The 72,089-nt window shown below is 40.9% G+C and overlaps 3 protein-coding genes across 4 annotated transcripts in view; 2 read left to right on the top strand and 1 right to left on the bottom strand.

Moving 5' to 3' along the window:
• LOC105916413 (zinc finger protein 710) overlaps positions 1-15,284 on the top strand; it is an 18,504-nt gene extending 3,220 nt beyond the window's left edge. The window contains exons 2-5 of the mRNA XM_036136250.1: positions 1,279-2,853; positions 9,074-9,265; positions 9,456-9,627; positions 12,404-15,284. Coding sequence (XP_035992143.1) covers positions 1,279-2,853; positions 9,074-9,265; positions 9,456-9,627; positions 12,404-12,585 — 2,121 coding nt within the window. The 3' untranslated portion in view covers positions 12,586-15,284. The remainder of the gene's footprint in view (positions 1-1,278; positions 2,854-9,073; positions 9,266-9,455; positions 9,628-12,403) is intronic.
• Positions 15,285-18,031: 2,747 nt separating this feature from the next.
• On the bottom strand, positions 18,032-24,917 carry LOC105916414 (isocitrate dehydrogenase [NADP], mitochondrial). The gene is made up of 12 exons (XM_021309687.2): positions 24,839-24,917; positions 24,626-24,748; positions 22,733-22,824; positions 22,434-22,599; positions 22,123-22,283; positions 21,891-22,034; positions 21,612-21,748; positions 20,321-20,472; positions 20,116-20,228; positions 18,711-18,808; positions 18,538-18,630; positions 18,032-18,449 (listed from the first exon to the last, which is right to left on the bottom strand). Exons 2-12 carry the CDS (start codon positions 24,744-24,746, stop codon positions 18,365-18,367), a joined length of 1,362 nt encoding a protein of 453 aa, XP_021165362.2. The 5' UTR covers positions 24,747-24,748; positions 24,839-24,917; the 3' UTR covers positions 18,032-18,364.
• A 1,008-nt stretch (positions 24,918-25,925) lies between these two features.
• Positions 25,926-30,736, top strand: mrpl46 (mitochondrial ribosomal protein L46). Of its 2 annotated transcripts, none has more exons than XM_012850938.3 (4): positions 25,926-26,212; positions 27,569-27,770; positions 28,047-28,217; positions 30,399-30,736. In XM_012850938.3, exons 1-4 carry the CDS (start codon positions 25,952-25,954, stop codon positions 30,644-30,646), a joined length of 882 nt encoding a protein of 293 aa, XP_012706392.2. In that variant the 5' UTR covers positions 25,926-25,951; the 3' UTR covers positions 30,647-30,736. The 2 variants fall into 2 exon arrangements, with proteins under 2 accessions (XP_012706392.2, XP_012706393.2); XM_012850939.2 differs by having other exon boundaries at positions 25,927-26,212; positions 30,402-30,736.
• Positions 30,737-72,089: the final 41,353 nt, after the last annotated feature.

Genomic DNA, 72,089 nt, shown 5'->3' with positions numbered 1-72,089 from the left:
ATAATCCAGTTTAAAGTGACGTGATGTCACTAACCTGTGAGTCCGTGGCGCAGAGAGGCTGACCCTGCAGGAGGTTGCAGGTCGCAGCTGCCTTGGAGGCTTCTTCCCGCTGAGCAGTTGTGTGACGTCACGTACGCGCTTGGAAAATTGATATCTGCACATACCTGTCCCGACTCATGTCCGCCTTATTATTATTGTCTTATTATGTGGGAGCCCAGAGACAGAAATAGCTCAGGATGCGATCTGCCGCTGTTCGGAAAGGGTGATTTTAATCAAATTAACCCTGAACACAGACAGACTTATAATAATTTTCTACATGCCCTGACTTTCTTGGGGGGTGGGGAATTTTGTTGGCGGGGGATGCGCCCCCTTGTAAAACGGTAAGGGAAACACTGCTAATGTAAAAGAGCCTAAAGTGTCATAGTTATAACAGTAAATATTCAGAGTTCCTACGCACTCTTCCTTTACCAAATTCTAGTTTGGTACGGAAAAATAAGAATTGAACATGGAGAAAAGTAGCTATTTGCAGATATTATTCCTTACTGTATTATCATTTCTATTGAAAAGTAAAAAATCTGAAAAACCCATTTTTACATTTTTTTTTTTTGGGTCATCTAATCCGCTTAATTTATATTATTTATCACTTTGGTTTTTGAGTTACTAACGGGTAAAAGTAGTCTCATATGAAGCTAAAAAGGCCCATTTCAAAGTGAGATCTTGTTACTTCTTGGTTCTAAATCCAAGGTTTTTAAACTGGGTTTGACTTGGATGCCAAATAAATCACTGACATTTCAATGTTTCAGGACTTTGGTAAAACGAAGGTGTTACTGATCGCCTGAGTCTGCATTAACTGAGCCGTGTGAAAGAAGCCATTCATTAGGACACCGTACTGACGCAGCAACTTTACATGACAGCTTAGGGTAAAACGACAACAAACATCATCATTGTGCTGCTGTCCACCAACTTACAACTAAATAGCAAAGTGGATTATTCAGAGGTCCAGATGCTTTTTTTAGCTAAAAGTTTTACTTGCTGGAATCGAGGGCTGCACAATATATTGAGTCGCAGTCGTCATCACAATCTCAATATATGCAACATCACAATAGCCAAAGACCGCTTGGTGCAGTATTTTGTATCATGCATTCCATATCTGCATGCCAATAATAACATATTTGGCCAGTTTCCTGGTCTTTTAGTGGCAGAACTTATAAGGAACAACTTCTTCATGTTATCATACCGTGCAAACATGTCAAAATGAAATGTCCCTCTCTGTTCCAGGAGGAGGCGAGCCGGCGCCTGGGTAGATGTGAGCCCAAGGTAATGGCCAGGCTGGTGGACATAAGCACACAGACAGATCCCGTAGTTGTGCTGTCCTTGGCCCAGGCCGCCGTGCTAGGTCTCATCTCCCAGAATGAAGTGTTTGGAGCTACCATTGCACCCAACGGCTTCTACACCGGCGAACCCAAAGAGTCCCCCGCACCCCCAGTAGACGGCGTCGACTACGAGTACGCAGACCAGCTTATCGGAGCCAACGGAGATTACCTCGGAGACAACCTAGGAGAAGACGGCCAGATGCAGCCCAGCTGCAGCCAGAGGAGGTGGCAGCAGGCGCCGCCCCCGCAACACGTGGACACCAAAATGGTCCTCCCAGACCGCCACACCCTCCAGGGCGCTGACGTGGCGTCGTCCCACGTGAAAGGCGAAGGGGTGACCTCCGCCATGTCTTCCTGCGTCCACATGCTGAACAATATGGCTCCCAGAGGAGGATTAATTCAGGTAGACCCAGCGACTCTCAGAGGCCCCAACAAGAACTGTGCCGAGTGCGAGCGCGAAGTGACCAACCAGCAGCAAGCTAGCACTCACGTCCACCCTCCTCCCGCCCAGGTGGTGCACAGAGGAGCAGAGCAGGGCCACAGGGGACTCCAGGCCCAGCGCCCCATGGGGGGCCACGGCCGAGGCGGTAGAGAGGACGAGGAGGAGGTGGAACACCCGGGAAACGCCATGATGAAGCCCACCCAGCAGGAAGAAGCTATCAGCAGCTACTTTCAGACCAGCGAGGTGGGCAGCTATGATTCCACAGACATGGGCATGGGTGGCGAGTACGAAGACAGCAGCCAGAGCATGATGTGGACAGACGGGAGCAGTGGAGCGCCGCACCAGCAGCCCCCGCACCCGCAGCCTCCCCGGCGACACGGCGGCCGCAGAGTGGACCGGCTGGACATCAACATCCAGATCGACGAGTCGTACTGCGTGGACGTGGGAGACGGCCTGAAGCGCTGGAAGTGTCGCATGTGCGACAAGTCCTACACCTCCAAGTACAACCTGGTCACGCACATCCTGGGCCACAACGGCATCAAGCCCCACGCCTGTCCGCACTGCGGGAAGCTCTTCAAGCAGCCCAGTCACCTCCAAACCCACCTCCTGACCCACCAAGGAACCCGGCCGCACAAGTGCACCGTCTGCAAGAAGGGCTTCACCCAAACCAGCCACCTGAAGCGCCACATGCTCCAGCACACCGACGTCAAGCCATACAGCTGCCGCTTCTGCCGCCGGGGCTTCGCCTATCCCAGCGAGCTGCGCGCGCACGAGGTGAAGCACGAGCGCGGCCGCTGCCACGTGTGCTCGCAGTGCGGCATGGAGTTCCCCACCTACGCCCACCTCAAACGGCACCAGACCAGCCACCAAGGCCCCCACACCTTCCAGTGCACCGAGTGCAACAAGTCGTTTGCCTATCGAAGCCAGCTCCAGAACCACCTCCTGAAGCACCAGAGCCCGAGGCCTTACACCTGCTCCCAGTGCGGCCTGGAGTTCGTGCAGCTCCACCACCTGCGGCAGCACTCGCTAACCCACAAGGTACTCCGCCCGCTTACTTCCTGACAGCTCAGGTTATTACACGCTTTAAATGTTACCTAATGCAGCACCTCTTTAGCTTCTCCTGCAATGAAACGGTCCTCATCAACCGTTCAGTTCGGTTGCTGAAGAGCCAACAACCCGTTCTCAATGTAAATTGTTTTGTTAGCCACCAAAGACAGTGGAACAAAGGAGGCTCAGACGTGGCCTATAGGAACGAAAGGCTTTAAGATTTACTGTGAACACCGATTATTTGCCTTACCCTTAAAGCTTAGTTTCTTTAAAGCTTAGATTCTTTAAAGCTTAGATTCCTTAAAGCTTGGATTCCTTAAAGATTAGGTTCCTTAAAGCTTGGATTCCTTAAAGCTTAGGTTCCTTAAAGCTTAGATTCCTTAAAGCTTAGATTCGTTAAAGCTTAGGTTCCTTAAAGCTTAGATTCCTTAAAGCTTAGGTTCCTTAAAGCTTAGGTTCCTTAAAAGCTTGTGTAGCGGTATCGAGGTGTGATGGGGTTGAAAAAATAATGGTTTCAAAATCACAAATGTTTCGCTGCACTATTAATAAGACAGAGACAATACTGGGGCAACGCAAGTTTTATCTGGCTACACGAAGCATGATGTTAAAACACCGCCCCACCCGTTGCTGCACACTTACTAGTTAACCAGCTCATTTCAGCTTTGTATAATTGTTGTACTCCACGAAAAGCAGAACAATATAAAGGTAAAATATTCTAGGAAAGAAGTGCTTAAAAATTATAATTATATTAGGCAGGTGTCATATATTTTATTGTTCATGCGTTATTGGTTTTACTTTATTTATGTAAAATCTATTGAATTTTATGTTTTAATTCAGTGTATTTAAATCAAAATTATAAAAAATTAAAACAACTATTAATAAACATTACAACTGTAATAAGCAATCTATTTTTTTTTTGTTCCAGCGGTATGAATAGTTGTTGCTTTTCTGTTTTTAAATAAAAGCAATTAGATCAAATCCTAGATTTTCATCTAGAAACCGTGGTATTTTTTTCTTCCTAGACGTTTATCACGGCTTGAGAACCCCACAGCGGTCCAAACACAAACTATTGCTGCATGGATTAAAACCAAAACAGTGGAAACTTTGAAGATGTCTCAAAGAGCCTGGAAAACCTTTCCTCAAAGCTACTTTACGATATGAGAAAGGAATCTTATAACCGTAAGCCCATCACATGGCTGTTTTTTCATGGAAGGAAAAAAAAAAAAAAAGCAAGATGGAAAATCAAAGCAAGCCTGCAAACACAAACAGAAAGGTGCTGTGGTGCGGGGGACGGAGGACGCACCACTGTTGTTCAAAGGCCTCGTCTCTCCTGTAACTCCCTGGGATCTGGTTTTAGGGGACAGATATATGAGCTCTTAGCCCGAGACACTTTCTATCAGGGTTTGTCTTGTAATAAAACTGTAATATAGTTAGGTGAGTATTTCAGCATAAGGCCCTACTTTAATACAGACCGGTTAGCGCTGTGGCTGAATAATGTTAATAATAATGAGAAGAAAGTTGAACAACGGTTATCAATCCCCTTTCATTTCCAACTTAGCAAATACTCACTGTTGCAGCGTTCTATTCATAAATATCTTGTCTGTGCTGTGCCAGCTGCAGTGTGTGTCTTAATGAAATCATCAGGAAAAACATGATGTAGCAAAGGAATTCCTGAGCCTTGAACCCTTTTCACATTTTGCCGCGCTACAGCCACAAACTCAAATGAATTCAAGGGAATAACTGACAGGGGCATGAAAGGGAAAAATCCCACGGTCTTCGAATAAACATCTAAAATATGTGCTTAGGCAGTCAGAGCGCTTTATTTTATTAGCCCTCAATAAAAGTCAGTTTTCCCTCTGAAGTTCCCACTTAGTGAGTTGAATGTGGTGTCCTCTCAGCACGGACCCATCTGTTTTCTAAAGGCCTCAGAGGTTTGTTAGAGAACAACCAGCATCAATGGGACGTGTAATCCAGCTCTGTCCTATCCGTCGTCTGATGGAAAGTGCAAAGGCTTTGGACAAAATGCAAACCTACCTGGGTATAGGCATCCACCTAATCTCACAGGCTGGCAAACCAGAGCATTAACCAGAGGACAATCCAAGAGGCTGTAGGTAACTCAGGAGGAGCTGCAATGAGCAACCGCTCAGGTGGGAGAACAGCCATTAGTCGTACTCTGTAGGGATGCACCCATCCAGTTTTTTTTCAATCCGACCCGATACCTGGGCTAAATGATGGGCCGATACCGATCCGATACTACTTTAGAATGAATAAACCGTATGCAGTGTTTCCCGCAGGAATTTGCTTAGGCCAGGCGGTGGGTTGGGGGGGGACGTATTGCGCGGACCGACTCGCGGAGCGGGGGGGGGGGGGGGGGGGGGGGTGGAGAGACAAGTTCTGCGCGGACCGACTGGGGGAAGGAGACGACAAGTTTTGCGCGGGGGGGTATCCATGTGTTTTTTCCCTGCCATTCACGCACACGCGGGAGCAACAAATGTGTTAATGTGACGTTAATGTGTTAACGTCACATTAACATGCAAGCATGAGTTTTTTGTTTTTTTGTTTTTTTTGTAACGTTAGTGAGGCGGTAGCCTGAGTTTTGCGAGGCGGCCGCCTCGCCAAGATAGCGCTGCGGGAAACCCTGGTATAAGCTAAGTTTTCAGGCTTGAAATAAACATTGTAAAATCTAAGTTCTGCATGTTCTATAGCATGGTGCTTTTGGAGGTGCTTAAGTTTGTTGTGTTGAATTTACCAACCTTATCACCCCCCTCGCAACTTATGCATTGCAGATGCTGCCTAAGTTGATGGCGTATCAAGTGTGAAATGTTTCCAAATAACAGACTTGGCTCAGTGCGGCGCTTGCTCCATCTTGCCCTGTGTTTGCTCATCCCTAGCTGCTGTGTGTGCTCTATGTTACCACCATCGCAAACCTAGGTTAGAAGTAACTAGATCATTGTAACTATATTGCTCTGTATGACGTTAATAATGATTAAAAAAAATGGCTGGATCGGCATTAGTCATCTGATATCCGATCCAGCTAATCAGTTGATGTCGGAGCCGATATCCGATCCGGGTATCGGACCGGTGCATCTCTAATACTCTTCTCAAATCTTTATGGAAGAGAGAAAGGCAAAAAGCACAAAGTACAGTTTAGAGTTTGCCACACGCCATTCATGCTGAAGACGGGGTTGTTTAGATGAGACCAAAACAGAACCTTCATCCAACATGCAAAAAACACGTTCTGTGCTGGGACAGTGGAGTTGGTCTGAATAGCTGTAGATTAGGCATTACTGGAGGGAATGATTTAGTTTAAAGCATATTCATGAGTTACAATGGCCTAGTCAAAGTCCAGCCCTACATCTGTTGTAGAATCTGGGCCAAGACTTGAAACGGGATGTGTACAGACGCTCTCCATCCAATCTAAAGCTTGAGCTGTTTTACTAAGAGCCACAGCAGCTTCTGCTGTGGTGGCAGTAAGGAGGGTCCTACAAAATATTTAGTAGGGGTGGTAAAAATAAACACAGAGCACACTTTGAGGATTTTAATTAGCCTCACATTTAAAAACGATCATTCCCCACTGCTTCACAGTTAACCACTACTTTGTTTTAAATCTAGTTTATAAAAATCGCAATAAAATGCGTTACATAACCACATGTTTGTGGTTATACTATGCCAAAATGTGGAAAGGTTAAAAGGTTAAGCCACACTGGGAATTTCGACCTGGCCCGTTCAAATTGTCACAAACACTCTGATTCCTTCAGAAAAATAGGTTTTCATTTCTAGTTTGGTTTTATGCGTCTCTCAGAATGTTTTTTGTTTTGTTTTTACTTTTAATTTTAAAAAATCGTCATTAAATTGCTCTGTGAGGAAAATCAAAGGGCAGAGAAGACGACGATCTATGACTTGATGGTTTCATTTGTGCAAAGATTGCAATTTGCTCGACAAGCATCATCATGAACCTCTCGTCGACGTCCTCACACGGCAGAAATCCCCAGACTTTTCCATTTCCCTTCCCATTCTCACCTTCGCTGAGACAGGAAACGCAACATGGGATGATGCTGTTTGTCTTTTCAGAAACCAATCACCTGGTGAATTAGGCCACATGACAAAAAAGGCCACAGCATGGCGTTGTTGCAGCCCAACTCTTGGAGGAGTCCGTTCTCCTGAGGCTTGTTTTCAGGCCTGCCTGATGCTCCCCGCTGCAGATAAGCTGTTGGTTGGGTAAAGGGTGGCCAGATGGACCTTCTGCTGGTACCAACACCTTCTCTTGATCCACCAGCAACTACATCTTCCCTAATTTGTTCATATATAGTCCCAAATTTTAATCCCTTTACACTGGCAACAGAGTGGAGTTAATAACGCAGCAGGACATTCATTCAGCTGAGCCTTGAGGCTGCCCCTCTTGTCTGAACCCTGCCTGGTATTTACACACTTTAGGATCTTTTAGGAACATTTTAGGAATCCAAAAGATGACTGGATGGCTTATGTCTCTATAATACCACTACTACTACTAATAATAATGATCTCTGTTTGGTGGACTTAAAATATCTACATATAAATTCTTGAAACAGGCATTATATAACAAGTAGCATTTGATGTGTTCTAAATCTGCTGTTAAGTATTTGTGTTTTGCAGGATTTGTGACCTGAACATCAACAATTCATTTTAGGATTGGATAAGCCTTCTAAATTTACTCTAAATGGTTGCTTCCTTGGGATTTTTCAAAAGGCTGACTGTGGGCATCTGTTTCTTTGAGGTCTGGTGATTTTAACTGCGTTGTTTACTGTCCTCAGGGATGTTCACACAGATTTTGCTGACGTATTTTGGTCTTAAAAAAGACTTGAAACATATCTCAGTTGCACGGATCTCATATGCTTAATATTTTTTTTTTTTTTGTTCACTGTCGAGCAGAGAAATAGTGCATCATGCACTGGATGCAGGCGGTCTATACCAGGGTTGTCAAACTCCCATACACAGTTTGGCCAAAATTAAAAATCAGCCTGGATATTCAATGAGAGAATGTCAAGTAATGAGGACGCTTTTTCATCTGTTCAAAAATAATCAAACATTTTCATTTCAAAATAAGCTGTTTAATACACTCATTTTATTTTGGAGAGTGTCCTTAAGGGATGTTTATGGCTCGTTTTTCTGTAAGTGTTTTTAATTTAATTTATTTTCGAGTGTCTCACCAAAATTTCAATCTGGTTACATAACAACAATAAAGACTCTTATATTCTTGAAAAGTTAGATTAGAGTCCTGCTCCTCTCTCCCATACAAATTAAAACTTAAAGCCTAATCAACAAGTTATCACCATCAGAATGAAATAGTTTTCTGATTGAGAGGGCTGGTTTATGATCCATAATCTGATCAGCATCCACCTAAACACTTTTAACCGTTTAACTCATGAATGCATGTGGAAGATGGAGCCGCAGCGCTATAGCACAGAGCATTTTGGGATGAACATAATTTCCTCCCGCTCTCAACAGCAACAGCAGGAGTTCTCCACCACTCTCAGAACCCAGTGCCGGTCCATTCTGTGAGCTTAGAACAGTCAGAACCAAAACACCTCCTTGTTTATTGCTTTTTCCCAATGAAGAACTACAAAACTTCTGCGATGTTTTATGGAAATTTAACAACTCTGCTAGAGTCAACGATTCTACTTTGAATGAAGCTTTGTGCAAGTAAACACACGTCATGATCAAATTATTTGATTTGAGCTCATATGAACGGTGCATTCGGAATACTTTCTTTCCTTTTTTAATCTGAACACATTTCAATCCCGATCAGGGAACTTTGCGCATGTAAACAAGCTCCTGTCATTAACCAGCTAACGAGCTAACAGCCGCATTAGACGAGCTACCAGCCTGACGTTCAGGCGGCACCCTGAAGCATGACTTCGGCCGCGCAAGACTCCATTTACAGCCCCTAGCCAAACGCTGTCGGGGTTTCTACACATTGAAACGGAACAAACTTCATATATGTATGGAAAAAAAACCCTAGTTTAGATCAAAGCATATTCAAAGAAAGCCCTAATTCTGAGCCAGGTCTATCACAAGCCTGACCAGAACAAAATGATAATGTCCATTGTTGTGAATTTGGGTGTTTTGCAAACTTTTTACATGCCCAGAAAGCACCAGAACACTGAAAATCAAATATATTTTTTCACCTTTTCTGCTGCCATTGCTGCGGGTTGACACTGTTGGTGTTCTGCAGGGAATGAAGGGCCACAAGTGCGAAGTGTGTTCTCGGGAGTTCACCCTGTCTGCCAACCTCAAGAGGCACATGCTCATCCACAACAGTGTCAGACCCTTCCAGTGTCACGTCTGCTTCAAGAGCTTCATCCAGAAGCAGACCCTAAAGACCCACATGATCGTCCATCTGCCTGTGAAGCCGTTCAAATGCAAGGTGAGCATGTCAGCCTCCTTGGTGGCAGCAAGGAGGTTGCCAAAGCTTGTGACATGAATTTAAGCGAAGCAGACACTCCTAGGTGATCGTGTGTGTGGCCAAAAAACTTCTATTCTCTTCTTTAAAGTATGCATATGAGGTTGATTTTTATAAATGTCAGCTTTTCTAAATGCATATATTTTTGGGCCAGGTCTGTGGGAAGTCGTTCAACAGAATGTACAACCTGCTGGGCCACATGCATCTCCATGCCGGCAATAAGCCCTTCAAGTGTCCTTACTGCACCAGTAAGTTCAACCTGAAGGGAAACCTCAGCAGGCACATGAAGGTCAAACATGGAATGGACGTCTCACCAGAAGGACAAGGTGGGAACTGCTGTAAACGTTTACATTCAGGGTTGATTCCGTCTCTACGCATCACATGACCTTAGGTGATGGATATTACTATTGTTTTAAAACTTTAACTTAGGGTATATAATTTTTCGAAACTGGTGATACTTTCAAAGAAACATTTTTTGATTTCACCATTGGCAACAATCATCACTTCACTTCAAGTCCCCATGTTCTCAGTAAATACAAAGTGCGCTTTTTTTTTCCTAGGTTTTTTTTTTTTTTTTTTTTTTTTAGCAAAACTTCATTGAACACTTCTAGAAACAATTACATTCACCATCACTTCCATAAACAGTGCGCAGCTCTGTGACATCTCCTGCTATCTGCACATGCGGGTCGCTTTGCAGTCTTGAACCGTTCAGACAGAAGTATGATGGCAGTCGTATTTAATAGTAGTATGAATGGCCACTTAAAAAAATCTATTTGAAAAATATTAGAATTGAGCATCAAGACCTGCAGTGTGAACGTAGTCTAATAAAGTTTCTTTTGGAAAGGCTCTGGAAGATCTAGATGATTTTAAACCATTGGATTATAAAGCTCTGACAGAAAGCGACCTGAAATGATCTGAAATCCAAGACCTTGACATGGTGCCCAGAGGTTTTTGCAGGTAGTAAATTCTTCTCTTCATTCAGGACCACTGTTCACGGGTCCTGAAACCTGCTGTGGTAAAACCTGTTACAGAACCACATTCTGGATACCTCAGTTATTACTGGCCTATCTAACATAACATGTTGGGCAATGAGATTTAAAATATGTCTATCAACATATGTTCTATTTTTTTATCCTATAAAAAATAGTCAGATTTTCCAGAAGTATTAGGAATAATTCACGGGTAAAAGTCATAAATCCAACATACTAGACTGTTTATCAGACATTTAGAAATACTTAAGGGACAATTACCTTCAGGTTAACTCTAAAAAGCTTGTTTATTGTTCCTGACAGCATGACTTCAATAATCACCCAGTAACATTTAGATACAGCTGCCAAGTCTAGTCTAAGGATCACATGAAACAACAGGCTTCAGGCCTCTTGTCTCTTTAGCTGCAACACTTTCATAATCAAGGCTTGAATCAAAATTCTGATTATAGATGATTATCTGTGCTTTTGTGACTCTAGTTTAGATTACTGCAGTGAACTTTTTACTAGTCCAAACTAAAATGGCCTTGATCATGTCCAAATTGTATAAAATTGCAGCTAGATGTTTTTACTAGGAACAACAGGAGGAAACATGAGTCCTGCCTCAATGTCTGCTCTGACTTCCTGTTAGGTTGAAAGCTCCCTTTAAAATCCTGTTTTAAACCTTAAGGGCTTAGGAAGGCCAAGTTCCTGATTACATCTTAAACCCATTTAAGCACTTAGACATCAACTCCGAACCTCAGATCATCTAACTAGAGAGCACAGTTAGTTCCGGTTTTAGAACCCATGCTCCTTTCAAGCACCTAGGCTGTGGAATATGTTTCCTCTGTCTGTATACTGTGTTAACAACGATTCCCTTACAAGGCAGGTGAAGACTTTTCTTATTCAGACAAGCTTTCTTTTTTTCTCCATTCAGTTTCATTCTAAATGTTATTTGTTTATGTTTTAGGTTAATATTTTTAATTACTGTTCTCTTATTGTGTTTTCTATTTTATTACAAAGCTATTTGTAATTTCTCACTCAGGAGCTATGAAGATGTAAGTAAAGTTGACTTAATTTTACTTGCGTCTCAAGAGTGATATTTCAGGTACTTATGTCTTGGTATTACTGTATTAGGGTTAGGGTCAGCTACGTTGGTCCAGATCATACTTCCCAGTAGCTATAAATCTCAGGGAACAAAGGTTCCATGTGGGGTTCCTCACGGTTCTATTCTCAAGCCACTTTGGTTCATCATCTATATGCTCCCCCTAGCTCAGATTATGGAGTATTACAAGATTTTATGCTGACACACTGTTTCATATTTTTGTTTCCCCACAACGCCACAGAGGCTTGCAGTCGCTGAGTCCAAAATATCACTGAGCGGGTTAGAATTTTCCCCTGTGTCATACAGAGAAGAGTGAAATCATTGTTTTGGTCCCAAAGTTAGAAATCAGGACTAAACTAGAACCAGTGATGCCAAAAACCATAGAGCTTGCAAGAAACCTCAGTGGTTAAGGACTCTTGACCTCAGTTTAACAACCCCATAAAGCCTCTTACCAAGTCAGCTAACTACCATCTGAAAAACATTACAGAAAGGGTTCCCTGCTAAAACAGGAAAAGTGGTGCATCCTATTATTTTTGTTTGGTTAGATAATTTCACTGGTCTCTGTAAAACAAAACAAAAAAGAAATCTTGTTGATGGCCTTAATGCACTAAATGGGCCTTAAACTTAAATACATTTCAGAGTTCTGGATCAGCGTAAAAACAAGTTGAGTGTTCAGTTTCCTTTCTCCTCAGTTCTGGGACCAGCTCCCTGGGGAGAAAAACCCTGAAATGTACAGAAAGTGTTGGTTCCTTGATTTAAATAGTGCTTTCAGATCTGAAAACACTATTTTCAGCAGCGTTCCTATTCAGGCCAAAGACTGCTCGTTTAATTGTTTTTTATTTCAATGACTTCTTAACCATTGACTTGTTTTAAATCAGCATTTTAATGTTTTTATGCTATAAATTGTTTTAGAAATACTTTCTTGTATTTCTAATATAATTTGTCCCCCCCCCCCCCCTCTACATATTGACATTGTGTATAAATAGTGACCTCTGTTATATATTCCCTTTTCTTTTTGACTGGAATTTGCAGAAGCCCTTCCTGAAATGGAAAGCCAGGGTGAATATGAAGGCCAGAACTTCAACTTTACATCACCGGACAATATGGACAACAGCGGTTCACAGAACCTCACGAAACTCACCACCGCGAACATGGAGGACATGGAGGAGTATTACAATTTCGGGAAGGATACGAGCAGCTACTCCACACCATGAGTTTTTCAACCAGAGAAGATACTTTTTTCCCCCCCTTCTTCTTTAAGATGATGGAAATTAAACAGTTGTTTTCTCAGACGTTGGGAAAGTGGTGTTTTTTTTTCTCTTCCTTATAGCTCAGGCCTCCCTCCAGAACTTGAAGGACGATGATGGGAGGCCTGGAAGGAGGCGGGCTTCAAAGGAGACGTTTCAGCCCTGACGTCTGCAGCAGAGACTGAAGCTGCTGATGTGGTCTGGAGCTCCTTTCACAGAACAACTAGACTTACTGACTCACAAACTGTCACTGATGGACAGTCAGATCTGTATGTTGTGTGTACGTATCAGTTACTATGGAGAAAACACTACAGATGTTATTAAAAAAAATAAATTGTTGGCCATCTTTGTTCAGACATCCAACATACGCCATCCTGTTTTGGGAACTGGAAACGTTTCCCAGCTCAGTTTGCACCATGTCCACCAGTTACTCGCTAAATACTGACGTTTTGATATTCACAGCATATTGATGCATTTCAACAGTTCTGGTCAGCCGTTTCTAATTGTGGTTGGCCGTTTCTCCCAGGCTGTCCACAGCTTCTGAAGCGTTTGGGCTTTTTCCTTTTCCATCCACAGGACACCTTCAACAATATTTCCTACTTTCCCATGCTGGCCTTACAAACAAAACTGCTGGCATTTACAGTGCATTGCAAAATTATTCACCCTCCCTTTGGCATTTTTCATGTTTTGTTCCCTCAAGACCTCAAATTAAAATAGATTCTTAGAGCGTTTGTACTATTTCACTTACAGAACATGCCTAAAACTTTAAAGATCTATTTTTTTTTATTGTGAAACAAACTGTCACGATTTGTTATATGAACCCGAACACATGCCACACACGAAGCTTAGCTTTGAGGATTTATTGAAAGAGGGATGGGTAGTAATGAACCAGAGTCTGTAACCAAGCTGGAGCAGGAGGATGAAGATGGCAGAAAACCCAGCTGCTAATAGAGGCTTGACTTGAGGCACAGAGGAGACAGGAACCCAGCAGCTGACAGAGGCTTGACTTGAAGCTCTGAGGAGGCAGGAAAACCCAGCAGTCAGCAGAGGCCTACTTAAGGCACAGAGGAGGCAGGAGGACCCAGCAACAAACAGATGCCTCACTAGAAGCAGAGAGGTGGCAGGTAAATCCAGCAGCTGAAGCACAGATGAGGCAGGTAACTCCAGCAGCTAGCAGAGGCTTGAAGCAGAGAGGTGGCAGGTTAATTCAGCAGCGAGCAGAGGCCTTACTTGAAACTCAAGGGAGAGACGCACACATGTGGCAGGGTTCCAGTAGCAAGCAGGGGCAAACCAGGCTGACAGACGTGAAGTGAGTGGAGTCTGATGACGAACCGGCAAGGAAGAGAAGACTGAGGGAGGCTTTTGTAGGGAGGCTGGCAGGTGGAGTGAGTTCTGACTAATGAGTGACCAACAGGTGTGACTGATAGCTGGGGAAGTGGATGGTGAGCTGAGTGAGAGGAGGAGGAGAAACTGAAAACCAACAGGAAAAAAGCCAGACTAAGAACTAACCCTAACAACAAATACACCAAAGTAATACAAAGCTTCAGCATGCTGAACTGTTCAAACGTACATTTTGAAGAGCCATTTCAGCTGCACCAGGCTGTGGCTCAGTCTCTCTGAACTCACCACATCCTGCCACTGGGAGTTCTGCCCAACTCCTTCTTGTTGGATGGTTTTCACTTGGGAACAGCAGTCTTCAAGTCTAACCACAGATTCTCAACTGGATTGAGATATAGACTTTGACTAGGCCATTCCAACACATTCATATATTTCCCCTAAACCAGTCTGCTTCAGGTCATTTTCCTGCTGGAAGGTGAACCTCCGTCCCAGTCTCAAACCACAGGCAGACTGAAAGGTTCTGCTCCAGACTGTTCCTCTATTTAGTACCATCCATCTGTCCCTCCACTCAGACCAGTTCCAAGTCCCTGCTGCTGAAAAACATCCCCACAGCATGATGCTGCTACCACCATGTTTCACTGTGGGGATGATGGGATGTGTTGGGTTTGCATCAGACATAGCGTTTTCCGTGGTGGTTAGAAAAGTTCAACTTTACTCATCTGACCACAGCACCTCCCTTCGAACATCTTGCTTAGTGGTGCTGAAGCTTCTGGGGGATTTCAGAAAAGGTTAATTTATACTGACAGATCACGTGACACTTGGACTGCATACAGGTGGACTTTTGAAGGTAATTGGTTTCACCAGAACCTTTTAGGGGGTTCATAGCACAGGGGTGGATACATATGCCAAATTTCAGAATTTATTAATCCTTTTTTATATATTGTTTCTCATTTCACTTCGTCAACATAGACTAGTGCTGACCCATTAGATACAATACGATTAAAAACATTTAAATTACTGGTTGGAATGTATAGGTACAAAGTTGGGGGGGGGGGGGGGGGAATACTTTTGCAAGGCACTGTAAAAGCCCCTCCACTGTACAGAGGTTTCTGCAACATGCAGTGTTTACCCACAGTTTTATTTCACATGGTCTAGCTTTACATGAATGATCTATCCTGTGTAGTGAATATACCACTCTAGATTTTCAATTACTGAGTAAATAATACAAAGCACTTTTTTTGTTGGAACTTTTTCGTTGGGGAAATAAGATTGCAAAATCTTTCAACCCCAGTTATGGCAATATTATTAAACTATATTATTAAACAACAGATTTTGCTTCCTTAGTAGGGTTATTTCAACTTGCAGATGTTTCATGGCTGTCCTGTGGGACACGAGCTGAAGAACGATCAGCTTTGTTTGGAGATCCAGGAGTTTGCTGTGGTTTCAATGCTCTTTATTCTGGGGCTGGGTTCATTTCACCTTCCGTTGAGCTCTTTTAGAAAAAGAAAAATCAGCATTGAAAACAATCGGTGGTCTACAAGATGAATTTTTTTTTTCCCCCTTGATCTTGAAACAGTGTATTTAAGTGGTCTGACTCTGGTCTTGAGCTTCAGGTTCTGTTTTGGGGAGGACGTTCGGCTGCCCGTCCTGCTGAGCAGGTCAGCCTTGGTATGCACGCTAAACCCAAGGGATGGTCCAAGAGATCCACGGCCCTGTGGGAGTTCACCTCTAATAATTTAGGAGAGAGAATCATGCTGGGCTTCAGTGAGCTGAGAGCGACTCATTATTTCATAAATGATTTCATAAACCTGTGGCCATGGTAGTGATTGAAAGACCTGATTTCACTTGGATGGGTGAGCGAAAACCATTAGCAATACAGTGCAGGTGAGAAAACTGTTACATTTTGGGAGTTTCTGACTAGGGTTTAGGGCTCCTGCACATTTTTGTCCTAATTTTGTAGTTTTCAGACTACGTTTTCAAAGTTCACATTGGATTTGTAACCCTTTTACCACCGGCTCGTAATGAAGTCAGAACTATTTATCATAGGAGCCCTTCAAACCCCAAATATCACTATGTTAAAAGAGACATTCCGACGTATGTAAACTATGTCTAGGGTAAAATATGATCATTGGTAAAATTGTAAAAATTAGGCTTTCCAGAAATATTGAAAACTAAATCTATCCGTTTTGTTCAGCTCCATTTTAATCCAGACCTTGAAAAGAGATAAATGTATTTCCATACATTTCCAGACCTTGTGGGAATCCTGTAAGGTATTTGACAGTAGTCTGTACTACTCCTCATGCTTCTACAGGCTGGATGGTGGGATTTTAGTGTTCACCTTTCTAAGCAACTCTATGGCTGTTTCCTGATGAACCTTTGAGCTATGCCTGCCATCTCTGGTAAACCATACCCAGCGCAGACCCTTTCACTGTTTACGTGCACCTCCATGTTGGCTGGATCTTTGATGCCAGCGTTGCATTCGGCAGAGATTATGTCCTTATTCAGGAAGGAGAGGATTGATCATTTTTCTCTAAGAAAAAAAAAAAATCACCATTCATTCAAGGCTGTAAACGATGGTATGGATTCAGGATCCTCAGGGGGAGATTCTAGGAAGAGGAAATTAAACAATGGGAAATGAAGGTCATCTAAATGCTAATTTATGTTCATTTTTGATGGAGGCGTTTCTTTCATTTTCTTTGAAGTTTAATTTAAGACGTTGACACTGTCCTGTCTCCTAGTCCACAGTCGTTTAGAACTTTTGGAGATATTCCAACTCCAAATGAATGAAAAGAAACCACAGGAACAAAAAAAAGGTAGAGGCTTCACATCCCAGAACTGCTCTAGCCATTGATCTGGAAGTCTGTTGGGAAGGCCTCAAAGGGAGCTCATCTAATACCAACCAGATAACAAGCACAAGTCAACACATTGCCAAAGTCAGTGATTCCAGGCAACTTGTGAATAGAAGTTGAGGTGACTAGCTGCACCTAGCCCCAGGTATTCTGCATTATAAGCACTGATATTAAACTTGCTGCTGAAATGTCACCAAGGTGTCAAAAGTGGAAAAATAAGGGTTTGCAGAGAATAGATCCTGGCTGTCAGAGCTTTGTAATGTTGACATCTGCTGGTGGAACACTGAAGCTGCAGTTTGTCATAGTTTCTGTTTAACATGGCTTCCTGGTAGTACAAACACTGCTGGCTGCTGTGTACCTCACACAATGCCAGCAGCTGCACACCAAAGCTACCAAAATGAGCTTTCAGCACTGCAGGGACAGGCATGGAACAGCACCTCGTGATTTAGAGCGTGGAGCTCAAATGTGAAGTGAAACTAAGAAGAGGTTGTGTTCAGAGACCAAAATCTACAGATTTGTCATTTGATTTATACTTTTAATTTAATCCCCCTCCGATCAAACTAAAATCGAGATGGAAACGCACCTGGCCATCCACACGATGAAATATAAAATCATCAGAACAGGCCACCATCCTGCAGTGCTCCATTGTCCAGTTCTGAAGCTTGCATGCCCATTGTTGTTGATCTTGGCAGTGGACAGGGCCCAGCTTGGGCAGCCTGACTCATTGTTTGGCTTTACTGCCCAGTACACAACAAACAGAAGAACTCACTGAATTCTGACAACTTTCTCTCAGAACCAACCTTATCTTGTGTGGGAATCTGAGGTACATAGCTCCTCTGTTGGATAGAACGAAACAGACCACCCTCGGTTCCATGCTTGCATCACTAATCCTTTGCCAGCCATGGCCCTGTTGCCAGTTCGTTGACGTTCCTTCCTTAGACCACATTAGGTACCGACCACTGGAGACCAGAACACCAAATAAGAGCAGCCGTTTTAAAGATGCTCTGACCTAGTCCTAACACTTGTCAAACTATTGCACTAGACATTTTTCCCTGCTTCTTACACATAAACCTTGAAGCCAAAGTGGCCACTTGCTGCCTACAGTATCAATTTTAACAATTGCTGTGATAAGAAGATCAGCAGCGTTATCCACATGGTCATAATGTTATGCCTGGTTGAAATATGTTTATCCCAATAATGCGTATAAGAGAAAAAGAACATAACACTTTTGTTGTTAATTAACATTTTTATATGAATGACAATACTTCCAACATGGTTCAGATTTGCATATAATGTTCTCTGCCAATGCCTCAGATTAAAACTAAAAGCCTAAAACTTTCTTGTTAGTCATAAGTTATCTTTAAACTTCATGTGTGTTGTACCCTTACTAATTTACTTTATGCAGTATAAAAACATTTCAAAAAGAAAGAGTATGGGCACTGAACAGGAAGTAAATAAAAGTCACAATCGCTTCTTTATCAAAAATATACAATCCATCCACACGCAAGACAGAAGGTAAAAATTAGGTCAATGCTACTAAATCTGATTGTGTTGTCTCTTTACTTTCCTAAAGCTTTGTCCAGGTTGATCTTAATGGCATCCAGGAAGTCAGATGTGTTGACATAATGCTGATTCAGCTTGACACTAAATAAAAAAGGGGATAATTGTTAGGGGAGGAAAATAATTTGCCGATAAAAAACACACTTGCAAGGAAAGGAAAATTCAAACTCACTTGGCCAAGCCGTGGATGCAGCCTGCAAGGTCTTTGGTCATCACCCCGCTCTCCACCGTTTGCACACACACCTTTTCTAATGTCTGACAGAAGCTTAAGAGCAAAGATGTAGATTCTAGAAAACTATTACGGATCAGAATCATATGAAAATATGTGTCGGAAAAACAACCTACTTTATCAAATCTGAGTTTCCATCCAGTTTTCCTCTGTGTTCCAGTCCTCTGGTCCAGGCAAAGATACTCGCAATGGGGTTGGTGCTGGTCGGTTTGCCCTACAAAGAAATAAGAAACACACACGTAAACATTCAACGTTAGAAGGGAAAGCGTTAGCAACATTTCCACATACTATTTAAAAACACAGAACCTTGTCTCATTCCCAGTCTGGAAATGACATAAATCAGGCTGAACATTTGCCGTTTTAGGTCAAAATTACTAGAAGTAGGCCAGCATGCTCACTTGAATACAACTCTTCAGCTATGCTCACAGGTTTTCCATCAGATTGATATCAGGGATTTGTGATATCCACTCTAAATACGCCTGATCGTCCTTAAACCACTTTGGGACTAATTAGGCCGTGTGCTCAAGGCCTATATATACACACTGCAAAAACAGGGACATTTGTTTTCACTCCATGAGCTGTGATGACAACATGACTTCTTCTGTGTGGTGGTCTACAACAATTGTGAGATAAAAAAAAAAGTTTAAGTGGGTGTCATTACAACAACAAATCCTGCTTTGGGACTGGCCTATGAGGATATTCCAGGAGTTCTTGGGAATTATAAAATATCCTTCCCAAGAAAAAAAACAACTTTGTTCTTGCTTTGTTCAAGGAAAAGAACAAATTTCTTTGTTTTTGCTGAGTATGTGTTGGTGTTTGGAGTCATTGTTCTTTTGGAACGCCTATCCGTACCCAAGCTTAAACACCCTGGCTGATATGTTGAGATATTGCTTCAATATTTCCACAGAATCTACTTTAATCAGGAGGTCATATATGTGGTGAGGTGCAGAAAAACCCTTCCACAACATGATATTTTCTGCTTTGTGACTTTCCCTTTTTTTCTCCAACTGTAGCAATGTCCATCATAGCTAATAACTTTATAGATATTTCTTTTTATTATTATTGAACTACAGTATCTCTCATCATGAGCGAGTGGTGGCCTAGTGGTTAAAGGTGTTGGAGAGGCCCTGAAGGTTGGCGGTTTGAAACTCAGTCTGTCACTCTGGGTTCCTGAGCAAGACCCTTGGATACAGATTGCTCTCTGTGCGCCACTCAGTGTTGGCAGCACACTGCTCCCTAAGCTGCCAATGTGTGAGGATCTTCATTCTGGCATTTAGCAAACAGAAACAATTGTGGTACACCTAAATTAGTTAGTTTGACCACAGAGAGGAAATAAGGTCACGTGTCTTTTTATATTTCATAAATCTCTGGTTTCATCGGTTCTAGGAGAATGCTATCTATAGCACAAGACTTTAGCTTTTATCCTCAGTTCAAACTAAGTCTCTGACTGAATAAAGGCGGTATCTGAGTAAAAGTATAAAATGTTGGATTTATCTTTTCTCCTCGTTAAAGAGGCCTTACTATTTGGTGTTCCCGGTAATGCCTGGTGACAGTGCCGTGAGCAGCTTCTGCCTCAATAGTCTTGCCATCAGGGCACACCAGTACCGAAGTCATTAGACCCAGAGAGCCAAAGCCTGTAAAAGTCACAGCCAGTAAAATAAAAGTCATCACGAGTAGAAAATTAGAACTACTGAATCACTTCATGCTCCTGTTGTAGCACACTGACCCTGAGCCAGAATATCTGATTGCACATCTCCGTCGTAATTTTTGCAGGCCCAAACGAATCCTCCGCTGGACTTCAGAACCTGGGCCACCATGTCGTCAATGAGCCGGTGCTCATACCAGATCTTCAGCTTGTCAAACTCTGGCTTGTACGTTCTGAAGGAAGACATGATAAAACCAGAAAACGATAAGATGCAATGTGGCATTAAAAGAGAAGCACACGTCAGAATATTGTGGCCGATATCTGTTGTTATGGAAATATATAATCAGTTTTTGTATTAATCATGTATTTTTAGTAAAGCAGTAAGAGTTACCCAAGTTTTAAATAATATAGTTAAACTTTGTGGCCTGGAGTGCAAAGAGGATGGAGTCTGCAGGGTCACTTAAGGCTATAATTCACCCAACCTTCTTGTGGGATACCAGGCAAGTAAGAGTCACAGGAGGTTTTATGGTTTAAAAGCTTTTTTATTGTTGTCTTTAATGTTTATCTTGGTAGACTCCTAGAAATACCTGTCGAAATGTATCAAGAACCCAGCGCCTTAGTTGACAATGGAATGTAGATCTATTTTGTTTGTGAGAACACAAGCACAGATAGAAAATGAGTGTATATTCTAAGTGTTTGGTCTCTGATAATTGTTTTCTTCCTTTGCTGCCAAATCTAAGAACCAGGCGAGGCAGGTTTTAGTGAATGATACAGGGAGAGCGAGAGGCCGCCTCATCACTGGTCAGGTTTGTTTTAATATCTATTACTCTAGAATTAGATACTATGTCATGCTGTCTTTAGGATCTCTCATTAGCGAGACTAGCATTACTCAAACAGCAGGCCCAATGTGTGTGTTCTAGAGAACGCAGATCCCAATCTGAAATCTGATAAACCGAGAAGACGGGAGTTAAGGGTGAAAAAAACATAAAACAGCTATTTTGTTGTTCATTATTTTAGCCTTCCTGTTATCTGCTTAAAGTCTCACTCTCTCTCACTCTTTTGCAGCCTGACTGAACCAAACACACCTTGACATGTCCTGGAAGAAACTGCTTTCTTTTGAACAGCTCCTTACTCGTCTGTGCTGACAGGAAAACTTACTTACTTCACTCAGTTTTTAAGTTTCCACACCAAAGAATCTCATAACCACAACTTGGTGTCACAAACACATTGCTTATCCACTGGTGGAAAACATTTTTTTGTTCTTAACCCCCCCCACACACACACACACACACAGCAGAGATGTGCTGACAGAATACAGTGTTTAATCCAGTCTTGTGTGTTCAAAGTTCTTAAGATAAAATGCTTCTCTTACTTTTCAAATATCTCCTCAAAGATGTCTTTGAAGCGGCCATCGTAGGCCTTGAGGATGGTGTTCTTGGTGCTCAAGTACAGAGGCCACCTCTTCTGGATGGCATACTGGAAGCAGCTGTGAGCAAAGCCACTGATGGACTGTGGGATGAAGATGCAGATCAAATCGTCCAGATTGCAACAATGAAAATCCACAAAAGTAAAGACAAATCAAACAGAAAACACACACGGATTAGTTTGATTTATTTTGGGATGCATTTTAAATCCCAAAACCCATTCTTACCTCGTCAGTGTTGTACATTCCCATCCCACAGCCTCCAGCCTGGAAATCATAGACCTCCCACTCTTGCCGCTTGCTTCCATCTGCTGGAGCGAACACCATCTTAAACTTCCCAGGCTTGTCCACCACAAAGTCTGTGGCCCTGTACTGAGAGCATATCAAAACGGTAATTGTTCAGTTATGATGATCCTTCTGTGCAGAAAAAACACACATCTCTTTTTTTTTCTTTGAATACCTGATCTCCAAATGCATGCCTGCCGATGGTTATGGGCTGTGTCCAACCAGGAACGAGACGGGGAATGTTCTTACACAGGATTGGCTCACGGAAAACTGTGCCCCCCAAGATGTTCCTGATGGTACCGTTGGGACTCTTCCACATCTTCTTAAGCTTAAACTCTTTAAAAAAAAAAAAGGAGAATGCAGAGTAGGATGATTGCATTTAAGGATTTAGACACATTTTAAAATGCCGATCTGCTTAACGGGGGAAAACTTTTCGGTTGACATGTCGAATCTTGCAAAGACTCAGAGCAGACAGAACAGCTTTACCTTCGACTCTGTCCTCGTCAGGCGTGATTGTGGCACACTTGACAGCCACGTTGTATTTCTTAGTAGCCAGAGCCGAGTCGATGGTGACCTGGTCGTCCGTCTGGTCTCGATAGGGTAGACCCAGGTCAAAATATTTCAGGTCTACCTCCACGTTTGGTAAGATGAGCTAAACGACATGTTGATTTCTTAATAGAGTCAACCGCAACACAGCCAACTCAAATGGACACTGCTTTTGGTCAGACTTAAACAAAAAAAAAAAAAACAACAAGAGCAGGCTCCTGTAACTCTTTCCAGTCTACCTTCTCTTTAATGAACTCCCATATGATGCGAGTCATCTCATCTCCATCCATCTCCACCACCGGCTTGTCCACTTTGATGCGCTTTGTTGAATCTGAAAAACGCAGTCAGATTACGTGTAACCAAGGTTTCTCCAGTGTTCAGGGAGTTAGGGCTTATATCTATGACTTACGAGAATTATGAAAAGTCAACTTACTCGATTACTTAACCAGCCCTGGTTTCCAAGTCAGATGCATTTGCACTAAGTTATCTAAGCATTACTAAGGTTGTTTCCAACAGCATTAGGCAGACTGCTGTAATCTGGGGTTTTAAACTCAGACCTCCTGAGAGAGCCGGTTTTCAAAAGGGCTACAGAGTTAATGTTATAATTACATTTAATTGACAGGTCTGTAGGTAAAGGCTAGCTGCCCAGCTATAAAGTCCATCCAACAGAGATGTCTGCATCGTGAGTATAAATGGGATAATAATCGGCAGGTCAGATACTAAAAAAAAATAAGAAAAAAACAAAACAAAACTAAGAACTCCCAACATTCCAATTTATTATGGTCTTAATCCCTATTTTGACTGCTATAAAATATGAATGTAGACTATGACTCCTAATCAAACCAAAATAACGCTAAACATCTTGTAGCAAGTAGATGATATTTATTAGGGTCATTTACCCCGTTTCCTCACAGGGGGGTATGAGTAGAAAACAGAAAACAAATTTAAACCATTGCTTTTCTAAGCGGGTACGAAACGACCCCCCCAAGATGATATTAACTGGTGTTTGGTTGGTGCGATAAACCACATCGAGGCCAGTACAATCTTTGTGTCTGAAAAAGTTGGGTATGAAACAACAAAAACTGGAAAAGTATGAAATTATGACGGGGCGGAATGACTGGCAACCTCCCCACCCCCTCTCATTAACCATTTCACAAATCATCTTCTTTTAATCACTCAATTATGACTTCATTAAAGCTCCAACAAGGGATGTTTGCTTTGATGAATAAACAGGAATGATCTTAAGCCCATTTTTTATTTTTGCTACAGTCCTTAAAGAAGGAAAAACTGGTTGAAATAAGCTCAGGCCTCAATCATTGATCAAACTGAACCACCGACACCCAAACTTGTTTAAAGCTACGGGAGAGGGGGGCGGAAATGGTGGCAGAGAAACGAGGTCAAAGTTTGCACAAAGTCAACGCTGTCGCTTTGAGGTTGACACAGGAAATGTATTAGCGAGAGGAAAACTTTAGGAATCATAAATCCTCTGTGCCTTTGGACAGTCCAAAGGTTCGAAATGCAGAGACATGCAGGAAATATCTTGTGACGGCTGCTGTGAAATAACGAAAATATGTTTACTCAAATCATTTCTTTTCCAACAACACCCGCGCTCAGCGTGTGAATGGCAGGTTTTATAAAGCTATGAATGAAGCCAAGCTACCCTCAGCTGTGACCTTGGGGTTATATTGAAGCCTCTGATAGTATTTACGACTTAAGCCCTTTTTGCAACTGACAATATGTGGACCGAAAAGACAAGAAAGGCTGCAAATACAGTCTTCAACAAACTCACACATAGTCAAACTAAAACACATAAAGAATTTGTCTTATATACTTAATAAAACAAAATGTTCTATACTTATTAGTTTTCTTATTTGTACGATTTTTCTTTTTTTTTTAAATAAAGTAACAAATGAACCTATTCAGCGTTAGTAAGCTGTCAGCATGTTCTTATGTGTGATTCATCAATGGCTTGTCGCCAGACAGCAGAAACGTCCTTTTCCTTTAGTCACATTTATGGTCTCCCCCCTTTTTTTGTCAAATATCATGCTATTGCCATATTTATACGCACTGCAATGCTGTGAACAAATGGCAGCAGTGTCTGTCACTGCAGTGTTAGTGGGAAGCTGACTTACAGTCCCTCTGCTGCGGTCTCTGAATGCAGGCGGCAGCTGGCGAAAGCGCCGCGGGGCTTGGCGACAGCGGAGCGGCCGCGCTCCTCCACACGGTGCTCAGAGCTCTCAGGTAACCCGCCATGTCTGGAAGGGGACAGAGGTACGGTCACTACTGACGGAGCGACTGGATGCACGCGCACCTGGCTGCACACACGGGACCAAGTCCACGCGCACCTGGCTGCAGGCAGCGTGACCGGCGGAGCTCCAGTCGTCGGCGGAAATAGCTCCGCTGTCAATCCAACTGTCCCCTTCTCTGCAAATCGGAAAAGTCGGACGTCAAAAAACAAAAAAAAAAAACAAACAAAGCAAACACTAATGAATAACAACAACAACAATAACAGCAAGGTAACAATCGCGCGTTCAAGTAAGCAGGGAATCTAGTTGTTTTCTTCTTGTCTTAAATAAAATAAGAAATAAAGGCTTGAAACAGTGAGTAATGAATCTATAATTTATCTAATTTATAACAAAGATGTTGTTTTTTTCCAGATATTCAACATTTCTGAGCTGTAGGTGAACAGTTAAATGCACAGGTGAAAGCAAAGGGAATATATGTTAAAACATTAGTCAATTACAGTTATAACAAATTAACTGAAAAGGTACAACTAAAGATAATTAAAATACAGCAGTATTAAAATAGGAACACAAACATGCTTTCTCTCCATTAAAAAAAACTTTCACTTTAAATTTGCACGGCTGCAGGTCTTGTTATAATTTGTTTCAATTAACACGGCAAAAAAAGCAACGCTTTCTGTTATCGTGCGTGCTGGTATTGCACGCACGATAGAAGAAAAAACGATGGATATGGTGTTTATGGAGGACCACTGTGAAAGGTTTAATAAATCAATAAATATATGAATAAATGCCCTCCATACTCCATACTGGTCATGCATTTAATTTTGCATGAATAATTACAATATTAAAAACGAAATTCATTTTAAAAACTGGAGATATCGCTGAGCTGTTTCCGCATACTGCTGGAGCTCCGCCGTTCTGCACTGGTTCTGCACCTACATGCGCTTGGAATTGTGGGTAGGATTGCGAAACCACAGTCGTCCATTCAAGGAGCCTCGGAAATAAAAGCATTTGATTGTAAATCTTTGGAGTCCCAGAGTGTCATACAGAACATGAAAGTGCCTACGGATAATTACATGAGGGTATATTGTTTCAGAAAAAGCATTATAACTTTTTAGATTCTATTGTTCTCAAAAGGGCAACATTTCGAGGTTTTGTAGCGTAACAGTTAACATTCCAATTTTATGGAACACACACTGAACCCATCACAAGAAGATGGCTGCGCCCTGTAGGAAGATGGCGAGTCGGTCCTTTTCCCAGCTTTTGTATTGTTTTAACAGGACAGCCGTCGGGAGCGTGGGATGTCGCCGGTTTTCCGTCACCCCTGTCGGCAGAGCGAGGCCCCAGGCCGGCCCTGCAGTGGAAAGAGCGACTTCTCCCTGGACTTTGATGGCCGCGGTGTGTCTGCAGAGGTTGCCAGTCATTTCAGCGGACGAGAGTCCGATAGAGCAGCGCTTCAAGCAGATGATGCAGCAGGTGAGCGGCTGGGGGGGTCTAAAGAAACGTAGAGCTCTGATGACTGGAAACATGTCCAGGACTCAGGAGAAAGCTGACCTGATGGATTAAGTGACGCCTGGAGGAGGACAGAGGAACTGCTGTTTCGGATTTTCCTCAGAGCAGGCATACCACAGGAAGTCTCCCTGAGGCTGTGATGATAAACCGACTAGAAGACTGCAGGCCTTGGCCCATTGCAAAGCATTTAAAGCCCAGTCAATTAGGTATTCAAGCGTTGCTTCTGATCTGACCTTTGACTAGGCCATTTCTGACAGAAATACGCTTTGATCTAAACTCTGCCATTACACATCTGGCGTTATATTTCGAGTTGCCCTGCGGGAACGTGAACATCTTTCTCATCAGGTGAAGATCGGGAGAAGACGGATGTAGCTATATTTAGCTCTATTCATCTTCAACTCTGACTAGTTTCCCAGTCCCTGCAGAAGTAAAGCTTCCCCTCCCCATGATGCTGCCGCCGCCATGTTTTATATATAGTGTGGATGGTGTGTGTTCAGGGTGATGCTGTAATGTTTTTCAGAATCAGAGTCCGAAATATTTTATTAATCCGAGAGGGAAATTATTTTCGTTACACGCTCCAGATATACAAACCACACACACACACACACACACACACATATATATATGTATATGTATATATGTGTATGTATATGTATATATGTGTATGTATGTATATATGTATATGTATATATGTGTATGTATATGTATATATGTGTATGTATGTATATATGTATATGTATATATGTGTATGTATATGTATGTGTATAAATATATATATATATATATATAGATAGATATAGATATAGATATAGATAGATATATATAGATAGATAATATATACACACACACAACATTCCATACACAAAGTATAAATGTATACATGCGTAACTATATATATATATATATATATATATATATATATATATATATATATATATATATATATATAAATGTTGACCTGTTGATAGACTCTCCCCATGAGCTGTGGGTCTCTACAGCTCCTCCAACACTACTATAGAGTTTTGACTGCTCCTCTGATAAATGTCGATGAGAAGTGAAAATCATTTTTTTTAAATAACTTTTTAAATACTTTTTTTGTCTAATTTGACACAAAACTCAATGAGTATCAAGGGAACATTGTTACTAAAGTCCAGTTTTTGAATTTGCTGCCCCTTGCTTTCGTGCAGAAAAAAGGTAACATGGTAAAAGTCCAAAATGTTTATTTCAGTTTTGTTTTTGGAAAAATGAAAAGTACCCTTAAACACTTGGTAGCAGACATATTGTCCTGCAGACTGATGCTAACTCTGAAACAAATCCCAGATGGAGCTGGAGAAAAGCGTGCTGTCGGACCACGAGCTGCGGCTGTTGGAGGACGCGGATAGGATGAGTCGGAAGCAGGCTGGCGACTATGACTCGGATGAGGAGGAGGGCCACGGCGACCAAGAGATCATGCTGGGCCAGGACTTGGAGGACACCTGGGAGCAGAGGCTAAAGAACTTCCAGCCTGCCCCGAGGGTCAGAGGTCAGTGTGGGGAAGAGACAGTAATGTGCCTCATAAAATCAATATGATTATTTATTAACACAGAAAAGCAGAACAGGACGAAAATGAGTTCAGGTGAAGAAGTTTTATGGAGATGGATTTTTTTTTTTTTTTTTGCTTTGGCATTCAGAAAGTCTGCTCCAGAACCTTCAACTGGCATTTTCCTTCCCGTGACATTTTGAAAGTTAGTGTAAAATCTGCTCACACTCGCACCGCGGCCGGTCATGTCTCCCGTCTCCCTGCCTTTATCTTGTTTAGCCGACGTCGATAAGGACTTGACCTCGGTGCAGCGCTGTCTGGCCGACTCGCTGGTGCTGCTGGCCGAGCAGCAGGTGGGAGCAGAGAAGCTGTGGCTGCTGCCTCAGGCTGCGTGGCAGGAGGGAGAAACGCTGCGACAGACGGCGGAGAGAGCGCTCGGCTCCGTGACAGGTACGCGATTGATCCAAAGCCACTGTGCGCTAGCTTTCTCTGGCTCTTTCAGTTCATTAACGCCGTCTTAAAGCAAGGCAAGCGTTCATGGTTTGAACTCTGGCATGTTGTTCTGTAGTTGTTAGTCTTCTCAATTCCAGCTGTTACTGATACTCCAAAACGCACCTTCATCACTGGCAACGCATGTTAAGTGTTTAAGTCGAAATCTAAACTTCGGCTGGATAACTTTGGCTGCTAATGCATAAATAAACATAGTATAGACCTTTTATTTAGATAGTAAACTGTTAATATGTAGCAAAAAATCATTGTAAAATCTAAAACCTGTAAATAGAAATTATATATACATAAAGGCAAAGAGCTCCAAGTGTATGATTTTTTTTTTTTTTTCTAGCTCCACAACACTTGCGAGTTTTGTTTTGGACTGCAGTGTCTGACAAGCAGGGATAAATGTTATTGGAGCAATTTAGATCAAACACCAGACATGTTTGCTTTTCAAGTGCTTACTGTATTACCATAGATAAGTCAAATTAGTTTTGCACCACTTTTGCATTAGTCTCTTTGTAAGCTTTAATTACACAGAAACAATGCAGCACTGTTGTCTGGGATCAGGGTTTTCAAAGTTTCAGTTTAAAATTTCTTTTACAAATTTCTTGGTGCACAAATGATTTTGATTATGTGTATGTTACTGTAGCTATGTATGCTGCACGTTGCTTGATAGAGATACTAGTTTTGAGTACAATAGAAACTGAAGAAATTAATAGATTGTGTGCATTTACGCATCAAAGTATATGCTCCTCACCTTGATCAGATTTTTATTAAACTAAAAAAAAGTGGATCAAAGCGCCTGTTGTTGGTTGATGTGTTTATATATTTAAATAGCATAAGTTCCCAGTTTTGATGCATTTAGTCATGAGGGGTATTCAGTAAGTATTTGAGCTGCCAATTATCAGCCAGAGTGATTAAAGGAAGATTATCGCTATAATGGACGTATTTCTACCAGTGTGTAACTAATTTGTCTTTTAATTAGCAAAAATCAAGTATTGCTTTTATAAATACATATTCTGCCAAAGTCTAATAGCATCACATCAAAAAAATGAAAGCCTTCTCAGAATTAGTAGTTTCTAAATACATAAATGTCAGTGAACCCACTGGGAGGCGCCATGGAAGGACGATTTACAAAAAGTGTTTCTGAACAGGATTACCAACTACAGCTGTAATATATTATTGCTAGTAGAGAAAGTCTTCATATTAATTTATAAAATCCTGCAATTAAGTGTATTCAGAGTTTAGGTTATAACCATCTGTGGAAATAAATCTTATTAGTTATTAATATTGTTCTATTACTTATTTTAAATTGTTCTTTCAATATATGTCAAAACAGATGATATCTTAGGAACTAGATTGCTCATTTGAAACCAAATCATGACAATTATGGAAACTGTTGAATCCAGGAAGAGTTATAAGCCTGAGGTGGCCTGTGTCTGAGCATCGATTAGCTTGTTTCTTCACTACAAATCCTCTCTGCTCCAGCTAGCACACATACATTCACCTCCCACACACTCCCTCACAGTCAATAAATATCCAGGCTCAGTTTCCTGGATTAATATTAAAAGTTAGATTACCGAAGGAAAGTTTTGTCTGATGTAGGAAATCTCTCCAGCAACAGATATTTGGAACAAAGCCGGCCAGTTGTTGGCGTGCAGCTGGATGAAGCCGCTAAGCTTCAAAGTCTACAAGCTAATCGCCACTTGACTGGCGGCATTAAACTACCCTGCAGCTTTTACCATGAGTTTGCTCCATCAATCAGTTTGTATGAAGACCCTCTTCCTGACACGAGAATGCAGAGTTTGGTGCAGGGTTTTATTTAAAGTGTCTTTCAGCAGCGTAAGTTGATCCATTTTTAATAAAGCTGGACTCAGAGGGGAGATGCATGTCTAACGACGCAGCGTTGATGCTTCACTTTTATTTTGAGCCATCTGGGAGCAGGGGGTGTGGTTGCATGACACAAAATTAAATAAAGAAAGATGTTGTTTTAGCACAGAGTCGGGAGCAGAGCATGCAGCTGAAGTGCAGCCAAACATCAGCTGCAGCATGGAGCATTATAGATGCTGCCGCCTCGTGTTTGCCTCACCGTTTGCCTCCGCCTGATCAAACTCACCTCTCTCCTCCTCCCGTCCCCAGCAGCTGATCTCAAGGCGACCTTCCTCGGCAACGCTCCCTGTGGGGTCTACAAGTACAAACTGCCCAAAGCCGCTCGGACGGAGAGTTCAGTCGGAACGAAGGTGTTCTTCTTCAAAGCCGTCCTGGCTGACAGCGCTCCGGCAAAAGCTCCAAACACGGCCTTGCTTTGGGTGAAGAAGAGTGAGGTGCAGAAATACCTGAAACCAGCATACGCGATGAAGGTTGACCGCTTCATCCTCAGCCTGTGACCAGGGACTCAGAGAATATTCATCAGGCTAAGATTGTTACCTTTGTTGCTGTCATCCACTTTCAATAAATACTCTGTTGTTCAGTGACAAGCGTTTCAATCTAAATTGGGTTTTCTTCAGGAACCGATTCAAACATATTAAAAATGGACTTGAAATGTACCAGGAATCCATGAGACAACTGTGGCGTGTTGTAGGAGAAGATGAAAGCAATTCAAACATAGTCTGAGTGGGATTCCTCTGCAGTGGGACAAATACTGCTACACTTCTTTCAGTTTTATCCACAGCTTCCTGCTCTAAGCAATAAATCTGTCATTTCTAAGCTTCTGGAAGCGATCAGTCAGTCATTAGTTATCACTTTATCATACAGTTCAGTATTAATGCTGCCAGTCGTTCACTTCTTCAGTTGCAGGTGTAAAAAAAAAAGCCACCCGTATGTCTCTTAAACAGGTTTAAATGCTCATTATCTGCATCTATGACAGACTAGTTTAGGGTTTTTAATAAAGCATTTGAACCATTCTCTATCCTTGGTATAAAAAAACTCCTGCAAAACAGCCTTGGTAGATGTTAAGACTGAACAAGATTTTCCCAGGTTCAAAATTATACATACAGGCTCAAATACACTCATGATCAACATTTTAAGATGAGATGAAGTTACAAGTAGTCACATTTCATGCAGGAGGAGCATAGCTGGTTTGTAAGTAGAGCTTCAGCATGAAGGAAGAAGGAATGGGGACAAGGGACTAAATAGAGTTGGCAAATAATCCAAATTTGCATTTTTAAAAGTCTAAGAGTGTGGTTTTAAAAAGTGAAGTTTTGCGAGCCTGTGATGGTTAAGGCTTTCTCTGAATGTGACAGGATCATTGAAATGCACCAGCAGGGTATTTTGCAAGGCCCCTTTGCTGCTGAGCCTGGACGCAGTCAGAAAGTCACTCTACAGTTAATAGATCCTGAGGGTTATAGGACAAAAAGGTCAGGTGAAAATACAGGCGGATCCTTGATCCATGAGTGCTTGCTGATGCTGACCTCAACCCAATAACCAAAAGCAGAGAGGGGCCACGCCCCAAGCCTGCCTGTTTGGACTTTGCACAGGAGCTCCCAAGATGGGAGATTTAAAGGTGAAGGAAAATGTTGTGTGACAAGTAAAAATGTATTCTGTATAGTCCCGGTAGCTTCCAACATCACTGGTATGACTGGGTCTTTCACTATGTTTTACTGAAGCTCACACCAAAAGATGTCTTGCAGGAGCAGAACCTCCCTCTTGTTGACCATCCTGTATGATCATTTGATCTAAAACTCATTGTAACATTTAGGGACAGATGGCCAAGCAGGTTTAGATAAAAACAGGCGTCAGATCAGACCGTAGATGGAACCCTCATGTCCCTGTCACCTTGGACTGAGAGGTTGCCAACCTAGAAAGAAGTACCTACTGCCAAACTTAAACCTCCAAACTTGATTCAAACTTGTAACTACCCACTTAAATAAGCCAGGTCCTTCTGGAGAGAGACTTTATTCTCAGACGAGACAAAAATTCTGCCACTTGGCCACAGTAACCGTCTGGAAGACAGTTTGGAGAAGTCAGTGTGAAGCTGTTAATTCAAGGAACAGTATAGCGACCATAAAACCATGTGGTGGCTGTATCATGGGGCTGCTTTGCAACCCCATGATACAGACATAATGAAGAAGCAGAATTTATAAAGAGTTTAAAGCAAGACTCATGGCAGGAAACCAATCAGTTTCAATGAGCTCTGCTATTTCAGATAAAAAGAGTGTTATAAAACCCAGCCAGTGTTATGCTGGATGCTTGCTGATGCTTACTACAAACATACGGTAGTTATCCATGTTGTTAAGAATGTTTTATCCAAATATCAGTTGGGGTGTATGCTAACATTTAAGTCTTCATGTATAATTTTGACCCTTTTTAGATTAGAAAAATACCTAATCTCATGATAAATTAAAAATGTAGTTTTTAAAAGCCTAATAAATGCTCTATGGATACTTATTATTCCAGATAACATATTACATTTAACTGGTTTTTCTATCTTAGAATATGAAACTATGAAAACACTTCTGACATGAGTGCAAAAAACATGAACATTTATTAAAAATGGTCTCTCCAATAAATCCTTGTCCTGTTCACAACGTCTGACTTTAATTCGAATGACATTGACATGTGGGAATTAGCTTTTAACAGCTCTCTCCTGTCAAAATGATGATTCAACATCCCAAAATATAAATCACAGGACATGTCAGACTCGTTGTCCAGGGCTAAACTAAACAGAACATCTAAATATTCTGGACACATGTGGTGGCCATTTTCAAATCTGATAGGATGCAGACCTAATTTCATTCTTCAGGGTAAACAAACACCATCAGAGGACCACAGTGACATTCTCTTTATTTGCTATTATGTGCATGAGGTTTGTAATGTCAGACAACCGTAAATCTCTTTTCTGATTCATAATGTACTTTGGGTATTTGGAGCTGATTTTCTTTCTAATTTACAAGTCAGTTACTGCCAAACCAGTGTTTGTGTCAGCCATTAGTGAATAACAAGTCTGGTTACCTGTGATGTAATTGTCCATAAAGTATTCATTTTGGATTTCCACCATGTTTGAGTAGCAGCCCACACTGTCCCAGGCCAAACTCACAGAACTGTTACTGCACCATAAACATGCTAGAAATTACATTCTGGCGTTTCAAATCTATCCCACAGGCATCTGGAACAGTTCTACGGTGTGGTTGTCCAATTAATGGCTAAAGCATGAAACTGAAATATGAAAAGCGTTTTAACCCCAGTAAAGGTTCTTGACTCCAAATGTTGCGGATATCTGCGGTGAAAGTGGGGGAACAAATAACGTCACTGACAATGTTTGACAAGAAGCCGGGGACTTTAATGGATTTATCATCTCTGGCTGAGGACGGTCTCTTGTGACAGGCAGTTTCATCACCTGCTGATTGTGTTATGAAGCTGTTTTAGAGAAATAATAACAGAGATCAAAGCTGTCATCAAAGGGAAAAATATCTTTTTTTTTTGACACTTCTTGTTTTACCAGTTGGTTTTCTGTGTTTTTATCAACATTACACAGACAGACAGATGGACCCCACAGCTGCACTTCAATCAGACTGAGGTCTTTACTTTGATTAGGCCACTAAATCCCCTTGATTCCTATCTTTTTCTTCCATTCTGTTGTTGATTTGCTGCTGGTTTACAAACTAGTTTGGACTAATCTTCAGTTTTGGACATGTGGCCAACCATGGCTGGCTCAGTGACTGCGAGGTGAACAGGTTGTATGAACGCAAAGCAAGCCCAAATCATTATCCTTTCACCACCATGCTTAGCAGTTGGTCTGAAGTGTGGGGTGAACATGTGGTTTTCACCAAGCCTAGTCCTGGACAACAACTCTACTTCGGTGTCATCATCTGTCTAAAGGTCATTGTTCCAGTTTAGATGCAACTTTGCAAACCTGTGCTAAGCTGTCATTCTTTGCCCTGAAAAGCCTTCCAAGCACGCCTTACATGTTCAGGCTTTTTCTGATTGTACCTTCATGGACATTAACATTTTAGAATGCCAACTAAGACCTGCAGAGCCTGAGATGGAGCTCCTGGGTTTTCCGTGATTTCTCTCCATTGCGCAGTCTGCCTTGGGGGTGAATTTCCTTTGGCATTTGCTGCTAAGATGATTGTCAACTCTACTAAATATTTCCCATGTGTGAATAATGCTTCCTTACTGCAGTGAGAGGGACTTCAAGATGTTTAAAATTGGCATTTTAGCCCTTCCCAGATTGATGAGTAGCAGTGATTGTTTCTCTCAGGTCATTGCCGACGTCTTTCCGCTCTGGCATGTTCCCAATATTCACCTTTATGCTCCTGTCCAACAAACTGCCAAAACATCCTGCTTTTATAGAGGCGGAGGAGGTGGTCACGCTTGCTGAAAAGTGTATTTGATCAGCTGGACAGTCGGGACCTGGCTGCTACTTTCCTTTGCCCAAGGTGGAGAATGATAGATTTACACCTAAAATTAATTGAATAAACATTACTTGAAAGTGTGATATAAGTATTGCACTATGTACAGCTTTTTACACAGCAAGGTGTGCATTATGTTGTGATGTTGTGACTAAACATCTGGGAAATATCTAAGCAATTGTAAAAGTACTATGGAAAAGGAAATTTCAGGGTTTCAGCAACAGGAAGGAAGGTTTTCTCATCCTAACAGTAGATGGCAGTACTGGCACACCAGTTCAAGAGGACATCTGTGAGAAGCAATGTAATTAGGCCTGTGTGTAGTGACCCTAAAGGAGGACTGCAGAGAGTGTTTCTGATCAGCTTGGCTTCATCTTACACATACTGAAAATATCCATCATTGCTGGCTAATGTTCCTTTGCAATAACCACGATAATTCGTCTTAGGTAAGAGCTTTCTGGTGTTCCCGAGCCATTCTCTGCCTGCAATCAGACTGTTCTTTCCATTTGTGTCAGCCGGGACAAGGAGTTATTAATGTTGCAGAGATTGGCATTCCTTTTTTCCTCTCCCCTTCTTAACTTTATTTCTAGGGTTTGTTGAAAGACGGTGGTCTGAGCTGTTTGAAGAATTTGTTGAGTGCAATTTAGCTCCACCATGTCAGGTGAGCTGTGCAATTTGAGGGTTTTAGAGGAGGCTAAAAACATTTCTAATCGGTGAGACTATCTGGTTTGAGAAGAGACGCACAGCTGAAAGTTTTCAGGGCTTCACGTTTGGCTGTTGTTGCTCTCCTACATAATGTACAAACGGAGTAACAGGTGCTGCTTTTATGTCTGTGGGGGAAAAAATGCATGAAAGCATTTTTAATCAGCTTGGGGGAAATCTTGTGAAAATGGTCATATGTATAGTATGTATGTGTAAATTGTTTAGTGGCTCTTGAGGAGCCTTGTCATATCACAGAAAAGACTCCCTGATGACTGCGTTTGGCAGGGAGATGGGATTGTGTTGCATTATGGGAAATGTAGGATTTAAGGCTTGTATGGCTGAATACATAATAGCTTGGACCTCCCAGTTTGCTGTGGGAACTGCCTGAACTTTGGGGAATGGCAGTGTAAATAGTCCTAAGTCAGATTTAACTCTAGACCAGATGTGCCACCATCTTGACATTTTATTCACTTCTCAATTTGTTATGTTGTGTTACGAAAAGGAAAGAAGAAGCAGTAAAAATATTAGCTGTTGTTGGTGCAAGGCTGGTTGAAACATGTGGTTTAATCCATGTATTCAGAAATTTTAATTTCTAAGTTTGAACAGATAGCCCAGTGGATGTCGAAATCCCACTTAGGAATGTCGTTTTTCACCGATCCCATCTTAAAAATCTAACGTGGCCGCCTGCCTGCATTTAAAACTTACGGACATCAACGTGTTTTTTGTACTTTTGGATGACATTAATGTACAACTTTGTGACAAAGTGGTTTAGGTTATATTTTGTTCACCACTGCTCTTAAAGGTTAGGGTTTCATCAGTCACCCGTAGATGTGGAATCAAGACAAACGTGACTGAAGAGTCTAAATTTGGAGTCACAGTAGAAAATCCTGTATGTCTGCTCAATTTACCCATTCAACAAAAAGCCAGGAGATCCAAATCCTCAGCCCACATTATGGTTCGGCTGTGAACAAACATGAGAGAAAAACCTGGAACAAAGGAACACCAGCACTAGTGAGAGAGCACACCCTATGATTTTAGTTTTAAGAAATAATGAGTGTAGCCCCATCCTATCATGATGGGTAATAACTAATAAATGCTAGTCATTCCAAATCTCACCATCGTTTTAACCTACCGTAGAAAATTTCCCTTTAAAAATAGTCCTATATGCACAATGTTGTCCCAGCAAATTTAAAAACACAGAAAACACCTGAATAATTTGAAATTATAATGTATTTTTTAGAATTAATATTAATATTGCAGCTACAGGACTGCTAGATCACCCATGTCCTGTAGCCTGCCCATTGTTTGTATTTCTCCTGACAAATAGAACCCAAGCCCGTTGATGTGTGGTGTTAAGACTCTGACTGGGATCTATGTGTGCTTCTAGGCGTGAAAAAAAACGTTTACATTGCATCTCAGCATATTTTGTTTCTATACAAACCTATTTGTTTACCACAGCAGCACAGTATCATGAGGACTTTGCTTCTATTAAGAGCCTGTCCCACACTGGCTCTTCTCATCCACTCACGTAGCAAGATAGCACCAATATAACACAGATCACAGGAAAGGTCATGCTCTTTTTCGTCACTGGAAAGGGTAAAAGAGAGATGATGAATGCAGCCGATGGAAGGAGGATCCTGGAGGAGCCTGCTGCTTTTAAACCTCTGCTGCACCTTTGGAAAGAAGGAATGCTGAGCATGTTCCTTAGCGGTGCCACGCTCCCATTGGAGCTGCTCTCACCGGGGATTCAGACTGATTTTAAAGGAGCCTCGGCTTCTTTTAAAATCCATTTTCAAGCTTCTTTGAAGTTCAGCAGACCGAGGGGCTCGGCTCCAGCTCCATTGGGGTGACCTGTTCTAATAATAGCACAGTCACTTGTGACGGTGTCGAGCTCTATCAGGTGTAAAAGCCTTCATCATACGCTGCTTTGTCTCTCAGCGACAACCACGGTGGATCTGAAGCGACAATATGCTTCCCTAATGTGCAACACTTTCTACTTAAACAGCTTAGAAACTATCTCTGTGCAGATGAGATGCTTTTTGACAACAATTTTGCACGGCAGAGCAATAAAGCGCACACTGAAGCATTGCCATCCTGACTGGTCAGTGTCATCTGTAGTTATAAACAATATACCAAACTCTTACAACCCTTGGGAAACTCACCTCCACGTTTTCTCTCACCACCTCTTTTCTGTTGTATTTTATGCTATTCTGCTCTGAATAGCATCTAGGATGTAAGCAAGCTATTAATTCACAGCAGATTACCAAAGCATTTCATATAGACTTTTACTCAGGCTTATTTTAAAATGTATAATAAAAATGCAGAGAAACATGCAGGTAGCATAAAAGCAGGACCTCTGGATCCCGCCTAAGCTGGACTACTGTAAGCATCTTAACCGTCGTCTTCCTTGGTTCTCCCAACACGTGGTTGTACCAGCACTGCATTGTAAGTCTTTCCTTTAGGCATACAGCAGCAGTCATCTAAGCATGCTCACATTTAGCCCTATCCTCTTTGCCTGTGTGCAGTTCCACACAGATAGGGACATCTGCTGAGGAAGTTTTTTCCTTTCAAGTAACATTAAAGAATATCCCCTCGCCTCTGCCTCAGCTACCTAAGCACCGTAGCATCTTACGAGATAGTGCAAACAGAGGCAAAAATGTGTAAAGGAGACATAGAAACATGAACAGAACTACGTAATACTCCAGTGCAGGCAGCTTTTACTAGTAACTACATTGAAAAGTTCATAAAGCATTTTGTTTTCTGCTAAACAACCTTGTATTAAATGTCTGTCGGGCCGTGAATGGACACTAAAACATGTGAAATCAACTTTTGCCGCCTTTGTGAGTTGACATATCCAATCTGATTTTGGGGTGGGGGGAAGTACGCTCCTCTTACAACCCGTAGTCAATAGCAGAGGGTTCAAAAATAAGCTATTTTTAGGGCCTTTTTAGAACCTCAGGAAGGGTGAAAGATAAAAAATGAAAGTGAGGTGTTATTTTCAGCACCTGGGACAGCGTTCATCTTTGCCCTGCTTACTTACTGTCTGCGCCATAAATATGAATTCAGGGTAAATTAAGGTATCTGATATAAGCCTGAAAATATCAAAAACGTCAACCAAGTATAGTTTGTAAATACAATATCTAGTAATGGTTAAATTTGACTTTATTCTGTACAAAAATAGAATATTTCTGGTTAGAACTTAATGAATGCTGTCTGCCAACGTTTTGTAGTGTAATTACCGCCAGATCTTATTTGGATTACAAACTACATAAATTCATACAAGAATAATTCCTGATTATTTGCAGAGGAGTGCATTGTGATTGAGAGGATGATCTGCATCTTTAAAACTTATTTGAATGCAACTGTGAAACTATCAATCAGCCTGAGCTTGTAGTGTTTACAAGGGAACCACACTGAGAAAGATTATGAACATGGTATTATTCTGTTGTTTATGAAAAGGTGATTGTGCAGATGCTTGGTAGATTCATATGATTAATAAAATCTAGATAGGGGAAAACTATGCAAAATATGGTCAACATAAAACAGAATAGAACTTGACTGATATCTTTAACTAATTCAATTACTTAATTTGAGTGAACGCATTGATGAGACATTTTCCTAAATTGTTTGGAATTTTCTGAAAAATAATAAATTTTCTCTTTTAGCTGTTAAACCTAATTTATATTGTGCCTAATTCCTGATCCAAACCTACCCAATTACAATTTTTTTTAACACAATTGGGTAAATTCATCAGTCTGTTTAACAGAGAGATGATGTGAATCTTTTACCTAGCAAGACTGGACCCAACTGGTCTCATTACTGTTGCATGTTTTGATGGGTTTAAATTGGTTTATTTAGGAAAAAAAACGAAAACAGAAAAAGAGATGGTGTTCTCTCTATTTTCATAGTCTGAAATATATTGATTCCTCAACAACATGGCACTGAAAAGGATTTCAGTGAGACTGTGAGGGTTTCTGCCAACTGTGGAGAAGAAAAATAACCAAAACAAAAAGTAAAAACATGAAACTCATCTAGAGAGCAACATTATCACTCACAGTGATGTGGAGTGAAGATATGTAACATGTACTTCAACTTCCTCCAAGCTGGGTTCCATTAGCAGAAAGCAACAAGGTTTCATAACAGGAAAAAAGCCATAGAAAGGTTAACAATCCAAATGAACACAGGCAAGGACAAAAGAACATCAAAAGGTTTCTGGTAAGAAATGTGTGATTTGGTCCTGATGTCAGCCGACCAATCAGCTGAAGCAGATGTTCAACAACACAAACAGGGTTAATGTGTCACATTCTTTTTTTTTTGTGTCCTGTCTGGCAGTGTAGCATTAAGAATTGTTGTCTTGATGCCAAAGAGAGCCCAAAAGGTTTTACTTTCACAAGTGGAGCATTACTGCTTTCGCCATAGTGCTCTACTTGATTTACATATGCAAAAGGCTTTATTAGATTTTTTTCTGGGACTATTTCATGTTCAATGGATACAAAAACGGGAACGTAGAAAAAAATAGAAAAAGAAAAAGATGAGACAACATGCTAAAAGGGAGAAAATGTGAAGAAACAGAGGAAAGAAAAAGGAGAAAGCAAGATAACATCCTCAGAGTCTGCTTCCACACCTGCAAAGAGCTCCTGGGAGTTGCAGCAATGAGCCCGCGGGCTCTGTCGGCAGCCAACTACACGGAAGCGGATACAGCCATGGAACCTGAGTCCTGAGGTCTAGGGGCGCCTCGCCCCCTGGGCGGGGACCCGACAGAACCCCGGGGCCCAGCCCCCGCGAAGCAGCCGCCAGGAGCCTGTTGGCACACACCCGCGCACCCAGCCCTGGACACCAAGGACCACCAACGCACCAGCAGGTCAAGGCACCAGCCAATGTAGGGGAGCATGATGGGGGGGCCTCCCCACATCCTGCCCTCCATACTTAAGCCCTACCCCCATATTCCATTGGAGAGCGGAAGTGCCCCCCCTCAACTGACCCCCGGGACCCAATGCCCATCCCCAGTCCAGTCCGTGACCAGGTGGCTTGCTCCTCCTCCAGGCCCCGAACTCCGGATGGCAATTGGAGGACAGGGGTGTGAGAAAGACCCCGAATGTGTTACATTCAGGTGCTGGATCTGATCTCAACCACAAATCTGGTCAGGAGATGTAGGTCAGGCCCTTCCTCATCTGTCGTCATGAAAGGTAAAACACTAACAATAAGACAAATTAAAATGATCCATATGAATGTTCTACAAATTTGTTTTTCAGTATAGTTTCCAAATCTGTATGGTGAAAATTGCTAAATTAACATATTGCCTGTTCAAATACATGGGAGACGAGCAAGTTGAGGCAGTAAAGATTGGGGCCGCCATTCTGATGCCGCTGTTTTGCACATGCTGACTGATGCAGGCTGCTGGCACATGCCCATTGCTGTCTTTCTTCATGCCACCAACATACATGTTTGACTACACATGTACTTTGCATCCTGATGTTTTGCAGTCTGTTTAACATATTGATTGACTGTGTGGGTGTGTGTGTGTGACATATTTAGTCTTTCTAGGTGGCCATAAATGCACAGTGAAAATTCACAGGGTGATGCAAAAAGTACCCTACCACATAGGGAGCAGTGCTGAACCCCAAAGGATCAATTTATAACAGGTGCACAAGCTAGAACATTATTTATTTCGCTATTTGATGGGAACTGGGTTAATAAAAAGAATAGTAACACGCTCTTTTCAACAGCAGTGGTACATGCAAAAAGACTGGTTGTGTTACAAGAGGTTGGCTCTTTCTGCTCTCAATGCTTTTTGTTTTCAAAATGTGACATAGTCTGGACCGACACAGGATATTGTGACATAATTTACCAAGAAGTCACAGAAAAGATAGCTGACTGACATTCAAAGCCAGACAAAAATGAAGCGTTTGGAGGTCCAAGCAATGACATTACAATGAATGAGCAGAACAGACTGATCATCAGGGTCCACAAAACGAAGGTGAGGGAGAACTGTGAGATTTTAAAAGACTTGATTAAGTCTTCATCCGTGGACCTCATATACAAATAAAGGTAAGATCATACAGATGCTCATCCCCTCATCTCTTCACTCCTCATCACAACCCTTCATGCCTTATCCAATTCTCATTCATCACTCATCCCTCTCATATCCCTTCCTGCCTCATCCCTCACCACTATCTCATCCACCCCTCGCTGATCTCCACAATCTTAATCCCTCATACCAAACTTCCTCATCCATTGTTCTTAAACTCTCATCTCTGCCTCCTTCATCCCCGATTCTATCATCCTTCCTATCCCTGCGAGCCTCAACCTGCATATGCCTCATCTCCACATCTTTCATCTCTCATCCCTACCTCCCTTGTCCTTTATCCCTTATCCCTACCTCTCACATCCCTTATTCTCAGTCCCTTCCTCTTTCTGACCCTAACCCCATCCCTTATCCCCATCTGTCTTATTGCTTATCTATCATCCCTACTTCCTTCAACTCTGAGCCCTACCTTCCCCATACTGCCACATCCCTCATCCTCATCATTTTTTATCCCCATCTTCTTTATCTCTTAGTCCATCATTCCTTATTTTTCTTAACTCCTTCATCACTCATTCCTAACTCTTCATCCCCTCCTCCCTTACCCTTTATTCTTCATCTCTACCTTTTTGCATCACTTCTACCTGCCTCCCTTACCACTCATTTTTTGTTCCTCATCCCTCATCAGTTCCTCATTCATCCCTCATCCTACTTACCATGTGAACCAATGGCCTCATCTGTTCATTCTGCTACAAAAAGACCCCGGAGGTTTCTATTTGGCTTGATGAAAAGCTTAACATCTTTGGTAATTCTGAGCACCATTGAACAACATTTAGCATCATATGTATAAATTGTAGTAAATGCAGTGGATGTAGCAGAAAAGTGTAGTTACGTGTGGCACTATTGATGAGTTTCCTGCAGCCAGGTTGACAGACCGCTGAAGGAGAGGGCTGCGAGGAGGTGGTGTAAGCTCTGACGGCTGGATGTATGTGGGTGTGCCGGAGGTTATGGGAGCCATCGCAACCTTTCCTCTGCCATCCATCGCACTGCAGAGACTCATACAATGGGGCCAAACAGAGAAGATAAAAAAAGTATTATTGGTGACCTGGTACTCTTTCTAAGATCTGTCCATGCTCTGAATTGGAGAGATTTCTCCTGGGAAAACTTCCTTATTTTTCACCCAGCGCAAACCACCAGAATATGCTCTCCTGGATGTAAAAGGTGGGTTTTTACATGTTGAGAGAACTCACATAGATTCAGGGGCCTTGTCTCAGTGATTGTTTTATGATCATAATCGTCATTTTTTAAGTATGAGCAAATACGTTGTAAGTGTACTTTGTAACATTTCACAAGTATCATAAAAAAATGCCTGTCCCAGTAGTATGAAAATCTAATTTTACCGCTCAGTACAACACTGTACAGTGAAATTGTGGATCAATAATTTGAAAAGAGAGTTTAATCGAATCTAGAAGAAAGCACTTCGTCCATATCAAAGCTCTCTTATTGCTGGCTGTTAGAAATCATCGGCTGCAGCTGGATGCTATACAGGAACAAACCTTACTCTGTGACCCATAGAACTAACTTCAGTTTTTAGGGTTTTTTTATTTCTTGCTGTCAAGTTCGTAAAAAGTCTAAAGAAATGATAATAGAATAAAAGGAAAATAGAGAACATTGGTATTGAAGGGAAGTGGTTGTTAAAGACAGTTAAAATGCTACATGTTTTCATCTGGGGTTGTGTCTGCAAAAGTCCTCATAACTTGGAACCACATGCTTTAACATATTTTATTGGGATTTTACAGGATAAAAACAAAGTAGTTCATAGTATAGTAGCACTCTGTAGAACCATTTTTTGCTGCAGTTGGAGTGGGGCACTAACTTTGGCAATTTTTCAAAGAAGAATAGAGCAATTCTTTTGGTTCCAGCTGCGCAAAGTTCAGTCAGATAGGATAGAGAACATTTCAAAAAAAAATTATAGTCTTTCCAGATGTTCTTAATTGGATTTAGGCCTGGATTTTGGCTAAGCCATGACTATGCTTTGATTATTATTCTGGTTTTGTGTAGTATGGTCCTGTCGGAAAGTGAACAGGTGTTTTTTTTCTCTGAATGCTCTGTATTTTGCTCCATCAATCTTCCCAGCAACTCTGTCCATCCTCCCTGCTTCTTATGTAGAAAAGCCCACAGCACAATACTGCCACCACCATGCTTCACTGAGGTCATGTCGGATATGCCTACATATCTTGTGGTTGTTCTGTAGGTCATAAAGGTTCATCTGTTCAGAGTGCCGTTAAACCCATCCACTAATTTGTCCCAGGCCTGTCTGCTGTGTTCCTTGTTTTCATGATGCTGTTTATTCACCAATGTTCTTTAACAATCCTCCAAGAAGTTCATAAAACAGCTGAATTTATTTCTGAGATGCTGAAGTAATTTGGGGACCTCTGAGGATGACTGGTTGCATTAGACTTTATTTAGGGGTATCAGAGTAAGGACCAAAACACACCAGATCCGATTTCCGTAGCAATTGGAATACTTTGTGAAGTGAATGGGGCTGTGCAGAATGCTTGTGATTCCCCTCTACTATATCTTTGACTGTCTGACCAAAATAGACCGGCAGATGTGTGTATCAAAGGTATTAGTCAGACAGGAAGTTAGACATGGTGGCATTGTAACACCAGAGGTGTCAAAAGTTTTCACAGATATAACTCAGATGGAAGTATTAATACTAGGGTTTAAAAATACTTGTGTAGAAGTTGAAGAATCAACTCAAACTTTTTACTTAAGTAAAAGGATAAAAGTGCCGGTCTCCAAACTACTTAAATTTCTAAAAGCACAAAAGCATTTTAAGAAAAAAAGGCCATTATGACTGTTATATTAAGAGGTAAATGCTGAAAATCTTGGGATAGGTTTCCTGTTTCACCCACATTTATGCCCATTGAAAATAAACAATTTTAGTACAATGCAAATAAATAAAACAACCATGTATATGCACAAATTAGCATTAACATGAGTTTCATGAAGCAGAAGATCTCATGAATGGTTGCCTACAAGTATTAATGGTGCAATAAGTCAAACCTCAGAGGCGTGTTATCAACAGCCTTTATTGGAATGTAAATGTGCATCCAAGCTTAGCTGCAGGAATCTATGAGGGCAGCGCATATAATAACAAAACTGGACAAGAAAATTGGTTTATTCAGAACAGGCTTAGTGACAATTACCCTCATACGGTTGTCTATAAACAGCAGACATTGTTGTCAAAATGAATGACTCATCCAAGTGATTAATCAAAAGATGAAAAATAACTAATAATCCTGATTAATAATTTACTGATCTGTACTTTGTAATATTATATAGCTAAGGGCAACGATGTCAAATTTAACTTTGCATCCAGCCAACTTGGAAAGATCTTCCAGATCTGAACAGGGATGTTGAAGTGTCTGCTCTTCTAGGCACTAGGTTTAGAAAGCGTCTGCATTAAATGTGTCATACCTACACTTAATGTGAACATTCAACACCAACAGAAAGCTTGTACCCACTAACAGAGAAATCACTCTATTTTAGCTCTTTACAAACTAAACGTTAGCAAGCAAAATGTCCAGAAAGAAAAAAAGTCAAGACAAAGCTTGATGATGATTGTTAACAGAACAAAAAGGATATAATCGTAATACATTGAAGTCAGTCCAGAAAGAAATTACATTAATATGTGAATCCCTTGCACCAGAATGCATGCAATCTATCTGCACTTCGTGCAAACATCCCACACACATTAGCAAGCTCTATCTATAGATCGCTCGAGTTTTGTATGCGCATATTTTATGTACCTGGGAAAGAGGGGATGTGATGTGAGCAGGGGGTAAAGATGAAGTAATCTGCTGCTACTTCATCTGCAAGAAAATGTTGGTCCTGAGAAAGACTCTTCCCATAGTTGTACTTTTACATTTACAGATATTTTTAGACCTGTTTCAAATAGGGAAATTTGTATTTTCCAGGTGAATAGAAATCACAAAAGGAATCAATAAACCTCCAACAAAAAAGTAACATGTTTTTAGGATCAAGCTTAAGAAAATCTAGAGAAATCTCTAAAAAAAGAAAAGAAAAAAAAAAAGAAAAAAAATTGTTAGTTTTTCCTTTTGTATGAGTGGAAATGAGGAAAGATGATGAGAGCAGGATAAGTAGAGGTGATGATAAACTCACCGTCCAGGAAAGGTTAAACACGTAAGAAATTAACTATCTCTATTTGTTAAAATTATCTCCATTCACACAGCATGAGTCTGAGACATGAGTCAGTCTCTTTATTTTACCGAACTCACTTTGCTTTACAGCCGGAACTGGCTCAACCCCCTAGTGACCCTGAACTCAATAAATGCAGGTAGAGAAAATGAATAAATGACTCAGTGAAAAAAGGAACCGTTAGCAATAAAAAAAAAAAACTTCAGCATTTTACTCATTGGTGTCAAGGCTTTAATTTCTTCTCTAATAAGCTGCATCCACTGGTAGAAATAATAAAAAGAACAAACCTGAATGAGAACTCATATTGAATTTGTTTTATTTTCCGTTACAAACGTCAGTCTGTTGAAATGATTTATAGCATTTATAGCAATTCCAGCCTCAAATGTCTTAAAAAATTGATGCAAAAAATCATGTAAAAAATTTGAAGATTTATGGGCCGGTCTTTTAAGATCCTTGCAGCACAACAAAAATAAAATGGTAGTTTATCACCAAAATGAACCCCTTTTTGATGAAACAATCTCCCAGTTAGGTTTTTATCCACGTCACAGCACTGAGGCTGTATTATTGAAAGCTTGAAAAGATATATGCGTCAAACATGATGCAGCAAAAACGTCTGTCTTGGTATTATTGGACCTCAGCGCTCAGTTTGACACAGCTGATTACGTTCTTACTGATAAAATGTTAAAGATAAATTTTGCCATCTTTTTCTCATTTAAAATTTGGGGCGGAAAAACTTTTATCGGGACCAAACGGTGGGCTGTTGGGGACAGCTGCCAATCAAAATGTTGATGTCAATATTTCAGAGTTATGGTTGTAAACAGTCAATTAAAAAAAAACACACAAAAAACAAAACACAAACAAGCAGACAAAAAACCTGTAAGAGCACTGCTCTTAAGTGATGATAAAACGTTGGATTAGCATTAAATAAATGAATGCACCTGTCTCTGATATTCCTGCAGTTCATTATGAGATCCCCTGTTAAAGAGTTTAGGTTGGTTAGGAAAACAGGAAAAGGATCAAATAATAAATGTATGAAATGGTTATAATGACGTAATGCGGTGGTTTTCGATTTGGCTCTTGGGTGCTGGAAAAGCTAAACGGTTATTTTACAGAACTAGTTAAGGACTGGCTTCAGGACCAGCTCTGGTTTAGGGCTGGAATCTTTTTGGAGGAAAAGCCCTATTTCACAAACATGTCAAAAGTAAACTTTTGTACCTTTAGGCTAATTAGAGACTGTCTTTAGATTCAGTCTGTCAGATTTCTATGGATTAAATGTGTATTTTTTTTAACCATTTCAATTACTTTAAGACATTTTGCTTGCCTACAAAAACCTACAACAGCCAAGCCAGTCAGGATAACTTCTAATCAGGCGATTTCCAAATCTTAAACAGCTTTTTAAAAGCTTATAGGGTAGGGCTCCAGTCCTCAGTCATCTTTTTATTCCTGTTTGAACTTCTGGTTCAGTAACTTGTGGAGCATACACTGGGAACCATAAAGCGGCTTTACATGAAACTTTTCTGGGGCCAACGTGCTTCTCTGTCCGTACGCTCGGCATGTGAAACTAAAACTGGACTCTTACCAGCTTCATTTTGGATTGAAACTGAAGCAGTTTCCTAATAAAGGCTCTTTCTGTAATTGAGAAACAATTTGTCACCATCAAAAAAATTTTACATAAATGTTTTAATCTTTTTTAAATAATAATAATAATAGTCGTTGTCGTCGTCATCTTCATCTTTCCCACATACAGTACATTCCAGTCAAATTTGTCCTCTGCATGTAAGCCATCCCTGAGGGAGCATTCTGCTCACGGAGCCTGAGTGGCATTCTGTGGGATTCCAATTGAAGAACTTACACCTTTTTTAAGGATGCAAGCGCCCTGTTCTAATTACTAGACCATTGTATTATCAGTTTTCTATAATTGACAAATTGTCATTTGACAAATATAAATCCAAACAAGGATCAGATGTGAGATTTCTCAAAGCTCTATGTACACGCTGCTTTTATTCAATAATTACTGAATATGGTTTCCCAAAACGCAGTTCAATACCACCTTACTGGCTCCCTCTTTGTAAAGGGATAGATTCTGAAACCTTATTATTGGTCTTTAAGGCAATGGATGGTGTTCAAACTTCCCAGGACTAGAGCTAAAGGCAGGCAGCATTTAGTTTCTATATTCCTCAGCTCCTCTAAATTAGGACTGCAAACATTACTGTTTACTGCAGCTTTCCCATTACAGTCAATAAAAAACATTTCCTCGATGTATTTTTATAGCCATTCACTTGTTTTAAACGTGTATTTTAATTTGTCATTCTTAAATATGTTTCTTAAATTGCAGTATTATTTCTTGCGCTAATGCTATTTTTTTCACCTTCCTTATTTTCCGGTGAAACCATTTGAACTGCCATGTGTGTGAAAGGTTGATATGCAAATTAATTGATCTTACCTTGTGGCCATTCAGCAAATTAACACGAACTATTCACCGTAATCCTGTGTGTGAAAAACGTAGATAAGTGAATTTAACGCAAATTTAAAGAGATGGATACATATGGCATTCACTTTGACAAAGTTTCTCTTGGCCTTCGGATTTGGAAGAGCATCAAAATTCAAAGAACTGTTTTATATTTCACTTTTGCTGTTCCTGCTATGTGTTTGTCATCTGTCTGTGTTACAGCGATGGAACAGTTGGAGACGGCAGACGCTCCTCCTGTTTCCTCGTGTCCCAGGCTCCTCTCTGCAGGAGGAAGCTTTGGTCCTCCACACCTCTGTTTATCCTGCCTTCTCACCTCCTCTTCCTCCCTCCTTCCTCTTCCTCCATCAAAAGCTGTGTCTTTTCAAAATCTTTTGCATTTTGAATAGTGTTTCCTGCATTGTGGATTCTTCTTTTTATGTATATTTTCACGTTTATGGTGTGTGTGTACATACACGCGCACACACACACACACACACACACACACACACACACACACACACACACACACACACACACACACACACACACACACACAGAGCGGGGGAAGAACATGTGAATGTTTTTTTTTCTTTTCTTAATTTCTTATTAATTTAATGCCTTAATTGGCATGAAATTCATGCAAATAGCCATCAGAATTTGGTGACAACCCAAACAAGCCATTCATACAAAGAAATCAAGTCATATACGCCTCGAAATGAAGTCATGTGAAATGGGACAGTGAATAGGGATAAAATGTGCTTAACTGAACTGCATGTCATAATTAATAGAGAATACATATTTTGATAATGACAACTTAAGATGTATCTTCTACAAATAAGATAGTTACATTCATCAATCTGATTTGATTTTTGGGTAATATCTAGAAAAAACTGTTTTAAATCCTCACGATTCTGGAGGCCACTTGTGTACACTCTGGTCTTAAGTCATTCACACGGAATTTCAAGGTGACTTGACCAGTCTCGTTGCTTTGTTTTCTTTCTCTGAAAAATATTAAGAGATTTTTCTTGGCTTTGTGTTTGGAATCATTGCATTACTTACAAATCCACCCTTGTTTCATCTTCAGGTTCTTATCCAGTGCATTTCTCCATTCATTCTTCCTTCAGTTAAATTAAGTCTGCAAATACCTTTGGTGAAAGTCTGCCACACACCCTGATGTTCTTAGCTTTAAACCTGGCTGTTGGTATATTGTTTTGGGGTTGATGTGCACTGCCATAGCTACTCTGGACAGCGTGTTGAAATAATTCTGGGGGTCTAAGTTTGTTCTCATCTGACCGGAGTGTATTTTCCTAATGCTCTGCTAAAAAAGCTTCAACAAGCTTCCTTCAGCAGTGGAGCCTTGCGGAGTGAGTGTTCATAGAGACATTGGTGGCTGCATTTCTCCTGCATTGTTGTTGTTTTTTAGGGAGCCCTCTGGGTGTGGATTTTTTTAATCTGTAAAGCTATTTGTGTTGTTGCCAGTGTGTAGTAAAATTCATTTTTATGATTGATTTTATTGTTCCTGCTGATTTCAGGTCTTTTTGAAGCGCTCTTTCAGTCGATGGCTTTCAGATAACTCTTCCAATTATTTATGACTTCTCAGTGAGAATTTTGCAAGGAGCCCTTAATGATGTCCAAGTTATGGTTAAATGACGTTCTCTCCCCTTCAAGATTATGCCCCCAAATGTCCGTACAGGAACATTCAGTAGTTCAGAAATACGCCTCTCCTCTGACTAATGCCGCCAGTGTATTTTGCAACAGAAAAGTGATGCAGGTCTTGAAAGAGCTGTTCTCTGCCAACCATCCCAAGATGCTTCTTTTGCAACACTTTAGAGACCGTTTTACTGGTCAACAGCTAGGACTAAATTAGCTGATATTAATTTAGCTGCTTTATTGGCCTACAAATAAATACTTAATATCTAAAATACTTTTCACAGGTGCCTGTCCCTTGATGGGAAAATAATTTAGCAACTGATTTATTTTGTCACCTACCTTATTTTGCTATATATTTTCTTTGTATGTGTGGACCGCTTGAGTTGTTTCTGACATTGTGTGAATATCATATTCCTCACAAACGCTATCATGAAATATGTTGAGATGTTTCTTTGTGCGTTACTGCGACACTTGAAATCATGACGGAACGCTGTGCCTTGTGAACACAGTGGCCACACCACACCACATAAAATCCCGCAGGAGAACAACAGGCACTGTGCACTTTTTAACAATTCTGGCAACAGCCGGGGACACAGAGCTGAACCCAGGACCAGCTCAGGGCTGGTTACTTGTTTCATATCTGAACTCAAAGGCAGCTTCTTTAGATTTAGCATGACAAAACTATTTGATCTCTTTTCAGCTGTTACATTGCTTTGATATTGATGAGCCAAATTTTAGCTTTTGCATTTTATTTTAATGTCTTATGAAAATAGAGAGGACATTGGTAAATATGATGAGATCCTTGCACTTTTGCACCGTACCGAAGGATGAAAACAGGCATTTTCATCTGAGCGTCACCCAACAGCTGAGCTGCTCACTGATAGCAAGATGCTTACTTGATATCACCAGAGACCAAGTTCAGTTTGCTGGCTTAAGAAAAATGTCAGTGTGTAGCAAGAATCATATTTTCCAGAACTACCACACATGGACATTGTGAGAGGGCTGTTCGGAACGCAGAGAGGACGCAGCGCTGACAGAATGTTGCGGACGCAAGATGACAAACGGAAATTATATTGAATGTAAAAAACATTAACCCATTGCAACAACAATAGGTAAATGCATGTTAGAAAGGTCCTGGATTTATATATGATTTCCCCAAACTCAGATATCCTGTCAGTTAGCTTGAGTGTTATAATTGAAGAGTTCTTAATTTGAGACATTCTGGTGTGTGTGTTTTTCCTTCTTTGGCTTGTCAATCTGTGCTAAAAGTGGTCTACATTTAGACTGCTGATAAACGTCCTGGACATACAAAGAGTTCCCATTTTGGACCAAATGCATGTTTTTCTCTGGTCAGACAGCAGGGGACCCACAACAACCTTATGTATTTTTATAACGGTGGAAGACTTGACTAGAAAACTGTAGGTATCCCGGTGCAGTCTTCCACTCTACTCTGTAATCTCATGAGAACATGTTGAAATTATTTCTGATGTTAAGTTTAATGTGGCAATTTTTATTTTTTAACCTGCTGGTCTGCAAAAGTTTACACTGTCTGTACTTAATGATAATTTCCCACATGATACAGTTTTACGACCTGGTCACAGACCACAGCACTCACAATAAAATGCACCTCTTCAAAATGACACTTGACATTTTCGATGAGCCTTTTTGTTACCATTGTTGCAACATTAATAAGTTCCATACTGTAAATTTTACAAGTCACCAAATGAAACATGTTAAAAAAAAAACCAGAGAACAAATCGTTAAATTACCAGGACATGTCTGGGACTGTGACCAATACACAACCTTCAAACACTAAAACATACATACCTGATCTCTGCTCTACCATGGACCATAGACTCAGCTTGTGTTTTAATCAATCTGCTGTTAGTTTTGTGCACACCTTTAGATGACATGTAATTAGATAAATAAACTGAAACTGTTGTTCTGACGTTCTCCCAGCTGTATACACAGCTATGGTTATTACCTGCTTCTTAATGCTGACACTCATCGTCTTCTCCTCCTTTCTCTCCTCTGCTGCCCCATCTTTAGCGCACACACACACACACACACACACACACACACACACACACACACACACACACACACACACACACACACACACACACACACACACACACACACACACACACACACACACACACACACACACACATCTGTTCATACTGTGCTTGGCAGGCAGGCCCTCCGGTCCTGCAGGTCAAGTTCTCCTTCCCATTTCCGGCTGTCTGTTTCTCCCACCCCTTTAAATCGCCCTGAACTGGCCCTCTTTCCCTGGGAGCTGTCGATCCAATGCAGGCTGCTGAGTGGGTCTCGAGGAGTGGGGGAGCTGGGGATGGATGGATTACAAAGGAGCAAGGGTGTTGGCCTTGAAGTCGGGGTGATAAGTAAAAAAAGCGAGAGTGTGAATAAACACCAGGTTTAAGGTCAACTCCTGCAGTACGGTAAGATTGCATCGTGTCAGGATGAATGACCCCTGTGCTGACACTGACTTCCTCTGTCACCAGCAGCTACTCGGTGCACTCCTGCTTCTCCTCTACCTCTCTGGACCTCTAGGCCATCTGATTGGCTGTTCGGGTTCACAGTTTCCTACAAACCACCAGCTGGATGTGAGCATTATCACACCCTCAGGTCACGGTCAGCATATGGAAAGAGGCTGGAACAACACTGTGGGTTCAACGCTGTATAATCATATATAAAGTGTGGAGAGGAGGGAGGTGTTTGATTAAATGTGGGGTATCTGCCAGCACAAAACCGGATGATGCCCAATCAGATAAGTGCTCTTTAGAAAGTTTAAATGTGAAAAAATGAAACCTTTTACACATGCATTTACATGCGGTGTGGTCATTGATTGGTGTGGATATTTTAGATTTAGTTGGCAGAGGCCCGGAAAGGGACAAGTCCCCTTCCAAAGACCTTTTCTGATGACAATCAATGGTCCTCGTGGGATTTCTCAACAGCCTCGCTTTGGCAGCACCTCTCATCCTGAGTCTCATGGGACAAGAGGGACAGCAGCTGCTGCAGCGGGCCCAAACATCTGGCACAGAAAGGTAGGAAAGTCAAAGTCTTGTCCGGAAGCTTGTTAGAGGAAACATTGGCGCTGAGGGTTATGTAAGATGGAGCTGTCACTGTTAACAGAGACTGCAAACAGCACGACACACTGCTCCCCAGACGGAGGAGTCGTCTGTATCTTTCTCTCAAAGTGCTGCTGAACATTTCTGTAATGATGAAAGACACAGTGGTTTTGATAGGAGGGCCCTGGGGACTGTGTTAGACAGGGTTGCATTGTGCATGCAGAGTGGCATCCGACTTTTAAAACCCAGTTTAGAAATGTCTGTCTGCAGCATTTCAGTTTCTTCCCCAACAGCATCCAACAGCGGCATTTAGTTTTCATTTTTGGGTTTGAACTTCATCTGAATCACAAAAAGAAACGTGGGAAATAACATGAATTAAACCTGTGATGGCACCGATGACAACTTGTGGTAGATGTGAAGAACGACACAGATACTTGTGAGTCAGATCCATAACATTTTTGATTCAAATGAAAGCCAACCCAAGCTGTCCCTTCAGTATTTGGTAACATCTATATTTTCACAAATACTTCATGTTCTTGAAAAAAGGAAAAAAGAAAAACTATTTAGTATGATTTTATTTGACCAGTTTCTCGAGTAAAGAACATCAATCCAACTAGTCAACACAAATGATTAGGTCATCTTAAAAACTGGTCAGAAGTTTACATACACTTATCGTGGGCATGAATGTCATATGTCTTTGTGTATATATATATATATATATATATATATATATATATATATATATATATATATATATATATATATATATATATATATATATATATATATATATTTAAGTTCTTAAAGGACTATATTCCAAAATATAGAATAAAACTGTTTTTCAAGTTGCTCAAATATAATAACATTAGGCTACTGGCATGGCCTTGACCCCCAAACCTATCATACATTTTTTAAACTTTATGTTTAATCATTGTGGTTTATTTGCCTCTTATTTCAAATATTGGTGGGCGTATATGCAGACTTCTGTTCAAGTAATAGAAGTTTAAGAACTTAACACTAAAAATTCTTACATTAGCCTTAACTTTCATAAACACATTGGGAACTTATGCACATGCATTGAAAACTCTGCCCATTTTATGTCGAAGCTAAACGTAAAAAGGTCATCAAAGTTTTTAGTTTTTATTTTGTTTAATCTTTATTTTACCAGGTTGTCTAAGTAGGACAACATAGAACTAATGATACCAAACTATCAGCAATTGTAGAAGGTCTATAACAATCAACAGCAGTTAAAGTGTCCACCAGGCAATTTAATATTTAAAGTTAAAAATTAGAACTATTTAGGAGCAGATTTAGAAAGAGGGATCTCAGCTGTAACGCAGGATCTAACAAATAAAGCTCATTTTCTCCGGTGGCCTGAACAGTAGATAATAAACCCATGGATAAATGCAGCTTTATCCTGCACAGATTTGGCAAGCCAAGCCTCGAAAACCCCATTAATATCGGCACCCATGGTCTCAGCACAGAGCCCCCACCATCTCTATTTCTGGCAAGCAATGACTATGAAGAGCACTTGTGTTTTTAAATCAGCAGTTGTATTGCATTCTGTGATAGAAGCAGAGTGTGGTGGGATACTGGAAAGCAGTGACAGCATCATGACTAGATAATTCAGTTTAATCTTTGACACAGAAACGGCAAATCTTCATAGCCCACATACATCGAAGATAGTCTGAATCCACAATATTCAGAGATAAGTCCAAAACAGTATGTTCCCTTTATGGTGTAGATGATACAAGATTGGTTGTCATTGTTACAAACCTTGGGTGCTCAGATTCCAGATTGTCAAGAGCATAGCCACTCAGACTCCCTCCTATAAAAATGCAAAGGGCCCCAAATAACTAAATCACAAAGAAACCCTTGAGGATTAAGTTCCTCTCAGATAGCATAGTGTCCAGAGCTGGTTGCTGACAGGCAGTGTTGCTTATTATAAGTGACTTTGAGTCACAGGTTACATTATTTTGGGATTGTTTTTGAATGTGAAGTAGCTTTTTTGAGTGAAACCCCTTTATTGTCCCCCAGCTCCCCCATAATAAAGCAAAAGACAAGTGGTAGGTAGTTTGTCCTTTCCACTTCCCCTGCTTTCTGGTATGTGACAGGGAGATTATGATGAGCATGATATATGTGCTCACCATGTCGATTTTATTCACCATGCTGATACCGGGAAGCCCCCAAAAAATACATTTCTCTTCCATGCGGCTAACGAACATAGCTGCCAGCTGCCGAGCTTTTAGCTAACAGGCAGAGCTGGTGAGTGAGTTCAATCTAATGCCATCAAAGAGTACTAGGTATGGTAACTGCTGATACAGATAAGATGAATTTGAGCATAGGCCTAGTGCATGAATCTTGTCAAGGTATAGGCCTGCTAAGAATCAATAATAAAAACCAAACAAATTTTTTTCATCTTCAAACTGGGTTGTCAGACTAATGGGTCATTCGACTATATCAGAGTAGGGGGACTGTCAGACTATTGGGTTGTCGGACCAATGGGGTGTCGGACCAATGGGGTGTTGGACCAATAGTGTGTCGGACCAATGGTGTGTCGGACCAATGGGGTGTCGGACCAATGGGGTGTCGGACCAATGGGGTGTCGGACTATTGGGTTGTCGGACTATTGGGTTGTCGGACCAATGGGGTGTCGGACCAATGGGGTGTCAGACCAATGGGGTGTCGGACCAATGGGGTGTCGGACTATTGGGTTGTCGGACCAATGGGTTGTCAGACTACTGGGGTGTCGGACTATTGGGCAGACTCTGTGGTGGACAGGTAGAGCTGATAGCTACCAGGCAAAGCTGGTGGCTAGTAGTTAGAGCTGGTAGCCAACAGGCAGTGCTGGTGGCTAACAGGTAGAGCTGGTAGCTGGTGTACAACAGGCAGAGCTGATGGCCAGCAGGCAGAGTTGTCCCTTGAAAGAAGAAAATTAATATTAGGCATTAAAAAAAAATAAAAAATAGAAAAAAATGTCAGCTTGCATTTTTTGGACTAACCTATTTAGTGTAAAAGCTTGAAAATGTTGCTTTTCTGTGAATCATTGACTTATATTTTGTTGTATGCCCAATGTTTTTGAGTACATTTGTATTGTATAGGGTTAAAGGAGAAGTCCAGTCAGCAAGGAAGAATCTATGGATCATTATCTATACCTAAAACGAATACGTTCGCGGTGATTTAATGAGTTTAGCGTTAATCAGTTAAAAAATAAAAATATTAATTTTCGTCATAATCACTGAGTCTGGGAGAGGGCATTAATGTCCAAATATGGTAACACCTCACTCCTGACGTCTTCTGGAAGTGACGTCACGGCGCGGTAAGCCGAGGGCCATTCTCCACACTTTACAAGCAAATTCAATAGGAACTATTGTACACATCTGCGATCAACAACAATTATTTTGGATTTCAAGAGGACTTCACCATTGAAATTCACGAGAGCAATTGTTAAAGCAGCAATGCCCACGTGCATGGCAGTTGGATGTTGCAATACATCGGATAAAAGTGAAAAAAACATTAGTTATTTCACTTTTCTGAGTCATGATCCACCACGGGTTTGTCGTTGGATTGCCAATTTGAAGAGGGAGGATTTGCCATCGAACTTCTGGCCAGAGAAAAAACATGTCATATGTAGCCAACATATGTGGCCAAACGTTCTTATAGGCCTTATTTATTTGTTGCTTTATGGATCCACCTGGCCCAAAAAATTGATAAGTGGAGAATAAATATTTAAAGGAAAAGTCTGGTCATATTCAGAATTCAAACTTCTGAGAGTACTTTAAATATAAAATTATTACATACTGTTCGATAAATAAGTTATTTTAATTAAGAGTCATTTTCATTTGAATGTGCTTCACTGGAGGCATCCCTGTTCTATTCTTAAACCTTGTATTATATATTTGTTTATTTCACTTTATGGTCACAATTCAAAAATGTTTCACCACGCTAAGATTAAAAACTTACACATTTTATAAATATTACATGTCTTTTTTATTAGTTCAACATACAAAAAACAACTAGCCATCACTGTCAGCTTCTTTAACCCAAGATAAACTCCATCATCACTAGGATATTTTTTCCTGATGGCAAGAACTACACAAGATTGTATGACCCGTCTATTTTTTTTTTTTACCAAGCCTGTCATACAGCCATAGAGTGAAGTGTCTATACGCCGCCAGCCGCATAAGTCTGTTTGGTGCTGGATTTGGTGGCATTTCATTTTTATAGAATTGACATATAGTTATGTAACACAGCCGTAACACAGCATCATTCAGGCAAATTGTTTGCACTTCCTCCATCATCATAGTGTAAGACTGTTGTGAATAGTTATCAGTTTTTTCCAGGATCCGGTCTATTTCACGACAGCAACATTATTCATCTAGTCATCATCAAGTTGCTGCTTCCACACAAACACCAAAACAAGTCAAAAAGCTGGTTTTGTTCAGTTGGTGACTCCTCAGTTGATGTATTTCTCTTGTCCTTATCAACATCATCATGAGGGTGAGGCCCTGCCTGAAAAACTAGAAATAAATTAAATCAGTTGGACCATGTTATAACAGTTAACAAATGAATAAAAATAATGATTTAATTTGGTTGTAGGCCTAAATGTGTAGGGCCTACATTTTAATTATCATTATTAGGGTAATATGATCTATGTAGTCTATAATAAAGTATTTGCATTGGTATTGACAATGAGATATTTGATCGGCAAGAAGAACAAACTGAGAAGAATAACACAACAATAAGGAGACGACGACAGGGGCCTGCCGCTACACCACAGCTGTAGCAGACATATTCAACTCACATCTTCCCTTTTTGGTCTCCTCAGCTCAAACTGGTATGGCTGTATTTTGTCAAAAGTCAGATTGCTATCAAGAAAGTCTTCCATATATTCCAAATCGCTATCAAATGATGATAAATATATGGAACTCCCATCATGTCGCTATTAAATCCATTACTCTCTGCTTTGCATACTGCACTAATCGTCGCCATCTTGGATAATAGCGCGTTGTGACAAACACCAGATACAGCATTGGGACTTGCTCGACAGCCGACACCGCACCATGACGTCACAAACTGGGAGGTGGCAGTACTGTTCTTTGACGAACATGGATGTCTCCAGTGAAGCACATTCAAATGAAAATTACTAAAAGAACTTATCATTTATTGAACAGTATGTAATAATTTTATATTTAAAGTACTTTCAGAAGTTTGAATTCTGAATATGACCAGACTTCTCCTTTAATACATTTCAGGCACCTCTGAAAAGGTATTCCAGGTTTGGAGTGGACAGAAAGGCATTTCTTGGTCCAATTTCTCTCAGGTTTTCAGACAGGATTGAAATATTGAACCAGTTGACAAGTTGTGACTCTTCCTATAAATACCTGCCTCTTACAGGCAGTCTCTGCCAGATTGTTTGAAGCCTAGGGTGAATAGTAGTCCAGCGTTCTTGTCTGCATCACCTGTCAATAACCCTGTTTTTTTCGTTTTGGAGTTTCCTGTCTCGCCTTGCCTTCGCTCGGACACCTCATCGGCTTTCACACAGCTGGACACAACTTGGACTGTTTTTCGACCACGCACATAGCCCAGCCCTTTGAACCTGTCTGCCACCTTATAACAGCCTTCCCATGTATAACCCTTGCTTGTCTGATGGACATGCTTTCTGCCTCAATCCTTTTCAGGGTGCCATCTCCTGCTGCAAGCAACCTGCCATCAGCTCAACCTGTCTTCTGTTCTCTCTGGACTCTTACCTGCCTGCACCACGTTTACGTTTATTTGTTTTATCTTAAAAAAAAAAAAAAAAAGCGCAATACCATGTCCAATGGAATTTTTAGATTTTCTGTCCAGCTCTGCATTACAGTATGATTTAAACTTCCTTAAAGTTTAAATAAAAAAAAGACATATCCAAATGACGGGAAAAAGCGTACTGAAATCAATGAAGATCCTTTTCATATTTCTAAGTCCTTACAGTGTTTTCTGTGACAAACTGAATTCTTTGGACATTGAAAAGTCCCACTTGCCTTTGTGACATCGCATAACTGAAATGCAGCGTAAAAAAGCAAGCCATTAAGCTGAGTGAATTGTCCAGAGCCCTGCAAGATGGGATTTTGAAAGGATAAATAGAAGTATTTGCTATATAATTTAAAGTTCACAACATCTCAACTTTTCAAATTCTGAAATAGAAGTTCGAAGCCATCAAAAGTTCTTTATTCAAACTGAACCACTGGGGATAAAGAGAAAAAAATGGAACAAAAACTTCATAGATAAAACCAGCAGTAAGTTTTCTCAGCTGTCAACATTTTAGACAAACAATGAAGTTTGTTACTCTAAGTTTGTTCAATTTCTACTTAACAAGATTTTGAAACTAATTGATTACTAGTCTTTAAAGGTCTTATTAAACATGCTCATATACACTGGCATGGTGACATTGTGTGGGTGACATTGCTGTCTGCCCACGGGCACATGAAGAAGTTTGGACTACATGTGAAATTCTCTACTTCAAATTTCTGTGTATTTAGGCTGGTCACTTCTTGACTAGGTTATTCTGTACAAAAGAGCGAGTTTTTGATAGAAAATTTGACATTTATAAAACATTTACTTTATTCAAAGAGTACTTTAATGTTTTCTCAGCATTATGTTCTCACTGTCTATATCAATATAGGTTTACATTTTAATTTATCGCATCTCTGTTCTAACTGTAACTTATTCTACTGTTTGCGAAACCAGCTCTGTAAATCAAACCATTGTTACTGAAAAACGTGTAATAGCCACATTGGTCCACAGGGGAAACATAGTTTTTTGTTCCCCAATTTGGCTCTCTAATGCTACGTCCACACTAAACACCAAAACAAAATTCGGGAAATATTTGTGTTCTCCGTCAGCCGTTGGTTGCTTTACATTTTGCCTCTATCTCACAACAATTTGTCCGGACAATGCTGCTGAAATTATGCTCAGCTCGCCACACCAGGTCAGCAAATAGGGGGAGGTTATATCCACTTGCCGGTTTCTGTTGTCTGTTCAGCTCAACATAGTGGAGCTTGATTTTACCGAGTGAGTCGCGGTGCTGTATTTAATGTGGAAAGCCGAACAACAGCGTCAGCGTCCCTGGGTTCACCAGATCCTCCAGAGATGGCTGGACGATGTTGCTTCTAGCGGTACTTCCATATGTCCAGGACCCTCCGATATTATAGATTAATCTGGTTTCAGCATCTTGAAAACGCAGATGTTACTGTGGACATGGCTCTTCAGCACTCCTTTACCGAACCAGGAAACAAACAATCCATGTTCAACTTTAAGAACTACAAATGATTGCAACGTATACTCTGATCCATAAGATCTAAATAAATCCTCATTTGAAAGGTATTTAATTTCTGTCATGTTTCAAATAATCCCTGCAAAACCGCAAACAGCCAGCTGCTTGTTCCTATTTATGAGGAACAAGATCAGCTCTTGTTCCTCATAAATAGGTGCTCTTCCCTGCACCTGAGAAGAGCATGGATTAATCACTAGGAGCCAACAAAATGTTGAAGAACCAAATTTAATGAAATGTTCAAGAACAATTGGCTTTGGCATTTTATACTCTCCCATCCTGTGTAACAGTTGTTTCAAGGCATTACCATGAGGCTGAAACACTTGGGGAAACTTGTGACCGGGTTGCAAGCCAATGTAAATAAAAGGGTCAAATAAAACATAGGACTGAAATGTATTGAAGAACCCGGTTGTGGCAATAATACGTTTCCCCCTCTGTAATAGCAACACTGTGGACCAAAGTTGCTATTATACATGTTTCAGTGGGAATAGGTTGACATATATATATTAGAGCTGTCAGTTTTAACGCGTCAGCTTTGTTATACCATAACGGCAAATTTCTTTTCCTCACGTTAATTGCTCGTCAAGCACACACGCACACCGTTGCCTAAGTTTTTTTCCCCCCCCGCAGCGCTCTCCGGACTGTGTTTCTTTTACCCTCGGCACTTTCTATAGTTCCAAGAATGCTAAGTATGCAGTAGAGACTGTAGCATAACAGACCCTCGCTCACTGTTACCAAGTCTGCTTATTATAAACGACTTTGGGCTTCTCTTTTCTAAAGTTGCCTGTAAATTCTGTGAGCCGCAGATTATGGTTTTTGGGCTTGTTTCTGAAAGTGAAGTCACTTATTTGGGCTCTAAAATAAGTGACGATAAACACGAGGTATGAAGAGACCCGCTTGCACTGCTGCACTACAGACACTGAGTATAACCAGCTGAAACTTCCCTCAACCTCATTACGTGCTGGAGTGCATCCTGCGTCGCTGCCATATTGGCAAGGCCTTTTCTACTCTAAACTGACATAGCAGCCGACGGGAGTAAGGGCAGACGGAACAATGTTGCCTGTATTTTCTGCAATTTACGGTTGCAGGGTCCAGCGACAGCCCCAAATCATCACTGCTCTAGAGGAAATCTGCATGGAGGAATGGGCCAAAATACCAGCTACAGTGTGTGCAAACCTGGTGAAGACCTCCAGAAAACATTTGACCTCTGTCATTGCTGACAAAGGTTATGCTACAAAGTATCGAGTTGAACTTTTGTTACTGACCAAATAAATAAATTCTATAAAAAATATAAAATTTGATTTCCTGGGTTTTCCCCTCATTTTGTCTCTGATAGTTGAAGTGTATCTATGATGAAAATTACAGACCTCTCATCTTTCTGAGTAGGAGAACTTGCACAATCAGTGGCTGAATACTTTTTTGCCCCACTGTGTGTGTGTGTGTGTGTATGTGTGTGTGTATTCTTCTATGTAAATACTTCTATATAAAATTGATAGATGCATTGAGACATGTCTGTCTTATATCTGGGCTGGAGTGGGAGTATTTGCTTTTGTTTGAGGTGGCAGAAGGAGGCATTCGCCCAGGGCACCATTCATGCAAGGACGACTGCTGTTAACACTAAAAAGGGAAAAAGTGTGAAGATACGCTGTGTCTGAACATGCTGCATCAAAAAAAAAAATCACAACGAAATAGAGAAAGAAGCCAGTATATGTGAAAAGACATTACATGTTACACATTCTTCGGGTTTTAGGTTCCCAGGATCACCTGGGAGTCCAGACCTTTGTAATGATCAGACGGCTGAGGGAATAGAGGCAAAATGATGTCTGGGTGAGATCAGTCATGTTAACTTGAGGATGGAAATTGTTCAGACAGCGTAAAAAAATCAGAAATGAGGGGAAAAAGTCCCAACAGCAGCAGCTCCATCATATGCAAATCCCACCAAATATATGTATAAATCTATATATCTATATAATATATGTGTGTTACCATAAGCTATTTACTAGCATGTACATTAGGTGCCAGCACAAGATTAACTCGGATGGAGAATGAGGTAATATATTTGTTTCTCACTAAGAAAAAAGGAGCACTGGTGTACAATAACTTTGTACATTTATTTTCGTAACCCAAAGAAAGCTTGGATAGTTTGAGGTATACAAACCAGTTTATCTTTACGCAAGGACCTCCAACATTTCTTTCTGGAGAGATAAAAACAAAAGAATCATAAGAAACTGCGTGAAATTTTGATTCAAAGCTGAACAGAGGGATCTTTCTCTTCTCTGAACGAACCGTTGCAGCTACAACACATTGGTAAAGCTGGAAAAAAAAGTCAGACAGTGCAGATGGTGCGTTACACACCAAAGACACAAGGGCAACAGGCATTCTGCTGCCACACGCATACAGGAGATATACAAAGCTGGGTTCTTGTACAAGCAGAACAATTAACAATTATAGATAAAAATGTGGAGAATATAGAATTTGCTTCTTGTCAGTCCCCTCAGTGCAGCTTTACATTGTTGAATCCTTACTGCCTAAATGTTTCTACTATTATTTACATTGTGGTGTTTAAGCAAATGCTAAGTTAAATATAGATTGTGTCATAAAAATATCACAATAAATAGACATCAATTTAGGTATTTAGTATGCAAATTTGTGAAATTTTGCTTATTTGGGATATCTCTGACCACTAGGTAGCGTCCTCGTAATTCCGTTACGAGCCTTTGTACACTTTGAATATACAGATCACCTGGCCTTAGGGCTGGAAGTGGTTTAAAGCAAATTCACAACATTACCCAAAAAGGGGATAACATCACCACAGTCAAATTAGGTGGTGGCAACATCATTTGGTGGGACCAGAAAAGCTGACATTTGAAAACAAATGGATTTATAGAAAAAAACTCTGCTGCTTTTAGCGTTACATGGCCCGATCTTAGGTGTATATTTTGAATAAATGAAAAAAGAGAAGAAGAGATGCTATTCTGCAGTACTGGCATTTTTTGTTAACTTGTAAAGAAAAAGTACAATCGATGGCCTCTTACACAGTAGGAACCTTTACATTACCATCTCTGCAGTTTGTTTGAACACCATCTGGTCCTAATTCTGAAGAGCTTTCTTTTTTTTTTGTCCTGTCTGGCAATGCGGCGATACCAATTGTTGTCCTAATGCCAAAAAGAGCCCAATATATTTTACTTTCAAGTGGAGCTTTACTGCTTTTACCATAGTGCTCCACTTGATTTATATATATGCAAGAAGCTTTATCAGATTTTATGCTGGGACTATTTCATGTTCAATGGACACTGAAATGGGAAGGTAAAAGGAGGGGGGGGGGGAGAGAGAAACAGATGAGACAAAATGCTAAAAGGGGGAGAAAAGGTGAAAGAGAAAGAGGAGAGGAAAGGGAGAGAGCAATATAACATTTTCTGAGTCTACTTCTACACCTGCAGAGAGATACATAAAAAGAACAGCAAACCAAACAGATGAGGTATTATAGGTACAAACAACCAACGCCTTGATACCAACACTGAAGAATAAACAGCATTAGTTAATACAACATGTATGAAGTGACAGCAAAGGATAATAACAGGGGTTTCTATGGAGCTAAAACAGTGACAGTTTGCAGCAACATTGAAAAGAGATTTGGCATTGTAAAATCAAACATTAAAAAATCAAACATTGCTAGAAAGTAAAAACTTATGATGATATTCTCATTTTATGCTGCAGCTATTTTTCAATGAGTGATGTTTTCATTGTCACTGCAGAGTTCCTTCAGCTACGTCACTACAAGCTGGCACTGTTTTGCCGTCGGGGGCGGGGTTAAATTGAAGGCCCCTTCATGGGCCTTGTGTTTATCCGGTACTCCTCAGGGGCAGGGTCCGAGAGCCAACCGAAGACTAGGATTAACACCACCGCCCCCTTACCCATCCGCCCACCCTCCAGACCATCTGGGGTAAGAAGAGATACCAAGGTAAGAAAAGATAAATTAAACTCACCCCAACACTGACATTCAAACAACTCCCACACCACATATGACAGTAGACACCTGGGCTAGGTTCACCCACACTCCCCCTCCCTTCCCGTCCCCCCACTAGCAGAATGCACCCCCTGAAGGGGAGCGCATGTGCCATGAAATGGTAATGTCCATATCCCCCTCCCAGCTCGACAAGCCCCTCCAGAGTGGCAGAGCCCCCAGGTAGGGCCAGACATGGCATACACTGGCCCAAACACCCAGTGACATACTCCACAGAACCCAAGCCCCCGAGGCCCCGCCAGGACACCCGCCCAGCAGCAGCACAGCTACCAGGCCAGTAATCCACATCTGCCGGGACATAACCCCCCAAGAGCATCGCAAGCGGTCACCCTGAGCCCCCACCCCCCAAGCCCCGTCCAGGCGGGGGCCACAGATCCTGGCGCCAAACCTACCAGACAGAGCTTTCTATGAAATGCATCTGTAGAAAGGTTTTTAGCTTTTTATAACTTAAAAAAAATCAAGTGTGTCAAGATATTCAGCAAAAACTGACAGACAACCACACTTAAAATTGTATCCATTAATTTTCCGTCAAAATTCTATAACCCTGAGCACATTTCTATGGAATGGAAATAGAAAAGACAATGTTGCCTGCCATCTAAATAACATTAAATCGTGGTTCAGTTAAAGGCTGAAACAGATTAATTCAAGGTTGTCTAATGATGTCTAAATGTGATTGAAAGCTGATTGGGGTTAATTAAAAGGTTAAACTGTACATGACTTACAACTTCTTTGTTTAGCCATTTTTTCCCCCGGCATGCTAAAAATACCAAAACAAAAATCAAAATTCTCACCAAATCCCAAACTTAAATAGCTATAAAGTAGTATGTAAGGGAAAATCTTTCCAAGTGTGGACATCCCATTGCAGTGTTTCCCGCAGGAATTTGCTTATGCGAGGCGGACCGACTCGCGGAGGGGGGGCTGGACGACACGTTTTCCGCGGACCGACTCACGGAGCGGGGGGGTGGGGTGGACGACACGTTTTCCGCGGACCGACTCGCGGAGCGGGGGGAGGGGGGACGACACGTTTTCCACGGACAGACTCGCGGAGCGGGGGTATCCATGTGTTTTTTCCATGCCATTCACGCACGCGCGAAAGCGCGTGTTAACGTCACTTTTTTTTTTTTTTTTTGGAATGTTGGCGTGGCGGTAGCGTGAGTTTGGCGTGGCGGCCGCCACGCCAAGATAGCGCTGCGGGAAACCCTGCATTGGAATCATCCCCCACAATCAGACTGTACAATGCTAGAAGAAACAAACAAACAAAAAATGGGACCAGGAAAACGGGAGCTCCATCTCAGACTCAATTGGCAGGTCAGCTGTTAAAGCTGAATGTGCAATTACAAGAACACCTAAAAAGTATGGCGGGTTTAGATGGGCTGCCAGGTGAAAGCCTGTTGGTGGCATCTATTTGACCACAACTCTTCTGGAAAAATGGTTCTTTGGATGGATGCAAGTAAAGTATAGGTGTTTGCCTGTAAAATACAGCATGATTTTTGACAAAACTCAAATACACAATATAAGAACAAACACCTCCTATGAACTGCCAAGCATGGTGTTGTCGGCCTGAGGATTTCAGTTTATTACAATACTAATTACAAACCGTTTCACGTCTTGACGCATACTGTTTAATGCAGTGCATTTCTTTGTTGACCCATTTATAAGAAGAGACTGCAGAGGAATCAAAATGTATCTTTGTAGGACACAGTTATTACATGTAATCTTTACAGTAGCTATTGGCTGATATAGTCTATGTGGTGCCCTACAAGCATGTGATTCTTCTGCCATAGGTGAAGACTTTAAACACATGTTATTTATCTTTAATTTCCTATATATGTCAACAATGTGAGACTATACCAGAAATGCCTTTATTTAAGTGAAGTTTATGTAGAAAGGCAGCATCATTCTATGGGGCTAGATGAAAGAACTACACCCTAAATTCAATATTAAAAAGTACAGGTAACCGATATACCTGCATGGTAAGCCATACTGCAGTTTGGCGTAATGAACTGATTGTTGATATTTTTGGGGTTTGGTGGCCTAGTGCATTCTAAGAAGGCTGCAAGTACCCGGTTCCATCTCTGCAGACTGCCGCTGTGAAACCCAGAGCCAGACCCTTAATCCCAGATTGTTGCCTGGCACCACTCACAGTGGGCAGCCCACTGCTCCCTAAGGGGTGGGTCAAAACCAAATGTCCTCCCTATTTCTTTTTCTTGGCCTTCAGTCATAAAAACACCATGAAGAATGAACTAAAACAAAAACGTGGAGGTTTAGGTTGCCATTCTGCAACATTTTATTTACAAAGTGTCTGGCTACAGAATTATGTGTCTCTTTATTATATTTTCAAAATGAACAAACTGGCTATATAAATCAGTTCATCATAGTAGGCAGCAACCAAGAACACCCCTGCAACGTCTATAACTTACTGAACCGAAGTACAAATGCCTGTGTGACATATCTGGTGAAAACGACATCCGGATCATGTAACAGATTGACTGTGAAAAACTACTTCTAACTTTGAAAATGATTTCAAATTCAGTTCATAGCGATGTAACTGCCTTGTAGCTTTTATGCCGTCACGCCCTTTGCATTATTATTGCCAATCAATGTTCCTCTAACCGTTTTTATTTCATTTACCCCTGTCAGTACTTAGCCTTCTTTCCTCTGTGGGAGAAGGGTCCACAGGAGCTTGCTGAGCATACATTCCTAACAGAATCCCTTTTCAAATTAAATTAAAATGACCCCCTAAGCTCATAGCCAAAGGCTCTTATGACAACTTAATTCATAATTCAGTGCTGAGCCAGGGCCTTGAGGCCTATAATGACGGCCTAAATGGAAGAGGGATGCTGCTAAATGGGCTGTTTGTTTGCACCTAAACCTCTTTACAGGCCACAAGTCCACAGCTCAGCATAGTGCTGGTGAGGTAGAGGAAAGGTGATGAAGAGAGGAGGGGGAGGGAGAAGTCAATTTGCTGACCACCTGCTTTCATGTCTCAGGACAGCGATCGCAGCTCCACCATGCCGACGATCGGGGAGGGTTCCTGTGTTTTAAGAGCATCCTAAAACACTCAACAGGTCAGAGAATTGGTTAATGGGAGGGAGACTTTCAGCATGTCTCTCAGCAACCTAGACAGGCTCAGAACAAGAGAATGCTGCTGGTGGGAAATGAAAATGACTCAGAGAAAGAAAGGTTTATACTTTAAAAGATGTGGAGGAAAGCACTTTGAGTCAAATAGAGAGAGCAAATACGTAAAGAACAGAAAATAACTTTAACCAGGATTTGTTTTGTCGGATTTGACTGACCTTTTATTTTCTACAGCAAAAAGAGAAAAATAATTAAATTATAATAAAATGTTAACTATGCCATCACAATTCTGTCTAATGTTATACAACAATGTTGATTATCTACTATTGACCAGAGCTATTGTGGCAATACATGATAAAGCTAGTAGTGGAAAATGCTTTATTTTCTACAATAGCCATGTAACTGATCTCCTTTTCTTTCTTGTATTTCTTGCCATACTTAAAAAACACATTGGAATAGAAGGCAGATATTCTGCCTTTGTTACTGGTGTTCATGTTCCAGTATCTAGGAGAACCACAAAGTTGAAAGCATCCTTATGTATTAACTTTCAGAAAATCAAATCCAGAAATTAACATTTTTGTACCCAAGTAAAAATGTTTATATATATATATATATATATATATATATATATATATATATATATATATATATATATATATATATATATGTGTGTGTGTGTGTGTAAATAAACCACACACACATCAAACAAAAAGCCTAAATAATTGCTAATAATTTCTTCATCATGAAATTAGTTTAGCTGAATTAATGCTGTATTCCACCAACTGTGTGCCTGTGACTGTCAGAACATGAAGCTGTTCTTATTTAGCTGTTTAAAAACTTAGCAAACTTCTGAAGTAAATGCATTTTTAGGTCTATTGGCTTTGAATATTTCACTGCATGTTGGTAACTTTGGATTCAATTTCTTTTCTCATTCAGGGGTTCATATTCTCTAGCACTGTTTTGAAACTCTCTCATTTCCTGAAAATGTAAACAAAAAGGCTAAGGAAGAGTAGATATAATGCATCTGCCCTGCCATTCCTGTTTTGTGGGAGTTGTTGATTTTGCCTGACCCCTCATTCGCACATACTCCTTCATCCGTGCGTTCTCTGTTACATCACAAATAAAAGCCATTCTAGTCAATAGGGTGTTTCCCACCAGCTCCGTGGTGCTGCGGCATAACAGAGAACCCTCCTCTGTTGTCTGTCAGAAATACGGATCGAGTCTATCTGTAACGGATGACGGATTGAAATGCATCACTTTCTAAAAACCAGATGAGCCAGACAGAAAGTCAGATGCAGGAAGTGTAAAGCTGTATTTAGTATTATTTCAAAATTACAGTTTTTTTCCATGGTGGCACCTACTGTTTTCCTACCTGCTTTGGAACAGATACGACTGAAGCTTAGTAAGGACTACATGTGATGCTCACAATCGCTCACGAGGGCCGACTGAATTTCAAACATGTTTGATTTTCAACCACTCGTTGACCCCTGTATACTACACGATGCAGGACACACAATCAAGCTGAAACTCGTCCCGATGCAAAAAATTCTCGCACGACTGAAGAATCGGCCCAAAAAGGGCAAAAACTCGTATAGTGTGTGCCCGGCTTTAGGCTTGCTCCACTCCACCTCAGCCTGCTTTGCAGGGGTTTCCATTACTGTTTTTTTCCATGGTGGCACCTACTGTTTTCCTACCTGCTTTGGAACAGATACGATTGAAGCTTAGTAAGGACTACATGTGATGTGAACAGACTTTTCTCATTGGTGCAGACAGCCATATGCATAGAGTGAGAAAAACAACCTGTCATGAACTGGAGTGGAGATTCAATTCAATTCAATTCAATTTTATTTATATAGCGCCAAATCATGAAACATGTCATCTCAAGGCACTTTACAAAGTCAAGTTCAATCATATTATACAGATTGGGTCAGATTATACAGATTGGTCAAAAATTTCCTATATAAGGAAACCAGTTGATTGCATCAAAGTCCCGACAAGCAGCATTCACTCCTGGGGAACCGTAGAGCCACAGGAAGAGTCATCTGCATTGTACATGGCTTTGCTGCAATCCCTCATACTGAGCAAGCATGAAGCGACAGTGGGAAGAAAAACCACCCATTAACGGGAAAAAAAACCTCCGGCAGAACCGGGCTCAGTATGAACGGTCATCTGCCTCGACCGACTGGGGTTACAGAAGACAGAACAGAGACACAACAAGAGAAACAAAAAAGCACAGAAGCACACATTGATCTAGTAATCTGTTCTACATTAGATGGTAGTAGCAGGTGAGCCGTCTTCTCTGGATGATGTCACAGTTAACAGAACGCCAGACCAGGTGTACCTACTATGAAGAGAAAAGAGAGAGAACAGAAAGTTAAAGCAGAAATGACAACACATAATGCATAATTGAAGAACAGTAGAACTCAATATAGTGAGAAAATTAGATCCTGATATACTCCAGTAACCTAAGCCTATAGCAGTAAAACTATAAAGGTAGCTGAGAGTAACATGAGTCACTAGTTATAATTTTTGTCAAAAAGAAAAGTTTTAAGCCTAGTCTTAAAAGTAGACAGGGTGTCTGCCTCACGGACCAAAACTGGGAGTTGGTTCCACAGGAGAGGAGCCTGATAGCTAAAGGATCTGCCTCCCATTCTACTTTTAGAGACTCTAGGAACCACCAGCAGACCTGCAGTCTGAGAGCGAAGTGCTCTGTTAGGAACATACGGGGTAATCAGAGCTCTGATATATGATGGAGCTTGATTATTAAGGGCTTTATACGTTAGAAGAAGAATTTTAAATTCTATTCTTGATTTAACAGGAAGCCAATGAAGGGAAGCTAAAATTGGAGAAATATGATCCCTCTTGTTGATTTTCATCAGAACTCTTGCTGCAGCATTTTGGATCAGCTGAAGGCTTTGAACTGCATTTTGTGGACTTCCTGATAGTAAAGAATTACAATAGTCCAGCCTTGAAGTAACAAATGCATGGACCAGTTTTTCAGCATCACTCCTGGACAGAATGTTTCTAATTTTGGCGATATTCCGGAGGTGAAAAAAGGAAACTCTGGAAACCTGTTTAATATGTGATTTAAATGACATGTCTTGGTCAAAAATAACACCAAGATTTTTTACTTTATTACCAGAGGCCAGGTTAATGCCACCCAGATTAAGTGATTGGTTAAGAAGTTTATTTTTTGAGGACTCTGGCCCAAAGATTAAAACTTCGGTCTTGTCAGAATTTAGATGCAGGAAATTTAAAGTCATCCAGCTTTTGATGTCATCAAGACATGACTGCAGTCGAAGTAATTGATTGGATTCATCAGGATTTATGGATAAATATAGCTGAGTATCATCAGCATAACAGTGGAAATTAATCCCATGCTGTCTGATAATTTTGCCTATCGGAAGCATATATATAGTAAAGAGAATTGGTCCAAGGACTGAACCCTGTGGTACTCCACAGGTGACCCTAGAGTTTGAGGAAGATTTATTATTAACATGAACAAATTGGAATCTGTCTGACAGATAAGATTTAAACCAGCCTAATGCTTTCCCCTTAATCCCTACAGTATGTTCAAGTCTTTGTAGGAGAATATTGTGATCAACTGTATCAAACGCAGCACTGAGATCTAACAGGACAAGTATAGACACCAGTCCATTATCCGAGGCCATGAGAATATCATTAGTGACCTTCACCAGAGCTGTTTCAGTGCTATGATGAGCTCTGAAGCCTGACTGAAACTCCTCAAGTAGGTCATTACTTTGTAAATGTTCACAAAGTTGATTAGCAACTACTTTCTCAAGAATTTTAGATAAGAAAAGAAGATTAGATATAGGTCTGTAATTTACTAACTCATCTTGATCAAGAGAAGGTTTCTTAAGTAAAGGTTTAATAACAGCTACTTTCAAAACCTGTGGTACATATCCATTTACTAAGGATAGATTAATCATGTCTAAAATAGTGCCACTGATCAAAGGGAATATGTCCTTAAACAACTTGGTTGGGATTGGGTCTAACATACAGGTAGAAGGTTTAGATGAAGCTAAAATTTTAGATAGCTCAGAAAGCTCTACTGCTTTTAAACAGTTTCAAACACTGCGCAGATTCTAAAGATTCCTCCAATGCTGCCTCACTTACTGAGGACGAGGTAATCATGTTTGGGAGGGTGCCAATTATTTTATTTTTAATGGCATCAATTTTATTTATGAAGAATCCCATAAAATCATTACTACTAAGAGCTAAGGGAATGGATGGATCAACAGAGCTGTGGCTCTGGGTAAGTTTGGCAACTGTACTAAAGAGAAATCTAGGATTATTTTTATTCTCTTCAATTAATGATGAAAAATATGCTACTCTAACTCTGCGGAGGGTCTTGTTATACAACAATAGTCTGTCCCTCCAGATTAAGTAGGATTCCTCTTGGTGTGTAGAGCGCCATTTTCTCTCCGATTTCCTAACATTGTGCTTCAAGGAACGCAGCTCTGAATTAAACCAAGGAGCCAGCTTCCTGTGAATAATCACCTTCTTTTTCAAGGGAGCTACATTGTCTAATGCAGAACGCAATGAGGAAGTCACATTGTTAGCAAAGGTATCGATTTGTGAATGGGAAGAAACAGCAATGCTGCCATCTACAGGGCATTTCTGCAATACTGAGGATATTAAGAAGGGGACAGACTCTTTAAGTTTTGATACAGCATTATCCGATAAAAATCTACTATAATGGAACCCTCTTTTGGGGGTGGAGAATTCAGTTAGATTAAACTCAAATGTTATTAAAAAATGATCAGACAGGACAGGGTTGTGAGAGAATACTGTTAATTCTTCACAATCAATGCCATATGTCAGAACAAGGTCTAGAGTATGGAGCCGAGAGTGCGTCGGTTTATGCACATTTTGAACAAAACCAATTGAATCTAGGATAGTTTTAAAGGCT

This window comes from Fundulus heteroclitus, chromosome 4 (genome assembly GCF_011125445.2).
Source record: "Fundulus heteroclitus isolate FHET01 chromosome 4, MU-UCD_Fhet_4.1, whole genome shotgun sequence".
Lineage (NCBI taxonomy): Eukaryota > Metazoa > Chordata > Actinopteri > Cyprinodontiformes > Fundulidae > Fundulus > Fundulus heteroclitus.
Note: the sequence above shows the minus strand (reverse complement) of the source record. Positions and strands in the feature narration are given on the sequence as shown.

Coding starts and splice junctions, on each gene's coding strand:
- mrpl46 (XM_012850938.3), top strand. CDS start 25,952: ATGGCTGCGCCCTGTAGGAAGATGGCGAGTCGGTCCTTTTCCCAGCTT. Junction 26,213..27,568: donor TCAAGCAGATGATGCAGCAG/GTGAGCGGCTGG, acceptor AACAAATCCCAG/ATGGAGCTGGAGAAAAGCGT. Junction 28,218..30,398: donor AGCGCTCGGCTCCGTGACAG/GTACGCGATTGA, acceptor TCCCGTCCCCAG/CAGCTGATCTCAAGGCGACC.
- LOC105916414 (XM_021309687.2), bottom strand. CDS start 24,746: ATGGCGGGTTACCTGAGAGCTCTGAGCACCGTGTGGAGGAGCGCGGCC. Junction 22,825..24,625: donor GAGACCGCAGCAGAGGGACT/GTAAGTCAGCTT, acceptor TGCGTTTTTCAG/ATTCAACAAAGCGCATCAAA. Junction 18,631..18,710: donor GGAAACTCAGATTTGATAAA/GTAGGTTGTTTT, acceptor TTTGCTCTTAAG/CTTCTGTCAGACATTAGAAA.